At 40.4% G+C, this 63,563-nt stretch overlaps 3 protein-coding genes across 11 annotated transcripts in view; 2 read left to right on the forward strand and 1 right to left on the reverse strand.

Annotated features, from left to right (window-relative positions):
• TMEM263 (transmembrane protein 263) overlaps positions 1-9,125 on the forward strand; it is a 16,559-nt gene extending 7,434 nt beyond the window's left edge. For all 6 annotated transcript variants that reach the window (XM_075075656.1, XM_075075640.1, XM_075075665.1 and 3 more), the window contains 2 exons: positions 1,571-1,640; positions 6,411-9,125. In XM_075075656.1, coding sequence (XP_074931757.1) covers positions 1,577-1,640; positions 6,411-6,697 — 351 coding nt within the window. In that variant the 5' untranslated portion in view covers positions 1,571-1,576 and the 3' untranslated portion in view covers positions 6,698-9,125. The remainder of the gene's footprint in view (positions 1-1,570; positions 1,641-6,410) is intronic.
• A 1,810-nt stretch (positions 9,126-10,935) lies between these two features.
• Positions 10,936-17,418, reverse strand: MTERF2 (mitochondrial transcription termination factor 2). Of its 4 annotated transcripts, none has more exons than XM_075075631.1 (2): positions 17,394-17,418; positions 10,936-13,045 (listed from the first exon to the last, which is right to left on the reverse strand). In XM_075075631.1, exon 2 carries the CDS (start codon positions 13,029-13,031, stop codon positions 11,838-11,840), a length of 1,194 nt encoding a protein of 397 aa, XP_074931732.1. In that variant the 5' UTR covers positions 13,032-13,045; positions 17,394-17,418; the 3' UTR covers positions 10,936-11,837. The 4 variants fall into 4 exon arrangements, with proteins under 4 accessions (XP_074931732.1, XP_074931710.1, XP_074931714.1 ...); XM_075075609.1 differs by having other exon boundaries at positions 17,322-17,398; XM_075075613.1 differs by lacking the exon at positions 17,394-17,418 and adding an exon at positions 16,824-17,108.
• A 3,632-nt stretch (positions 17,419-21,050) lies between these two features.
• On the forward strand, positions 21,051-59,257 carry CRY1 (cryptochrome circadian regulator 1). The gene is made up of 14 exons (XM_075075599.1): positions 21,051-21,503; positions 42,331-42,439; positions 46,061-46,203; positions 47,304-47,488; positions 48,842-48,930; positions 49,535-49,675; positions 49,773-50,084; positions 52,577-52,728; positions 52,823-53,025; positions 53,819-53,920; positions 55,042-55,134; positions 56,292-56,363; positions 56,458-56,565; positions 58,598-59,257. The coding sequence occupies exons 1-13, from the start codon at positions 21,346-21,348 to the stop codon at positions 56,559-56,561; spliced, it is 1,863 nt and encodes a 620-aa protein (XP_074931700.1). The 5' UTR covers positions 21,051-21,345; the 3' UTR covers positions 56,562-56,565; positions 58,598-59,257.
• Positions 59,258-63,563: the final 4,306 nt, after the last annotated feature.

Consider the following 63,563-nt stretch of genomic DNA (forward strand, 5'->3'; position numbering starts at 1 on the left):
TGTAATTATACTGTGAGGGTTTTAGCTGTTGTTTTCTAGGTGAGTCTTCCCACCCTCAAGTTCTGCTTCTGCCTCCTCATTCCTTCTTCAGATCCCAGCCACTGTTTTCTCACTCTGAGGAGGTATGGAGACATCTGGGCATGGCAAGAGAGGCTGGAATTATTTTTATGGTGATTGGTGACTCCCAGAAGAAATTAAATTACTTAAAGGCTTCTGTATATGTGCAGGGAGATGGGAACTAAGAGGCCACTGGCAAGTAGAAGGATGCTTGGTGGTATAATGCGACTTGTTTTCCTTTCACCTCGGTGCCTGCTGAGGAGGGAAGGCAGGATTGGCAGGAGGGCTCAGGGGAGGAGGCAGGACTTAACACCACGGCGCGCTTTGGTGGGGAGGGAAAGCAGGAGAGAAGCCTGGACTTACATATTGCTTTTGCCTCCAAAGGCAAAATGTAGTAAGCAGAGCTGCTGACTTGAGCTTTCTGCTCTGCTTCCCCTCAATTTCAGGGACTGCTGTTCTAGAAGTGCTCTAGGAAACAGCTTTTTCAGAAATTCAGAAAGAATTGGCTGAGAGACTTGGGTTTGTTCAGCCTGGAGAAGAGAAGGCTGAGGGGGGGATCTTATCAATACCTATAAATATCTAAAGGGCGGGTATCAGAATGATGGGACTGGACTCTTCAGTGGTGCCCAATGACAGAACAAGGGGCAACGGGCACAAATTGGAACACAGGAAGTTCCAGCTAAACATGAGAAAGAACTTCTTCCCTGTGAGGGTGACAGAGCAGGGGCACAGGCTGCCCAGGGAGGTTGTGGAGTCTCCTTCCCTGGAGACATTCAAAACCTGCCTAGATGCGTTCCTGTGCCCCCTGCTCTGGGTGTCCCTGCTCAAGCAGGGGGGATGAATGAGATTATCTCGAGAGGTCCCTTCCAACCCCTACCATTCTGTTACAAAAAAAGAAAAATTTCTGAAGTGTTTTCATTGGAAAGTTTGTGTAGAGTTAAAAGCCTAGTTCTGCTGCTATCACCACCCTGTGTATGCCAGACTGCTACAAGATAAATGGATTGTTTTCATTACAATTCTTCCATCTTGTTTTCATGGCATTTATTCAAATGCTGCTGAAAGGACTTTCAACTACTGCTTTCCAGGTACTAACAGAGCTTACAGGCATGCTGCTGTTTTTTCTAGTGCCCACCACCTCTGTGATCACTAGGCTTTTCTCTTTTAGTCCATAAACATAAGCTGTTGTACAGCAGTGGCTTGTATTATTTTCATATTGGTTTTCTTCATGCTTGCTTTTTAGGTGTGAGATGCACTTGGGGTGGAGCAGCAGCTCTCACCAAGCCTGCTGACCTGGTGGAGGGCTCCTTTTTCATGTATTGGGTCTGGGTGAAGAACACAAAAGCACAGACCAATAATAAAAAGAGCTGTAGTTTGGCAGGAGCTGCTGGCTTATGTAGTAATGAAGAAGCTCCTTTTCTGTGGAACTTAAATGATGTTAATTTTGGATTCATGGATTATGTTTATGCTTTGCCAGAAAAGATGTATAGCATATGTGAATTTCTTTTTTTTTTAGGCAATAATGAACCAAACAGACAAAAATCAACAGGAAGTCCCATCATACCTTCATGATGAACCACCAGAAGGTATGTATTGGTTTTCATAATATGAGGTAAATTCATAAAAATTCATCAGAAGTTCAGTTCTCTCAAGAAAAAAAACAAAACAGGGATGTGCAAATTGAACATTTCCATTTGCATAACTCAGTAAACAACTGTACTGATAAATAATAGAGAAGATGGGCAGATACTGCAGGACATAATTTGGAGATTAGTTTCCAGAGATGTGAATTGGTCCAGTGGGTATTTAATTCTGCTGTTCATTATGTGAGATGGAGGGAGCCCAGCTTCACTTCTGGACACCTTGCTGAGTTCACGGTGCTTGTGACTTTTAAACAAGATGTGCTTAAAAATATACAGAATTTTATTACTACTTTTGGAGACCCTTTTCAGTGATACAATTAACTGTGGCTCTAACTGTTGACTTAATCTCATGGTTTCATAAAAACAAACATACACTTCATTAATGCAGTGGCATCTTGGTCTCCCTGAACCAAATGAATCTTAAACTGGTTATTAGATCTGCAGAGGAAATGCAGTTGCAAATGAGCAGAGTTACCTTCCGGGCTGTGGAACAGCAGAACTGTACGGAGTCCCGTTTGCATAATGTGACTGGAAGCATGCTAGGTCAAAAGGCATTCTTGGCACATAGATTGTCTGTGTTCTGTCTTCTCTTGCTTTAAGACCAATGTGTTGGATGTAGAGGCCTGAGAGTCCCAATTCTGCTCATTTCATTGCTCCTCTATTTGTAACAGCCCTTTAAAGCTCGGTTTGTTGGTTTGGGTTTGGTTTTGGGTTTGGTTTTTTTTTTCTTGGCTTTTGTGTGGTATGTAACTGAACAATTTACTTCACTTGAGCAACAGTATTATCCACTGACTGTAGCAGAAGGGGTTGAAGTGGAATAGCTCACTCTATTCTTAACTGTTAGGCAGGAAACACAAGTATAAGATGATGAGAGGAAAAGGAGAAATAGATTTTCCTGGCACAGTGGTTCTCTACTACACTTGAATTTGTTACAGTATCATAGTGTGAGGACAAAAATTTTTCTCTTTAAGCTCTTATGGGGTTGTCAAGATCCCAGAAGCATTTCTGAAAGAAAATGCCAGGTTGGAAACTATGCCCTAATGTGTGTTATCTTCAAGTCTAATTTTCAAGGTGCCTCTTTTTTTCCCCTTAAAGGTTGAATTGTGTTTTAGACTTGTTAAACCTCACATATAGAAAGTGAACGGTGGCCTGACTGGTAAGCTCAAACAATTCTTTCTTGAGGAACAGTGAAACAAGTGGGTGTTTTTTGTCTTCCTGGAATATTCAGTAAGTCACCCAGATTCAAAGCATAACAGCAGAGTCTGATCATCACTAGGTGTTGAAAGGGTTTATTTAAAATTTTTGAGCAGTTGAGACTTATTTTCTGCTGCACAGTATCTTTCAGTATGACAGTAACCAGTTTGAATATGAAGCCTAAATAGATGGAGGAAGCTGGTGTAGTTAGAGGGAGGTGAATGAAACACAGCTTGTCATCATGGACACTCCATCCTTGAAGAGGCTTTTTCCTTTTGACTCTGTTTCACGTGCAGTCTTCAAGCCGTATGAGTTTAGTTAAAATGTTGGAATACCCTTGAAGAACATCCCTGGTTTAATGTCATGCAAGACCTTCATGTGTGATACGCTTTACTGTCATAAAAAGATGGCCAAATGTGGATGGAAGGCTACCAGTTCAATGTTGGCAAGAAGATCATGTCTCTGAACAGGCTGCCAAAAAAAAATCCTTAGAGGAAGGGCTCAATTCCAAAACCAATTTGCAGTTTTTCTTAAAGCTATAAATAGTTCCAGTTTGTCCAAATCACACTTGACAAGCTTGGTGCCCAAAGGCTTTAAAGAAATACATATGTAGAAGAAGTTTTTGTGCTCGTGCTGTCTGTGAGTAGTGCTATTCTAATGCTTTATTTTCTGCTTTGCAAGTGGCGCCAACCTTTGCAACCTACATTCATTCAAACTGTTGTTTACTGTTGAATTCCTTTCAGCAGGAAGCTGGCTGCAAGGTAGCATGGTAGAGCCAAGCCCTGAACAGGGAACTTGTGTCATTTTCTCCCTAGATTTAGGAATGATCTGGTTTGCCTTTTTTCCCCCGTACTGGTTAGAAAGAGGCAGACCAGGAATGCGTGTCCTAGAATAGAAATCAACCGGCAATAAAAACTCTTTGCAGCTGTGGGCATTTACTAGATCTAACGGACAATGCAAACAGGAATGTAATGGGAATGGGTCGTGTCAACCATTGCCAGAAGTTATTAATACCCCAAGTCACAGTCAGTATTTACACTTGCGAAACAGAGTAGATGTTGTCAAAGGACTGACTGCGTGAAGTAATGTGAAGAAAAGTGTGTCATGATTACTTTTGTTAGCTTCTCTTGGGTTTTCTTTGTTTGCTGTGTTGAGTCCTTCCTTGCTAATATCAGGTCTGATTTACTGAAATCAGCTCTTAAAATTCAATGTGATAGACTTTAGTCCCATCCACCCTGATGATGGTGATCTACTTAGGTGGAAGTGAAGCTCTTTCTGACCAAATTTTTTACCAGGTGTGTAAGTCTGGTCACAAGAACCCTCTAATGAATAATACCTAGACAGTGGATTTTATACCAGGCTCTGAATACTCCTGAATGTGATTTCTTTAAAGGCTTTCTGTATATAAGTGGAAATTGTGATCTCTGTGTGCTTGTGATGGCGGTGCATTTTTTGCTGGAGGTGCCCAGGTTGAAAGCTACTGGCCTAGAATGAACCAGCAAGGGTATTACTTCACTTTAAGTGAAAGGCTTTTATTTATGTTTCTGGTTTCCATGACCCTTCCTGTTATCTATATCAATCTCTTTAGTAAGAGAGACTAGTGGAAGCTGGAAGCATTTTTAGTATTTCTTGCTCCCATGAGCTGTCCTGTTCTTCTGAATGGGAGTTGTCAGCAGTCGGAGCACTGGAAGCAGAGCCCTGTTCTGCTGGTTCTCCTAAGGCACGTCACAGTGCAGAGTGAATGTGTTGACAGGGGCTGGATATTGGTCTCTGCTGGATCTAGATCAGATTTTTCTTTCCCCCTGCTTCTCTAGACTAACTGGCCTCCTCCAAGCATGTTCTTCCTGCTGCTGGCTCCCTCACATATTTATTTCATGTTTGTTTTTTCCCTAGCACTGTCCAGTGTGGTTCCACTTGGTCTTTTCTTAGTTCCCCCTGTTCTTTTTCCCAAATGAAGGGAAACAAGTATGTTAAATGCATTCTATTATCTACGGGTAGCTAGAAAATACAAACAACTGTGGAACTCTTACCCTGCTTCTGTTGACTGGCTGTCTCTTGCCATGGTGCTCTCTGAAACTTTTCTAAGAAGTGTTTGGGTTTGGAGAGGAATTGACAAGACAGGAGTTGAAAAAATGCTCAGCTGCACAACATGGTTATGAAGACCAGAGATTTCTCACCAAAGGTTCACATTGAAAATACCTTGCAGACAAACACGTGTCAGGACTGCCGGTTTATAGGTGCAGTGGGTGGTATTTTCTTGTTTCCTTAAATACAACATTAATATACTGTTTCACCTTCCTGTTTTTTCTTTTAAGATTAGATGATGCTTATACAGTAGTGGGGTGTGGAGTTGTCTTAATTCCCCTTGGAGGCAAGGTGCGTGTATCTCTTTAGGATTTTGAAACCTACATTTAGACTTCCAACAGTTTAGTATTACTTTGTATTTCTAAGTGGCTAATTCTGTGAGCCTTTCTGTTAATCTTTGAAGCTATGTAATTGTACCATAAATATGGACTAGGAATTGACTTATACAGCACGTAGCAAGAAACTGAACAAAGTGTAGATTAAACATAACATTAAAATGAAAAAAACCCACCATATTTACGTGGTTGATAACCTGCAGAAAACCTATGGTTTTGGGTTTGTGCGTCATATCGGGACTTTTGCAGGGAGCCTGTAAGTCTTGCTATTGTTAATGCCTTTGGGCACTACTTTTGGTACTTAATGAGCTTATTTGGCCATTGGACTTCTTTTATCCCCCTTCCCTTCTTTTTGGAAGAAAACTAAATTTGAGTACATGATGAAGAAAGGAAGTGATCCAATGAGTGTTGGCATCAGTTTTGTCCTTCTCACTCTTCTGATTACTCTCTTGTTTGTAACCCTCTTTCCCGACCCCTGCACACAACCCATGTAAACACATCTTCAAAACAGTAATTACTAAGGAAAGAAACAACTTCATCTTGAGGTGAGCTCTTTTCAAAGAACAGCTGTTTTTTTTGTTTTTAAATAAATCTTTGGCTCTGTTTCTCCAGGAAACTTTTTTCAGCCCTTCCTTAGAGGTTTGAACAGCAAGGTAGTGCTTCTGCTTTTGGGGCCCCCCCTCTCTGAGAGTTAACTCTTAATATTAGGATGGGGGAACAGGAGGGTGTGTCATCGTCCTCTCCCCCCTACATTAATAAAGGCCTTGAGACCTTCCAGAGTCTGGGAAGGTGGTGGTGCACACAGACTGAAGACAAAAGTTTATCCTGTAAGACTGTCTGGGGGCTTTATAGCTGGTACTTGTAGGCATAGTATTGACCTGTGTTTTAGAAAACGGCACTGAGGTGTGTCTCAGCGCGGCAAAGTATCTTCTTGTTTGGAGCTATGATGGTGTGTGAGCATCCGAGAAGAGTAACCTGCAAGGTAAGTAGGTGCAATGGCTGTTGGGCTACAAAAGGAAATAGTTCCAAATAAATTCTCTTTTGAAAAATGCTTTGGTCATAGCGGTGTGATTGATCTGCTCGTTGTTTCCTCCCTTAGGTTCATTAAAAGACCACCCGCAGCAGCAGCCTGGCATGCTTTCCCGTGTGACCGGTGGCCTCTTCAGCGTCACAAAGGGAGCTGTTGGCGCCACAATTGGGGGCGTTGCTTGGATTGGAGGAAAGAGCTTGGAAATTACCAAAACAGCGGTCACATCTGTGCCTTCAATGGGAGTGGGGCTAGTCAAAGGAGGTGTTTCTGCTGTGGCCGGAGGTGTTACAGCTGTAGGATCTGCTGTTGCAAGTAAAGTGCCTTTAACAGGAAAGAAAAAGGACAAGTCTGACTAAAACCAAAACTGAGACATGCTTGATTCTCCAGAATATTTCATCTGTGGCATTAAAATCTGCTAAGATTTGGACCATGAGAAGCCATGTGTCTTAGACACTTTATCTTCTAAAGAGCTGTGCAAGTAACTCGATTTCATCTGAAAAGGACGGAAGAAGCTTGGCTAGCACAGAGTATGAAGATTTATTAGAGCCTAGATTGAAGCTTTGTATCTGGTGAAATGTTACACTTGATAACCATAGAAGTGAGTAAGTGTATTTGAAGGGATAATACATATTTGAATATTCACTTACTGTAAGTCTTTTGCAGTTTTGGACTAAAATGTGAACACAAACTTGGTAATCTCTGCCGTACCATCAACGTGACGAGATGCCATTTACTGTTCTCAGTGGTTTCCATGTCCTTCTCCGAAGGATCCTTCAGCTGTGTAATGGTGTCGTTGGACATACCCACATGGTTTCGGTTATGAAACTGTGCTTGCAGGCAGCCTGTAAACTATCGGTGACTGTGTTGTGCCAGTGCGGACTGGAGCAGACAGAACTGGAGGTGTGCAGAAATTGGAAATGCGAGTGGGAGATAGAAGCCAGGAAGTTTGACAATGTGGTAGAAGGGATCGTAAAGAGTAAACTAACTTAATGCCTTATTAGAGAAAAAAAAATGCCTTTTACTAGGTGAAGCTGTGTGAAGAACTGTCCTGTCGTGTCAGTGCAGTTCACAGAATGAGCTTTAGACTCTCTTTACGAATCCTGATATCTGAAATCTTGTCAATTTTTACTGAAAACAAGATTGCTCCATCTCAGGGGTATTTAACAATACGCATCTATCTCCTGCTGGTGAAAACCTGCCTCTAATAAACTTCTTGTAGACACTAGAAAGAATGAGGGCTTAACGGGAACTGGGCTGATGTTTGTGGTCATCTAGCACAACTGCCTGACTTGAGATTCCTTTGCGTAGTTGGAAACCACTGAAGAACTAGCAAAGCTGTTGGCTCAACATTATGATGTGCCAGGTTAGCTTCTTGCTCTGTTCAAGCAAATGCAAGGAATTTTTCACTACGTCTTTATCTCGTACTTGGCATTTTGATTTTTGAGTAAAATGCAGTACTTTTTATTTAAAATAAACCAAAAAAGGTAGATGAGGCCTTAAAAAGAAAAAAAATACCATCAGAGTAAATTGTATACTGACAGATTTCAAATGTTACCACACCACAAATGGGAACAGCTCTAGGTCCTCTGCAGCGTGAGGCAAAATGCACTTGTAACAACACAGCGCGAGGTTGCCTTAAACTAGAGGCTGTTAGAGTTTTGGTTGTGGGTGGGGGTGTGTGTGTACTGACTCTCCAAATAAGTAACCTCTTTGGAAGCCCGCGGAAGGTGGCTGTGAATGTCGTGTATGCAGTATTTTCTAAAACTCGTGTTCCTACAGAGAACTTCTAAGCATGGAAGTTACTTTTTCAGTGGCAATGGTTGTACAAGAAGGATAGATAGGGAGACTTTTTAGAAATTAAAAAAAAAAAAATCAAAACATATCACTTGTCTAAAACTGAAGTCCTGTATTCATGGGTGTTGAAAGTATACTACATGTAAATTATGGTACAGTAGTCACCCAGTCTCTCTGAGCCATTGGTACTTCAACTGCACTCTGGACAAACTTTATCTGATATCAATAATTGTATATGTTGGTAGTATGGTATTTTTAAGTAGGGATTTGGGGTGGTGGGGAGAGCAAAAACCCAACAAATAGCATCACCTGCTCTTTTTGTTAGATGCACCAGCTGCTTAGTTGCAATCTGCTGTAAGGGTGTGATGAGGTAAGTTTATGCAATAAATGGAAGACTTATAACTGTTTTTTTTTTATAGTCAAAAGCTAATCGCATAGAATATAGTGTAGTTTAAGGATACCAGTTAGCTCTAGAAATGAGCTGGCTTAGGTATCGGAGGCAATCTAGCTGCAGCAAATAACTCAGTGTGGTCTGCTCCCCTGCAGTTCCCAAAGTAGGCATATCCCCAGAGCGCTACCGCTGAACCTGTCACCTCTTCAGAGCATAGTGGTATTTGTGACACTGAACCAAACCCTTCCTAATCGTTTTCTGAAAACACAAATGCTGAACTGGCCATACACGGTTTTTTATGACATTCTCTAATTTTTACTATGAAACTTGCTGCAAAACAAATGTGGTCTGAGATAAGCAATGTTAGAACTGTAAGAGCTGCCAACACTTCATTATGTTTTGTTCTTTACATACCCTGTAGTTACTACTTCTGAATCTTGTAACTGAAACACTTTAACATGGCGTATGGTTTTAGTTTTCGAAGAGCTTTGTCCTATATCCTGCATATTTTCCATTCACTTACAAAACTTGCTTCGTCTTAAACGTGTTCTGATTCTGTCCTGACACTTGTGAAACATTAAATGATGCTGTTTCTGACATTTGAAAGCTTCCTTAGTTAATTTGTGGAGAAGGGCATATGTAGGTGCAGTGTCATGCCCCAGACTGTCTGCATCTTAGTGCCAAACCAGCTCTTAACAAAGACCATAACTTCCCTGTGTAGGCTGCGCGTAGTCACAACACAAAATTCCTTATACTGGACATTCCCCACCCCCAGGAACTGAGGCTTGGGGGATACCTGTGAGCCAAAATGAATATGGAACTGAAAATTTCAGGGGGAGTCAGGTTGTTCATGTGTTTTGGGGTTGTATTTGTGGTGGTTTCTATTTTACTCTTCTTTTCCCAGTCCCCGTTTTAAAAAAGGAAACGCTTATGAAGACCACTTGTATGCCTGACTGCTCACTCTGTAATGCAAGGCTGGTCTGCAGGCTTTTATGTGCCAGGCTAGAACGGCACAAACTGGTTCACTTTCACAGTGAGTAACAGCAAAAGACGAGGAAGCAGATTTCAGCAATGCAACGTTTCAGTAGTTGAGAGCTTCCCGGAGGTTTTATTAAAAATTAGTTCTGTGAAGAAGAGAGAAGCGGGTCCCAGGTGTAGAGCTATGAATGAAGGATTGAATGAATTTCGGTCTGCTGGTAGAGGAAAAAAGGAGTCTTTTTGCTTATGCTTCTGTTTTGGAAGGGGAGGAGGAGAAATTGAAACATTCAGAATGGAAAATGAGCTTTTGATAACTCAGGCTGTGACTCAATTCAGGAAATGTCACTTTCCCATTTTGTCCATTGCCACTGGAAATACTGTAAGTGGTGGGAATAAGCTGCTCTCAGGAGCTTTAAAAACAGATACCTGTAGAAACGCAGGAACTAAGCTTTCAGGGAAAACACTGTGCTGTGTCTTGGTTTCCTTTTCATCCTAAACCACCAATTGGCTCTGGTTTGGCATTACAGCTTGTGTTATGAATAGCTTCAGAGAGCTGAAATGCCCCCTTGTGTCTGAGGGGAAGGATGCTTTTGAATTCAGAATAATACTGCGGTCTGCTTAATAGCTGAGCACTGAAGGACAGTCAGAAAGTGACGCAGGCAAGTTCCTCTGAATTTTTAATATGGCTATCTTCCCAGTTTCCTCTTAAAAAAACAGTAATGTGCTTTGAAGAGTCAGCAAAGACATGGCTTAGTAGCACAGCCTGGCTTTTATCATGCTGGTGACATGTGCCCCTTCTTGAATTCTCGCCACTGTCACGCGTGCACCTAAAGAGCAATGTTTACCCCCCACAACTTGCTGTCACGACCATGCTCGCCTGCATGGTGGCGAGTTTAAGACCTTCAGCTGTTGAGATCCTGGCACTGCTCTAACCAGATGTTTCTAGCTCTTTCCAAGCTTGCAGTGGATAACGTGACAGGCTGTATAAAATCATCATCTTGCAGCCTGCCTTCTAAACAGGAATTCTGTACCAGCTTCCTCGGCAATTTAAAACTTCTCTTTAAGAAAAAGAACCCTGGACTTGCTGTCAAAATGTCTGTTAAAAATTACCTTGAAGGATGGCCTGGAGTGAGGGGGGTGTGTAACTGGTTTTTCTCCTGCTGTCAAGAGGGAATGTGTATGGAATAGTTGCTTAGGAAAGTCTGAGAAATAAAATCAGTGATGATCCTAATTCTATTAAGATGATCGTCAGTGACGCTACTATTTTATATTATCATTCACAGTGCCCATCCATGAGAATAAATAAAATCCCCTGAGAACTTAAACACTGTCAGATAGTTACTATTTTGAAAGCCAGCACTTGTCAACAATTACCATACGGTGATATCTGAGAAGCAATGTCACCCATATATTTAGAAACTGTGGCAGCTGTTTGCAAATCTGGTAGTCATTTTTAATCACCAGTGGTTTACAGACTAGGGTTTTGTTACACCTAATATAAAAGCATGACTTTTTCCTTTCTCCTACAACTGTTTGAGACTCACTTGAGTCTTTCCGTAACCTTTTTCTCTCCCAGAGCCATGCTAGAAAAGAAGAAATGGAGAACTAGACGATAGTAATAACTGTATTTCCTCCTGCCCCAAGCCTTTTGCAGAAGGAGCAAATTTTGAAGTCTCAGAAATGTAAAGGAGGTTTTCTTGTAGTTTCCTTGCGTTATGGTTTGTACACAAACATACCAGGGCCTCACTGTAGCAGCCACTAAATAAAAATCGCTGTGTCCTGCCCCTGTTCTCAGGCTGCACTCTGGCTAGGCTCCCCTATCCAAGAAGTCAAGCCTGCAGGTCAGGATCCGGGGGTTAGAGCAGCTACTTACTGCAGCAATAAGGAACGGAGCACCAAAAGTCAGGGAACCGGTGGGCTGATGAACACTGCTGGAAAAAATAGCCCTCCTTTCATCTTTCTCAGATAAAGATTGTGCTAATCACTACCACAGGCTCGACTGTGCAGTGACGGAGCTGGAAATCCAAAGCGGTTAATGCCCTGTTAGATAAGGAAATGTAACAGAACCAAAAGAACATGCGTGGTTCTCCCTGGGGAAAAAAGGCAACCTTTATCATAACCAGGTTCTGAGGTGTTACTTGAAAGCATTAGAAAGCCTCAATTATATAACAAAGTTGTGGCTAAGACCCACTCCAGGACAAAGTACAGTAAGACTGCAGTCTACATTGTAAGACTACAATCTGGTTAAGATTACTTGTTTCGGCTCTTCTCAAAGAACCAATAATTTCTCCTTGATAAGTTTCTTTTACGTAATTTAAAGGACAGCATTCAAATCAATCTTCAATGTTTATAGGAGCAACAGGATTAAAAATTGGTCTCTCCTTCTTTGATTGTATCTTACCATAATTGACTTCAAAATCTTTCTTAGTACCACTCAAGGTTTCTAGAGTTCCACTCTTGATATCATATCCCAAAGCAGAGAGTTTTTTAATTCGGTACTGAACAATTTGCGTTGTCAACTCCAGCACCATCGGTGTCTCTCTAATCTGCGCCACAGAAATTCCTTCCTTCAGTAGTCCTTCAAGTCTTTCTTCCAAAACAGGAACAGAATAGTAGAGAAGGGCTGGGCATTTCAGCACGAGCTGTTTTAGTTCTTGATCGCTGCACTTAAAGACACTTTTGGAAAAAAGCATGCTCTTCTGCATAGTCATAGAAGTAAGTTGAAAAATGAAACCTTTAAGTTTGGACAGCAGCTGTAGAACTTCATGGTCAGTGAACTCATTCTTCTGCAGAAATTCCAAGTTCTCCTGGATTGTGGTGGAGGTGTTTAATAAAATAAATGGATTTTGGCTCAATAGCTTCAGTATCCAGATCTTCATATTTGCATCAGAACCTCCTAAACTTAAATAATTTCTTTGTAATGTTTCTATCACGTTTCTGTTTTTCTCAACAGGATTATAGAAAATAGTGGGTGCGCTTGTCAAGAACCTGGTGATTATATTATTCTTCAGTCCTAACTCTTGAAAAAATAGTATATTTGCCTTCTGGTTCTCATGATATTCAGTAGTAAAAAAAGACTCTGGAAATTGCTGTATTAATTTAATTAACAGTTTTTCATTCTGGCAAACTAATTGCCATAGAGCTCTTTGAGAGTTTATCTCTGCAGGGGGATGCAGAATTGCCTCTGGGCAGCGTTCTAAAATGTTGGCTACAGCGGTCGCATCTGCTCCCATTTCCTGTAAGATGCCTGCAATTTCTTTAACATAGGCCACATCCTGGAGAAGGACCCATTCCTTCAGTCTGCGTATTTTCTTAACGTCAACTGACAGTTTGTAGAGATTCTCAACGGTTTTTTTATTTTCCTCTCTTGATGTTGTATCAGTTGTGTAAGTGGAATGTTTTGGGAAGCTTCCGTTTGCTACTTCAGTCCATACTGATGAAAAATTCAATCCCGGGTTACAGGACTGAGATCTTGCCAACAGAAAAGTAAATACATCTTTTGCACTGTGAGCAACTCCCCTCAACATCGTGAAATTCAGCCCTATGGAAAGAGAACATATTTAGGGCTCAAGTTAATGTTCGGAGACAATGATATTTAGGCCCAGCTGGCATAAGAAATTACTCTCAACAGTGGTTTCTGTTATTCAGATAACATAAATTCAGCTTTCATGTGGAAGCAGGGGGAAAAAAATAACTTTTGAAAGGGTAATGTTCTGACGGATGCCTCACTGAAACATGCAATGCAACAGCCCTGACATGGGGGCAGCGCTCTGTCCATAGAAATGTTTGCGGTCATACAAGAGCCAAACTGTCAGCCATTTCCTGCAGCTAACATTGTTATTACAGTACAGCTCACTCACACTATACTAGAAAAATGTTTCATGCAATTTAATTTGACAGTAATTCTACCAAATTAATTTAAAAAAAAAAGAGGCAGCTTAAATGCCATCTTAACCCATCTGAATGTATTTGCTTCTCAAGCATTGTTTGGAGGGTGACTTGTTCCTTCATCTGTCAGAGACCCACCCTGGTACTCCTTCAGCAGCAGTTCGTGAGCTAACTGCATTCTGAAATCATTGTTATAATTACAGATAAAATAATTTAAACCTTTACGTATGTGTTTTTCACTAGCTGAGTCTGTTAGTTGGGTTCTGAATAAGCACGCTGGTATTTTGGGGGAGGATGCAAGTAACCCGTAGCATCTTCAGGCCTTCACTGCCTCTTCCAGTACCTACTTTGCTAGAGCCGCCCTTTGCGCTGATGCCTTATTTCTGTCTCTAGGCTGCTTCTGTCATCACCAGTCACCCCCAGCACGCGGAGTCCTCCCGCACCCCATGGAACCAGTGCACGGCGGCACTGGGATCCACACAGCAAGCGCAGGGTGGTTGTGGGTAACCCCATAACCCACCTTTGCTCGACCTGACTGCCAGGTATCCCCAACAGCACATGCTCTGCCACCTGCTCTGCAACGGCCAGAGGAGCTGCAGCAGTCAAACAAAGATATCATTGAGTGTATCTTTAACTTCCTAGGTAGTGTTTTCGTAACGACTGTTTGGAAGCATAGAGCGTGAAAGGGAGAATCACTGGACTGTGAAATACTGGCACAAATTGCTGCTGCTGCTGGTAATGTGCATAAAGCTGCTCAAATTGAGAATGAGGAAAAAAATACAATTTGTGCATTTGACAATTCTATTCATACAGTCACTCTCACCTCTCCCAAAGTATAGAATGCTTCAAAAAGTACCTGTGCGAGCATTAAGTTAAATTATTTTTAGTTTGTTGGTGGTTTTTTTTTAGGAGAGAAAAGACTGTTATGATCATGCAGTCTAACCTCCTACATAACAGACCGAGAAGCCTGTTGCAGGAACAGCTATACGAGACCCCTGGAATCTTCTTTATAGTCCATCTTCTAAGAAAATGCATGGTTTGTTTAGGTAAGTGGTAGAGCCTCTATCTAGTTGCCAGGTAAGGTTAAATATTTTCCCGTGGTAAAATACTTTATCTCAGGAAAGTGTATCTTTAAGTTGATGTTTTCCAGCTTCTAAAAGCTGAACTCTTTTTATGTCACTACATCATATACTGACAGAATAAGACCTAATTTCCTATATGCATGCTTATGTTATTAACAGATGCTGTAATAACACTACCTTGTTTTTTAGGATTATTTCAAATCTCTGAGGCAAAATCTGATTGCCTAATGAAGCTGCTTGTGTCATAACCCCAAGGCTAATGATTTTATCTTCATAAACTCTGTGACTTGAGAAATGCTGTCCGGCAAGCCTCAGTACAGAACAAGCGATTTTTCCCAACAGCCCTGTAAGTGTAGGTACATCTCAGACTTGTCGTGCGCTGGCCTTTCCATGGCCTGAAAAAGCGATCATTTCACGGGGACTGCATGCTAAAGCCTCTCCTCCACAGAGTGTGACACAACCGCCTGTGTCTGAGTACTCTTGAGTAGCTCTACTGAATTTAGGGGGTCCAGTCAGAGTAAGTAAATTTCTGAAAGATCAGGGCTTTCTTCATTAATGCTTCAGCTCAGCTGGAAACTGCCAGCAAAACGAACTATAGTTAAAATTGTTTGGGATGTCAGATGATACTTCCAAAGAACGAACTGGAAAAATAACTAACCATGACTTTTAGTTCAATATGTAATCCTGCTGTTAAACAACACTGCCTTGTGAGTAACGCAGTCATTTAAAATACAGTTATATAATCTACTATAGAGCTTTTAAAAAAATTGATTTAGTAAATTGTGCTCTTCCAAGATCTGACATGGAACTGATCGTTATGTTCCCTTAAGAGAAGCTCTATGTTGTCTGAAAGTGTTTGACATCATAGTAAATTTTTTTCCTGTAGTTAGCGAGGATCATGCATGCAGAAATACAGAATTCTCTAAAAGGAAGGAAAACTTTATTTGCTAAACCACGTTTGACTGGAGTACTTGGGAGCCCTTGTGAAGCACTAAGCAAAATATAACATGCAAAATAAGATTAATGCATTTTAACGTCATGGTGTTCTACAGAAATGGAGAAGATGATTAGGAGTTATTATCTGCTGTATTTCAGAGTCCACAGCTGAGAGTATTGCATTTGCAGGGCATGTAGCCTATTCTAAGAGTTCAGAGTTCTCTTAAGCTCATGCTGGGCTACAGCTCTAATACGCAGGACCCTGCTGTAACTTTTCATGTACTCATATTGCTGTGGGGATTGTAAATCAATTGAGAGATTAAGAATTAGATGAGATGTTTGCTCTCACTGCCAGCAGCACCCTCTTATCACCAGGTGTCATAACACCCGTAAGGACATTAGTTCACTAACTAATGTCTACCTGCAAGTTACCAGTGGTCCTGCTTGCTAGCACACTCGCAGTGACCTATGTCTACAGAGAAAAGGGGTATTAAAAATTTTGTTATTTAATGAGACGCCTATGTCTATCTTCTATAGGAAATAGGATCAACTGGCTGGTTCATCCCCCATTTCATGCAGAAATTCTGAATTTCTAAATGTGTATTTTAAGACTCAGATCTCACTTTTTGAAAATGAGTAAAACCAACCTCATGCTTGCTCATGTTGTATTTTTCACAAAATCTTTCACTAAAGAGAGCAACAGTCAGACTCCCACTGTATGCTGGTCACTACCATTCTCATTACAGCGAACTGTAGCCAGGTCTTAGCAGGCTGTAGAGAATTAAATGCAACTGCTAAATGCCTAGATTGAACTTTGAATTAACCAGGAAGAGTAGGTATCTACCCAGAAGAAAGCAGTGTAGATAGGATCTGAATAGCTTGTGAAGAAATCGAGCGGTAATAGGTGGCGTTTTGTAGACTAATGCATAGCAGAGTAAGCATTCACGCTTCTGCACTTGGAAAATGAATCTCTGGTTCTGCACTGCTAGTGGAAACAAAGTAAAGAAGGGTTACAAAATTACACTAGACCAACATAAAGCTTTCTAGAAAAAAATACAGAGTATCCTAGGCCAATCCAGGTTGGAAGGGACGTCGAGAGGTCAAAGTGGGGTCAGCTATGGGAAAAGACCAGCCTGCTTTATCTCGTCAGGTCCTTCACACCTCCATGGATGGCGCCAGCCCAGAGGGGCTGGGCTGCCAGCTCTGCTGCTTGACCATCCTCATGGGGAAAGGGCCTTTCCTTATGTCTAGGAAAGGAAACACATTTTTAAAAAAAAAAAAAAAGCTTAAGGGAGCCTAGCACTATTTAAGCCAAAGGCCATCAAGTCGTGCTTTTCATACAGAGAAAACGGAAAGCTAGCAAGCTATCACCACCCGGTTGCATAAGCCTGGACCTATTAGGCGGGAACCTACCCGCACCCCGTTCTCTCTCCCTTTGGGCTCGGCTTCGGCGTGGGGGGCAGGACGGCAGCCGAGGGCGGGAGGCCCGGCAGGGCTCTCACCGGCCAGCGCCGCCGCCGCCGGTTTCTGCCCCTATTGCCGACGTCACGCGGCAGGGACGTCACGTCACCCGCGGCCTACAGCGAGGACTCGCGCCCAAGGGTTTCCTTCCCAGCCACGCATCATTTAAAAACCCCACGCAGCTTCTCCCTCCGCTTATCTTCAGGCCGTCGTCATTGTTACGACGCGGCCGCATCTGTCGTCAAAGCAGGGGAGGCCAACCGTAACGTCAGCCGGCCGGCTAATGGCGACGTCCCCGGCCGAGGACCGCGCCGAGGCTTCCCTCGCCGGCCGGGTCGCCGCTGAGGCGCCCGCCATTTCCTGGGCCCGGGCCCCGGGCCCGGCCCCGCGACCGGCATGAGGCGGCCGCACCCGGCGGGAACCGGCCCGCCCCCCCCCGGCCCGCCTGACCTGCCTCGCCGCCGCGCCGGGCCCTACCACCGCTGCCGCCCGGGGGGTAGGAGGAGGAGGACGAGGATGTACCATGAGGCGGCCACGGCGGGGAGGGGAGGGCGGCAGCGAAGTGCGGGTATGACGTCAGAGTTTGCCGTTCGCGAGGGCTTTACCATCATCCTACCTTGCTAAAATAGGCTTTGTTACCATTAGAAATAGTTAAAGGTCGTTGGATTTAAACAGCTTTCAAGAGACAATTAGTGTAGTGAATAAAAAACCAACACTTTGAGAATCAATAATTTCAAAGTATTACAATAGCAAAGAAATTAGCATTTTAAAATTAAGCTACCTGAGTGCTTGTGTTCTGATGGGAAGCAGGTGATGCCATGCATTCGGTAAGGGAAATGGTCTGTTCCAGATGTTTACCCAGAATTGAAGTTGAAGTAACCGTGCTAGTGAGGCCTCATGTCCCGTACGGCACAGTGGTCACCATACGGACCACCCAGGAGTCAAAGCCCCGGGGCGCCCAACACCAAACATGTTAATCTCTGCAAAGATGCTCCTACTCTTTTTGAAAGCAGCACCCTAAAAAAATCTCTTTAGGGTCACATCTGGATGAGAGGCAACATGGATGTGATGCTGCGGGGCTTGGCTTACATCAAGATAGTTTCTTCTGTGTGATCGCTTACTCTTCTTATTCTTCCATGTGAGCAGTTATTACAGAATAAAAGAATAAAATTCACATACATAGTCACTGGATTTACAGTGATTTGCTGGTGGTGGTTCATAAGTTAAATGAGCTGTGACAGTGAGAATCATCTTCCTCTTTTTTTTCAGCTGTACCTACTTTATTTCTCTTCTAAACTTAGAGGAACAAATGAGCAGAGACACATAAATGAATTCTAGACCAGAAAGGTTTTTCTAGGCGTGTTAAGACTTTTTTAAACTAACTCTGGGTCTGCAAAATCATGTCCTTCAGAGAGCGAAAAATCAGTCCTGTACTCTCAGGGAACACGTCTATTGTCAGCCACGTTTTCAATAGTCTGTGTTAGATCTGTGAAAAAAGATCTAACAAAGAAGAGAACAGCTATAGCTGGAAACCATGCTCTGCGAACCCAGTTCAGGCTTGGTCTCCTACATAACTGCTGTTTCAAGAACAGTTAACAATGTTTGTGAGTGTGAATGCCATGCACTGATATTTAAAACGTGTATCTAAAAACGCTTCTAATTTGTAATACACAATGTATTGTACACTCACTTCTTTATGCTTTTGACATTTCATGCCTTGGTGGTGTTTTTTTTTTCCTTCTAACTCCTCCCCGCTCTCTTGATTTTTGCGATATTGGTTTGGGCTATATTAGCTAAATTAGCAATAATGTTCTTTAAAAAAGTTACCCACAAGAGAGCATGGTAGTGAGGTTTACTTGTATGAGTTCCTTGATTAACCATGATTCTATTTTCTGTTTCTGCTAACTTGGAGAGACTCTTCCCTTGAGGTTTGACATCTTAATTAATATATTCTTCACCTTCCTTCCACTTCTAAATCAAGAACAAACCGTCTGGCATGGAATGGTGTTTTGAGATAATGATATGCTAATGATATACTACAGTTGTTACTTAGTCTGTAGCGATCAACAGCTTATAGACTGATGGTTTTCATGGTTGCATTTTGGTTACGAAGCCATAAGGTCTAGTGAGGGAGGGTTGCTTCCAGCTCAGTATCCCCAAGAAGGCAGATCAGTTGGTGCCGGACTTTATTCAGGGCCATCTTCAGTGTCACAGCCATGTAAGGCACCAGTGGGTAACATAAGGAGCATGAAAAAGCAGTTTAAAAGTTTGAAATAAAAACTATATTGTGAGGTGACTTTCCTTGAAAATAAGTAATCTACTTTCCTCAGTGTGCTCAAAAATTACAGAATTAAAAGGAGCTTGATAGAAAATGGTCATTAACTACCCAGATTTCTTTTTCTATTTATTTATTTATTTGCAAATTATTCACCAAATTTTTGGCATTTCTTAAGAATAAAAACAAACAAGCAAGGAAGAGTGTACCTTATATTAATTGAGAAAACAATGCTCAGGTTTGAGTTGCAGCAAGGAATAGATATAATTATATATTTGTATATATTTATATTATATAATAATTATATATTTATATATGTATATATTTATATATTTATATGTATATATGACAGGATCCCGTATGTTCTTCGTGGACCAGAATGATGAGCTGTGGAATACTATGTTCCACATATGACAAAGTAATAACTGAAAAACTCATAATAATTTATGCTGTTGTTAAAAGTCAGTACTTAGGAACTGTTTGGCCTCTACACTTTTTAGAAAGAAATCTTGCATGAAACCAAAGAGAAAGGGATTCTAATCATGGCTGGGGCCTTTGCCGCTAGCATGCCTTCATCATGAATGACATTTTATTATGTCATTCAAAGTGAGGAAGCACGAAGCATGTAGCTTTTTGATGCTAAATGATGCACGTAGCTTTTTGTTGACTTTTTTACTTTCTGTGTATCTTAGCAGAAAAGAATATTGTAGAAAGAGCACCTACAATTCTTAAAGTACTGTCTTGCTCTGGAGTTCTGGAAGTCAGGAGAGGTCAGTACTGCTGATATGAGTCCTCTGCCTTTTACTTGAGAGACGTTATTTCTAATGAAACCTCTCTTGCTGTTGCTACCCGCTTGTCTGTGAACACTCTGGAAGTCGTAGATTTGAGTTGCAATCCACAGGTGGAGGTTTATTTTCAGATCTGTATCTGTTACGACTCGAAATCGCTCTACTGAGCCCTATCAGCGTGACGCCCCATTCCATAGTTAGCCGTGCCTAGTGGCTCATAGAGGAGAATGTATGGGGAAACCTGCTGGGTCGGCAGCAGGCAGGCATTGGTTTGAGCTCTGTAATTAAAAGAGAAGGCGTTAGATAGACACCATCTACTATATAATGACTTTACTATCAGTGCTAGACAGACTACCTCAACTCATTCTGCTGCTCAGGACTCGCTTGAGGACGCGTTTCCTCACAGCAGCTCCCGCAACAGAAGGCTGCGCTGCCGTGCCAGCTCTGCCTCATGTTCCCGCTCTTTTTACGCCACCTCAGGCCTGTGGCGGGCAGCGATGAACACACCACCCGTTTCGTGAGCGGCAGCGCGCACCTTAAACCCGCACCGGAGGGGAGCCGGCCCGGGAGAACCCCGCGGCGGCGGAATGGGGGGGAGCGGTGGAAGGAGGAGGGGGGTGCGGGGTGTGAGGCGAGCCCCGTCGCCACGCATGCGCAGCCCTCACCTCGGGCGCGCGCGGCGGGCGATACATAACAGGCCCGGGGGCGCGCGCCGGCGCCGCCTGACAGGGCTCGGCGCGTTCCGGAGCCGCCCCGCAGCCCCGTGCTCATCCGGGTCCCGCCACCCCCGGCCGCCGGGAAGGGGAGGGGGGGAGGCGGAGCGTGGTCTCCGCCCCCGGCGCCCCTCCCCGCCGCGGCCCGCCGGCCCCATGCCGCCTCGGCGGGTGGGATTCCCACCTAGATCGCCGGCTCCCCCACCCGCCCCGCCGTGGGAGCGGGACCGGTGGGGCCCCTCGCCTCCCCCTCCCCGCGCTGCCTCCCCCCAACCCTCCGCCGGTAGTAAACACACTTCAGAAACGTGAGGGCCGGCGGTCACGTGGGGGAGCCCCCGGCCAATCGGCGGCGGGGGGCGGGGCGGGGCAGCCGGCGGAGCCCCGGCGCCCGGCGCAGAGTCACAGGGCGAGCGGCGAGGAGGCGGCGGCCGCCGGCGGGCCTCGGGTGAGCGCGGCCGGCACCGACCGACGCTTCCCGCGGGCAGGGGGGACCCCGCCGCCCCGGAGGGACAGCCCTATCCCGCCCGCACTCTTTCCTTCTCCGCTCTCCCCGGCGCCCCCGGGGGCTCCGCGGGGTGATGCATTCCCGCCGGGCGGCCGCCCCCGTCGTCTCCGCCGGGTCCTAGAGCGGCCCCGCGGGCGGCGGCGGCGGCGGCGGTTCCCGCCGAGCGCCCGCCTCCCCGTCCCGTCCCGGCGGCATGGGGGTGAACGCGGTGCACTGGTTCCGCAAGGGGCTGCGGCTCCACGACAACCCGGCGCTGCGGGAGTGCATCCAGGGCGCCGACACGGTCCGGTGCGTGTACATCTTGGACCCCTGGTTCGCCGGTTCCTCCAACGTGGGCATCAACAGGTGGCGGTAAGTGCGGGGCGGCGCGGGCGGCCGCGTTACATATGCAGCCGCCGCGGGGGAGGGGGAGGAGGGGGGGAGGAAGAAGCGGGGAAGCGTGTGGCGGAGCGCGGGCCCGGCCCGGGCGGGGGCCGCGGGGGTTTCCCGGGTAAAAGGGGGGTCCGGTGCCTCCGGGAGCCGGGCTGCCAGCCCCGGGAGGAGTAGCCGCCGGAGGACTTCCTTTACCTCAGTACCTCCGGGCAGCCAGAAACCCCGCGCCGCCTGCACACGGTGACTATGTGTTGGAGAAAAAAAAAAACCCTGTTAAGCTGCTTGATCGGTTCAAAAGTAATGTCTCAGGGTACCTTTCCTGCAGGGAAGGGTGGGTGGTGTCCCTTTCCAGAGCATGCGGATCTATTCCTGCACCTTCAAGCCAGGTGTGGCCCTACCGAATGCAAAAATGAACTTTATCGTGGAGTTGCGACTGACGCTTCCACGCTAAATGTGCGCCATACTAAGCAGAGGTTTATGGGGCCTTTTTGCATACTTATCTTGCGCGATTACTTAAACCATCCCTAGGGATCTGAAAGTTGTTACCCTTTTAAAAGGGTTGATAACGCAATGGAGTTCTTGTATCATCTGTCCGTCCAGTGTCAGGAACTCGAAATGCTTGTGAGTTTAGCCTGCCCAGACTACGGTGCTGGCAAGAGTTGCCTAATTGTGGGTCAAGCACAATGAAACTTGGCTTAACACCACATCATGGAAGAATGACAAAGTTGAGGTACTTTGGGCTTCAGTTCAGTTTACATTTCTTCAAGGATTATTTCCTTCAGATTTAATAATTTCTATCCCAGGTCACTAAATACTCTACCAGCAAGGTAACTGACATTTGGAGGTTTTTGTTGTTTGTTGGGGTTTGTTTTCAAATTTTGAAAAGCTTTCCTTATTTCTGGTTTTCAGAAGATAGAAATACTTAAAAATGCTTTCTGCAAACTTAAACTTGATGGTTCTTCCATTTTCACTGACAAAAATAATGTTCATACCACTTAAGAAGAGTAATTGTTAGATATTTCCCTTACCTGAGGTCCCGTTAATTTCTTTTAGGAGGCTTTTTAAATTTTTTTTTTGTTTTGAAGGGATAAATAGAATTTGAATAACAAATCCTGACTTTATAAGAAAAGCTCAGAGGTTTTAGTTTTATGGTTGAAGCATGAACAACTAGTTAAGTTTTAAAAGAATGCAAGCAATTGGCACAAGCCTAAGTGTTAAGGAAATCATGTCTTAAGAATACTTCATAGGTTTCTAGTGCATTTTGCAATTGAAATCCATTTTTGGTTATATCCTCTGAGCTAGTGAATGATAGACAATTTGATTCTAGCAAAATGAGGTTCATGTCTTTAGTGCTACTGCCCTGGTTCTTCAGCAGCTCTTTAATGTGATCGTTAGATAATACAGTCTTTGAGTACCTTTGTGGGTGATATATTTGCTAGTTGGTTTACTTTAACAGTGTTCTCAGGGATCTAAAAGACAACCAGTCCCTGTGCTGTATTTCACATTTGAAGAAAACCATCTTTCTTTAGTTGCTGATTAGAGGGACTGAGGTTTTGGTGGTGTGGGCTCATTTATTTATTTATTTTAGGAAGAGGAGCATTTTTCTTTTAGTCCTTTGTTTTTGTGTGGCACACACCCCACCCCCCCACCTCCTCCCCAGGTAAATTACAGCTCCCCTATCCAAAGCACTTCAAACAATCCCCTGGGACTCAAATACTCTCAAGGCACAGGCTGCACATGGCTTTGAGTAGGAAATCTCACTGCCTTCATAGCCTGGTTTTGTGAGATCTTCAGATTTTTTTCAAGTTTAAAAGTACAGTAGCTTTATAGAATAACTGGCTGCTGGAGCTGTAGTTTTATTAAGATGATCTCAATAAATTCTTATTTAAGTGGACGGTTACTAGTTTGGCATGAATCCGTTTTAGGTTCCAGCAGTTTTAATGAGTTATTTTTAACCAGTGGTAATACACACATTCACAGTATGCATACACAAGACTTATGATGCAGTTTTTTGGTTTGCTGGTCTCATTCAGCACTTGCAATTAAAAATCAGGCATTTTATCGCCTTGGTCACTTGGCGACTGTAAGCCAGATCCTTGCTTATGTGCTTGTGGAGTAGGGTGTTGAATTAGAAAAAAATATTTTATTTGAAATTAGGAGCAGAAGCCTTTCAGCATTTGGAACATGAGTCAAATTTAATCTTCGGGTGTGAATTTACAGTGGTCTTTTCTTGGCTTGAATTGATTGACCCCAAGATTTATGTTGTGGTTAGTTTGTGGTCCTAATGCCCTGGGCAAAACCCTTGTCTATCAGAGTTCAAAGTATGACTAACTCAATAGATAGGAGGAACAATGGTGCAAGAATATGAGGAACCAGAAAGTTTAGTTTCTTCTTAGAAGTAATATGGTCCCTCTGCAGAGCCATCAGTTACAGTTCATTTTAAACAATGTGTTTTAAATCTGGCAAATAGCAGCCTTTAATACAGAGGTGCTTTCTGCGTAACTTTTCTCCTTAAACAGTCATGTAACACTCATGAACTAATATTTTTGTGTAATTGCACTATTGAGCAAGTCTAATTACTAAGCAGTCACATGGTCTTACTGACCTCCTTTCTCCTGGCAGTGAGCCTACTTGTTACGTTGCAGCATTCATGATTTTTAGAACAAATGCCAGGGCCTTCCTCAACTTGCTTCGTTTTTTCTGGTTCTGTTCTGTTTCTTGGTGTTGTTCCTTCTTTCAAGCCGTCGGATAAATCAAGGTGTGCTTCCCTTGAGACATGCTTTTCCTATATATCTGAGTTTTTCCGTGTTGTTCACAGATCAAGGCTTGTGAGACAGAGGTTATTCGGAACAGTAAAAGGTGATGGAGAAATGGTGGAGGGAGATGCTAAATGGAAGATCACTCTAACACTCTCTTAAAGTTGTTAAAGTTCAATTGCTCTGAAACTTTTGGCACCAGAATTAGCATGTACCTAATTGTGTCAACAGAGTAGACAAAGAATGTAACTTGCATACTCTGACAAGTAACCATTACCTACTTATGAAAAAATGTGTTCCTATGTGCTCACAGACTTTTCCATATTAAGGAGCATGGGATCTCATGTTTAGCAGTGTCACTTAGGGGAAGGTTTCATTAAGCCCTGGTTTTAGTACAGTGGCAGTTGATCATGATACCTAAAAAGAAATGCAAGCACTTTGTTAGTTGCTGCATAAAAATTTACTTTGGCTAATAATTTACTTTTGTAGTTTGTCTTTTTAGGTGTATATGTATGTTCGATATGCTAGTTAAAAGACTTGCTTGCAGCAATTGGTTTAGAAAGACAGATAGTCTAATCTTGCCGATCCTTGTATTTCTTTTTTTCAATCATGCCTGAAGAAAACAACTTTCATTTCTAAAATAAGAGTAATAAAACTTGTGTTGTATATCTAGTAGATTTTTGAGAGTATTGATGTGTGCAACGTCCCGCAAAGTTAGCTGCTGTTGTTACAGCCGACAGTCCTGTTGATTTAGGAGAAAGAAAAGATGTGATTTTTTTTTTTTGAACACTCATACCTGAAAGCATATTAAAAATTAAAAACCTGAGGAAAAAAAAGAAAGTTTAATGTCCAGGACAATCACTGCAATTCATAGAAATGGGAGCTTGTTTTAAAAAGTTAATACTTGGACATCCTTCTGTAGCGTCTATTAAATCTTGTTATTCTGTGCATCTGGTTTTGAAAATATGCTTACAATTTCAGGTTATGTAGGGAATGATTTGTCCTATCGGGACCTGTCTGTTGGATGTGGGATTGGTGAATTATTCTATGAGTGATTTCAGTATTAAATAATATCATATCATTTAATGAGATTCATAATCGTATAATTCGGGCAGGCAGAATTTCTGTATTACACTGTGGTAATTTTGGTGACATGCTTGGTATGTAAAAAGAAGTGTGTCGAATAATCATGATTTCCCTGCTAAAAACACCCCTTTAAGTTTGTTTTCATGATGTAGCGCTTTAGGATGAAAATCTGTTTGATGTATGAAATCTTTAACATCAAGCCAATCAGCTAAAGTATAAACAGAGACAAGGCTCTTGGTTTGTCATATACAAAGCTAGACATCATCAGGTTTGGCAGTAACATTAGTTTTGTATGTATTCTCTAGATACTCTGGGGTTTCTTTTACAGGGTAGGTAGCCTGTGCTGAACTCTGCTGCTATAGCCAGGGTATAACGGGTCCGCAAGGGAATTTTAGTATTCCTGTGCTGTGTTATGGATGTACCCGTCATCCCTTTAACGAGAGGATTCAACTCTAGCTTAGTGTGCAACTTAGAGCACTTTCATCCAACCAGCCCACTGAATTGAGGGTGATTAATCTGTAAATTTCAAAATCTCTTATCAAAGAGTGGTAACTTGTTTTCAGAAGCCACATGTTCAGCTGGGAGGTCTGTAGTACCTGCAGTTAGATTGGGGAAACCCTCCAGTGCCACACACCTAGGTTGCATACCTGTCCTCTTTCATAGAAAGCTGCCTACCCCAAAAGTGCCCATAGTTCAGCGATTCCCTCTGTAGTTCATGGTGTTACGTGATCCAGTCCTATGATTTGCAAAGTACGTCACTGAACCATGCTGACGTATGTCCTCATAGTTTTAATGTGCAGTGTTGCTGAAATAGGTGGTTCCACCCTTTCGTGATAGCACGCAGCCCCGGTCAGCTCATCAGTCTGTCCAAAAGAGATTACTTACCAGTTTTGGTGGGATTAGCTCTGTGGTAGATTGTGTCAGCAAAAAGGTCACAGTAGTAATTGTAGTAGTGAAGAGACGAGAGTGGGAAGGGCAGGTACCATTTCTTTCAGTGGCAGTATGGATTTGTTCCAGGTTAAAAGGCTGTGTAACTGTGGCCTGTATTGTTCATGTGTATAGTAACCACCAGCTGTTTTTCGGAAGGCGATTACTAGCTTCTTCTGTTGCTTGCCATTTGCTGACACCCTTTGAAGTTACATTATTGAAAATAGGTATCGGCCTTTTTACTGTGTATAGGGAAATGCCTGATTTATTTTTTGTCAAACTGTCAGAATATGAGAAATAAGACCGCCAGGTGAGAAATTACACTATGCTTGTTTGCTTATTTTAGTGAATGATCTTGTATCGCCGGATTCTGTAATGTAACTATTATTAAATTGGACAAGAAGTCTGTACTGTTTGGTCTGGAGAGGGCAGGCGGTGGTGTAAATCCAATTTTATACAGAGTGTTCAATAAGTTGTTTTTCCCAAGTAGCAGTTATTATAGGGCAGGAAAATTCCAATGATCATTTACACAATTTTCTTGTTGACTGCAAAATTGATCTTGAAGGAATCTAATTCCTCAGGTTAAGAGATTTTGAGGTTTGAGAGATCTGGTTTTACATCACTGATCTCCAGGTTTGAGGATATCAAGAGAAGACCTGGGTAAAGTGTTCTTCATATGTAAGAGTAGTGTGGGCTTTGAGATTGAGTATCAAGGGACAAATGTGATCTTGAAACAACACCATAGGATTATTTCAGTCTTCCTTCTCTTGGGACTGGAAATCTATTTTTGTTTCATTTTACCTAAGCATCAATAGATCATGTTCTTTATTTGAGCAAGGAAAGGTATTCTGTCTGCAACTTATGGTGTTACTTCCTCTGGTCATAAAAGGAGAGGGTGATAGCCCCCAACAAGCACCATCTGTGGTGAATGCGAAAGCAGCTTTTTTTAGGCAATCAAGAATACAGATTTTTAGTTTTGTTAACTGATCAGTATGTGGCAGTGTCAATGAGTTCTGCATCAGATTTCCAAAGCAAATTATTTGATGTATTGTCATCCTCTTTTGGCTATTTCTGTGTAATAAAGTATTTTTTCTCCAGTTTATGAAAATACCTTTTTTTCCTACAAATGGCAGATACTCTTGAAACACATTTCATTATGGAGATATTGCAGAAAAAAAAGCTGTTCATCGTTGTACAACCTCAACTTTTTTGTTTTTGACAGTTTATCTACAGCATGGAAGCCTTTATTTTCAAGGAAAATTATTCCTTTCCATACCCTCTCAATGCTTGCCAGGTTTTCAGGTTAGTTATATAACCCATGATAGGAGGAAGGTCAAGCTGCCCTCAAAGTCGGCCATTTTTTCAGCGTAAAAGTTACACTAAAGTCTGTGATGTATTAATTTCAATATTAAAAGAAACTCTGTTTTAGGGGATTTTGTGACTTTCCCATAGTGACCTGAAAAGGCAAAAGTCAGCCTGAGCATGAATTGGTTGTGTAAGTAGTGTGGGAGTATGTAGCTTTGTGTTTTACAGGCTTAGCAATTTGCATATCACATTTTGGCAGGCTTAATAGCTGTGCCTTTGCTTACCTCTAGGAAAGGATTGGATTTGATTACCGGGATAAGAACTTCATGGTATTTTGGTGTAATACATTTTACTTAAATTGTCAGAACTCCAGTTTAAATGTGGAGCAAGGTTAGTTTGTGTGCTTCTATATACTGCTGGCTTTCAAGTTCTTTGCAATCTAGGTCAACAGGTGAACTGTAATTGCAGTGTTCTTCTAACCCCGAAGCCTCCATATATTTTTCAGGTCACCGTGAGGCATTTGCTTTCACTGCTTTGGATTTTTGTATGTGCAGAAGTTTCTTTATGCAGGAGTAAAGGTTTAGTGGAGGTGAAAGATAGACGGGAAAGGACTGGGGAAGAGAGGTCAATATTGCAACATTCTGTTTCAAGTGTGTAAATGGAGGGAGCTGTGGCAAAAGTCCACGTGTATATCTATACTTTTGTAACCACTCCAAATCTGAAAGCATACTAATTATTAATGGAGAGATAATAAAAATTAACATGTGAGCTTTGTTAGCATTAGTTTAGACACTAGATGAGCTGCAGCGAAAATAGCTTCCTAAAGTACGCATTTTTTCGTAAATTCTGTTCTTTGATTTTTTTCTTTTAAGTTGCATTAGTATTTGAAAGGTCTGAAAGTCTATATTGGTTAACTTGGGTGGGAAGTAAGAGTTTGATAATACTCAGGGTTTCAGAAGTAAACTCAACTGTCAAACCATTGCTCATAATCTCTTTGAAAAGTGCTAGTGCAACAAGTTCCTGGCAATAGGATGGAACATGTCCAGATTATCAGAGGTGGAAGGAATTTCTTCCACCTGAACGCTGGTCAGGATGTGTCCTGCCAGTCTAATTTCTGTCGTGACAGGCGTATGATGTCACGTACACCTGAGCTTTTGTGTTGGTTCCTCCTGCAACTAAGCTAGAGAAGTTTTCTGGGCCTGCATTTGAAATTTACTTTATCTCAGTGTTTCTTGATTGGCAGGAAAGCTTTTCCTTTCCTGTTCAGTCACATGCATTTCTTTTTTAACATCTGTTAGTACGTTTGTGACTTGCACAGCTGCAAAAAGTAAAAGCTGCAAAACTCTTGCACTGAAAGTTTGATTGCTTTCAGAACACAAACTTGTATCCTTTCAAAATGAAAACCAGAAACATTGGAAAAAAACATTTAAGCTCAAATGAGAAAGTTGTTGAAGTATGAATACATGTCATTGCTGATTCTTCAGTGATGGAGATGAAATAGCTACAGCATGGGCTACTTAGGAACAACTCCTGTGAGGAAAACTTGGATTTTTCTGTTATCTGTCCAAAGGAAATGCTTTACTTTTTATAGTAAACAACCTGTGGAGTTCAGCACTTTCAGATTTTTTTTCATTAATGCAAATATTCTACTTACCTTGTAGGTAAAGGGTAAACTCTGCTGCAATTTAGAGAGGGGCAAAATAATCAAAAGAATAGAAATAGGAGGGCAACTTTCATCAGAAAGATGAGTAAATAAATGGGTGACTAACTCCTTCATGTGGCTTTCTTGTTACTTTATACCTTGTAGAGTTCATTAAATGTGATTCTGGTCTGTGTGGTTACAATTTTGCTATGCGCTAAAGATACAGAACACCATGGCAAACTTTATCTCAGTTTCACAATCGGTGCAGTTCTGAAGTACTAGAGAATTGTGCAGAGAATTGCGAGACTCCATTTTATAGAGCAACTGGCATTAAAAAGAACTAACTAATTTGATTTCACTGGATTAATTGAAGAACAGAGTAAAATTTTTCTTTCCTGTGTTCCCTTGTGAGTTTCCTCTGAGTTGAGATTTTTCTGCCTGCAAATTCTATGGCATTAAGTGTGGGTTTTTTAACTTTATTTTACTCCTGTTCTTCATATTTCTCATTCTTGAGAATAAACAAACTCATTTTTCCTGTGAGTCTTAAAGCAGAAAAGAGAACGATACAGCTTTTAGCAGAGGTTGCCTACTATTGTTTTCCTTATTCCTCTCTCATGGGAGAGGCATGACTCTACATCTGTAAAACTGAGATATGCATTTAAAATAAAATATTCTACAGAGTAATGTCTGCCATCTGGGTTTTGGAAGGGCCTTTGGGGAGGAGGTTGTACTTTAATTTTTTTTGTTTTCATAAGTCTTGCTGGTAGTGAGCTCATGAAGTTGAAACTGTCTGAGTCATAATGAGGGTGATCAAGCAGACGATGTCATCTGAATTATTTTATTTGGGTTGCCTAGGGATAATTCCTGTGACTTTCCATCATTATTTTTCAGTAGATGGCAGGCTTAGTAAAATCTAGTTTACTGTACTTTATGTGTGTTTCTTTTTAGACAACATAGCTGCCTGCTGTTTACTGCTATTATGTAGCATGTCCCAAATCCTGTAAGTGCTTCTTTAAACTGCACTTTTTCATTTTTTCTCCAGCATACTCTTTAACAGGAGTGACCTGGAAACAGCTGCTAATGTGTAATTTTGTCAGTTTAAACTTTGTCGGTCAGGAAAAGGTTTTAAGTTGCTCTGATACTGATAGTTCAGTTTTCTTTGTGGTATATTTTCCCCTTTTATTTCAAGGCTTTCATAATCTGAGGAGGCCTGTATAAAGTTTAATACTGATTACGTAGCCCTGGTGTTTTTCAATGAGCCGAGTTTTTTCATTTGATTGAAACTTCCTTTCTGTAAGCTAGTTGCTAATAAATTTACTGGTGAGAAGTACTTTATTTCAGAGCTAGTGTGTGTTAATTCCAAACCAGGAAGAAAATCATGTATGTGTTTGTGGGAATAATATGGATCTTCCTCCTTTTACACTGTAGAACTTGGCTTTCTTTCAAATATAACTCCACCAACCTCTCTCTTTCAGTGCCAACTCTGAAACATTGCGTTAGTTTGCCAAAGAAAAGTTCTTCAGTGCTGTGCTTACTGAAAGTTTTGCTCCAGTTCTTTACTACTTCCACATGAGACAGCAGAACAGAGCTTGCGTTTTTGGCACTGGACGTCAAGCTTTCAAACTGAGGAGTGTTACTAGTGATCAGATGTTGCTTTTGCAGCAGCAGCTTTTCCAATTTTTTTAATAATTCTTCAATTTTTTTTCTTCTACTAATCCATCTTTCTTCCAGAATCCTACCTTTGCAGCTGCTGCTGTACAGCTTGTCAAGTGCAATGGTAAAGTAAAAATAATTTTTAGGTGGCTTTTTTTTCCTGTCTGTTTGAAGAGTGTGAGATTTGCAGAAATAATTATCTCATCATATATTATTTGCTTCCAAGTAAAAGTGTGGGGGAAATTTCAAAAACTTTTGCACTGGCAGTATCATATTGTCATCAATTCCAGTGTTTTTCCTGCTGAACTTACAAGTTTTAAGAAGACTTAAGGTAAAGTAAGATTTGGAGAGCTTTGCTGTGTGTGCTTTGTTTTTCTGCTTTGGTAGTATAAGCTTTATCTGTCAGAATCTTTCTGTTAACCTAAATTTGAATTAGGATGTACTATATGGTAATGAATAGCTTGCCTTTTGGTGGAATGAGTTACCTTTCGCTTGGAAGTGTTAGACTGTTGTGCTTGCCTCTTAAATTTTGCCTTGAATGAAAGCTTTTGAACCTGGGGTTTGCATAAATTGATCAAAAAAAACCTATGCACAAGTCAGTGTGACTGATGTTTGAAGCCTTGTAGGCTTATTTCTACAGAGATATTTTTCTTTGTGTGGCTACCATATAGTTCAATGAGAAGCTGCACCAGTAATCTTTTTTCCTTTGCCAGAAGGTTAATGGTCACTAACAGCAACAGTAAACAGGAAATTAAGTAATTGTCAGTGTTACTTCCTGGGTTTGTGTGGTACCTTCCTATGTCCCTGCTCCACTGTCCATGCAGGGTTAAATAGGGTTTAAAAACGTGTTAGCTTTACCTGTCATTTACGAGGGTTTTTCTTTTATGCAGATTTAATGTTATTTGGATCCGTAATAAAGGATTACGCCCATTAGGTTGAGCTTGGATGTAGTGCTGAAGCAGCCTGTTCGTGCTGACGCTCGCTGCCAGCTGTTGACTCTGGTAGGGGACACGTTGTTCACGAGCTGCTGTTCACTTTGACACCTTCCCCTTCTGTTTTTTTTTTTTTAATCAGCTCCTCCGGTTTTGAACATTGGCTTGGTACTTTTTGAACTCCGAGCACATATATTAAGTTTCATTTCACCTTCAGCAGCCAATGCTTCAAGATAGGTCGCAGAGGAGCAGAACCGACCCACTGCTTGTACCTGCTCAAAGCTTTTCTCTGTCCTGGTTAGGAATAAAGTTCAGCCATGGCTCGGGAATCCTCTCGAAGAGGCTCTGAAGGGAAGGAGGAATTGGGTTCCTACTACAGCGGTTACATATTAACTGGGAAAGTAGGTCATTGTGGCGGGGAGTAGTCCAAACAGCGCCTGGTTGCTGCAGCAACGACCTACTTTAGGGAACTGTTTTTGTTGATTCATATTGAAATGTTCTTCTTACAAATGGAATAAGGAAATGATCAGGTTATGAGACATGCAGTAATGAAAGCTGCAGGCTTCCTAGACTCCCCCTGCACCTCCCCCCCTGCACCCCCCCCCCCAATTTTGGCCTTGCCCCTTGATGTTGGAGGTGAGGGGATTAAAGCAAGTAAGGTTTGTTTTTCTTCAGTTTCACCTCTAGTGGGGAACATCTCTTGTTGCTTGAAGGTTCTGCATAGCAATTATATTTTTCAATGGTGATTAAGTTTCCAGAATTCAGAGCCTACCAATTCTCACCCTATCATTTTTGGCTATAGAAATAACTTTGGAGTTCAAAAAAAAAAAAAAACCACGCTTCTTTCTTAGGAGTATCTCTCTTCAGGAATGCTTTCAGTTTATCTTGATATTCAGCTGCTCTTATTTTAACCACTTTGCCTCCAACAAAGTTTATCCACCTTCAGGGAGGTGGGCTTGGTGCCCTCCCACCTTTCCCCCCCCCCCTTAAATTGGCAGTATTCCTGGCTGCATCTTCTGTGTTCCTATTACTTCTGATCCTGGCACAGGCAAACTGGAAAAAATAAAGTGAGCCTGTATGGGATGATATTTCCACTTGTCTGTCTTTTATTCTTTCAACAGTCGAAGTAATAAAAAAATCTGTGACTGATGTTCAGGAGGTGAATTTTGGTGATTCGTTCCTGACTTCTGAAGGATTGGGTAGACAGGGAAAACGAGGAAAATGCAAAAATACAGTCGTTCTAATACAGGTTTCATTATTAATAAAATAATTCATCTAAACTATTATCACTACTGCAGCGATGATTGAATATCACTTTTTGTTATCAGAATGTTCCACTTAATAGTACTACATAACTTTTCAAGATTAATTCAGTAACTTCAAGTGAGGTACTTTCTGTTGATCCTCACCTTCAGTGTTGCAGTGAATGGCTGCAGTTGTGACAGGTGAAGATAGTATGTTTATCTAGAATTTATTTGAACTTTTTCATCTATTATGTCTTGAGCTATATTTCAGTTTTGTTTACCAGGGCCTACGTTACTGAGCTTCATGCATCTTTTTTGTCAGCTCCAGACTTTGAGATGGAAGGCCTCTGCAGCATGAAGTGAACCACTTCCTCCATTAGTCTGCTTGCACGCTAAAAGTTTGGGACAAAGTGGAATTTTTCTGGACTTACGCAGATGAATAAACAAAGCTGTGTTTCAGTTATTTGTGTTTTCTTTTTTTAAATGTGGATTCTTTCAGCATAATCATTACTTAAAAACCTTAACACATTTTGTTCATGTTTACCTTATATTCAGATATAAATTACTACTTTCAGTTTTGAAAGACCAGTTTAGAAAATTTGGCCTCATAAGAGTAGTAATGGGAATTTAGGGTAATGCTGAATATCTGTGCACCATAAGGCAAGCACCATGGAGATGAAATCCAGTCAGTTTTAATTAAGATTTCCAGGAATAGCTTCAGGGTTTTTTTTTTTTCTTTCCTGTTTTCCAAACTTTCTACCAATTTCTGTGCTTGCTAGTAGATTTCAGCTGTATCCTTAATTCTGTTCTATTAGTTTAATAGATTTTTTTTCTATATGGGAAACCAGAGATGATGGAATTCTACCTTTAAGGACTTGCAATTTATACAGTGTTGTTGGGAAATATATTCATTTTACACAGTGTTTCATTTCTGGGAAACTTAAAACTGTGCAAAATCTTATTAGCAGTAATTATAACCGTGACAATGTCACTTTAATGTAAGGAAAGTAAAAGGGTTTATTAAAGTAAATGAGGGGCAGTGTAAAATTACAGAGCTCTTATCGCACTTGCTCTTTTGAAGTGAGCCATAGCTGTTAGTTTCTCATTGACAGCTTAGATTGCCGAAAATAACGTGGCTGAACTATTTTATTGAGCAGCAGGAAGAATAAGCAGGCCAGCTCTGGTTTAATTACATCGAGCCTTATGAGCAGCTCATTTAAATAAGAGAACTTGGGTGCATGCGAATATGGGGGTTTACATTTATTTAAATATGAGCATGTCTGTACTTTCAAGTAACTTAGTTTTGTAATTTGCATCTAGGTCCTATTTCCCCAGCTGTCCCCACTGCAAATACATTTGTTTGCTCTTGGGTTTTCCTTTATAGATCCAAATAGTTTCTCTCTGGAAAGAGTAGGCATAAGGAATTAAAGTCAAATAATAAGGACTTTGATTTATCAGACTGGAATTAGAGGATTAGAGAAAAATAAACAGAATATATACATTAAAGAATGGAAGACACTGGGAGAGAGATTTAAGAAGCTGTGAGCCTGTTAGTCTCATATCACCAGAAGTCTGACCTTTGTATCAAGCAAGTAATTTGAGATGTTTGCTGCCAGTTACATGGGAGTAGTTCAGATGAATAATAGGTGCCCTTTCAATGTGAAGTTAAGATCCAGATCTTCACAGAAGCTAAATACAGTGGTTGCTGTGACGTATGGTTAACAAAATAGGAGCCAAATATGGATTGCTATTTGGGAGATTATGAATGTCTTTTGAATAGGACAAAAATTTTGCATTTCCTTCCTTTGGGGAACACCAACTTTGAAAAGGTAGTTCAGTTGGAAAGAAATTAATGAGGAAATATATGTAAGGAAATGCTAGCTTTGTGTCCAATGTAAGCTAGGTTAGATTGAAATGATTTTGGTGTTCTTAATAGTGCTTGCTGTAGTTGGTATTCTAGCCCCGCTCTGTATGTGAGATGGTCTTTACTATTTAGCTTCAAAGAAGATGCACCCAAAAGAACTCAGCTTGGAGAGACTAAATTTTAAACACTGCTTTCTCTCAATTGTTGTTCAAAGCCCTTTCTTTCATGCTTTTTCTAAGACTTGAATTTGGTTTTTAAGAACCTCTTTTACAGCCATTACAGATTTTTCAGCTGTACATGGGCTTGGGTGCATCTTGCCGCCTTCTTCCATCACAGCTCTGCTTTGGCTTGAAGATTATAACAGTAGTAAATATTAGAGGAAAAAAAAAAACAAGTGACGCACTTCATGGTCTGTGTTTGGTTTTGGTTTTGCATGTGGATCAGCTCTTACTAAGTTATGAAAGATGCTGAAGTCCTGAATTGCACTCTAAAGAAGCTGTTTTTTTCTCCACTGACTCTAGAGCAACCCTGCAGGAGATCAGTTAGCTCCCACAGCCGCCTCTCTGAAGTATCTAGAGTTGAATACTGTGAACTTTTCCCTGCTCTTGTGTATAAGCTTAAAGGATAACACCTTTATGAAATTTATTATTGTATACCTTTTTAGGATGTGGAAGTTGTATATGGTATTTACTGAAACAGTGTAATATAATAAGGCATGCCTCTGTGACCTTGATTTGGTAATAGGAAAATATTACTGTGGCTTGCTGCCAAAGGATGCTGTGGAGTATACATAACACTTAAATCCTGTCTGAGCTTAATCTTCTTATAGTTTCATAAGAATATACTGCTTGCACTAAGACACATTGGTTGGCAATCAAACAGGAAAATATACTGATAAAATATTAAATATTTGTATATAGCTATATCAAATTTGAGATACTTCTCAGTGTCTCTTATCTGCCTTGTCATTTCTGGAAAAGCTAGTATGAGGAATATATTTACCTAAATGATACCAGCCTATCGTAATGACATAACTGAACATATGGCAAAAAAAAACAGATACGTATGAAAGAAAGGTGCACTCTCTCCCCCTTCCCATTAAGAGAAATAAAGGTTGCATAATTTATTAATATAATCAGGGTCTAATGCTGTAAACTACACTCAAAAAAATATGGTTGATGTTATATGGTATGAATATTCTTTCTTTTTATTAAATCCAGCTCTACTTAACTCTGAAAGATAAGAGGGATATCTGAAAGCAACGTTGAAAGAAAAATTGAATAGGAAAGTGAAACCAGCAGACATTAGGCTGCTTAAGATAATTCTGATAGACAAAGTCTGGGTGGTGATCACATTTCCATAACAACTCAGTCTCTTGTTTGGTGCTTTTCTTTCACTGGAGAGATTGTAACTGATGGCTTGGCATGAGGACTAGTGGGTAGATAGAAGGTATTTTAAGAGATTTGTTAAACAGCAGTTTGGATGGTTTGCTGGAAGCTGACTAGTCATAGGTAAAAATGCTAATTAAACTTAAGAATGAAACAAGTTTTAGCACTGTTCTCTTTCACTCAACTTTTTAAACTTCTTCCTCAGAATGAGGAAGCCTGACTAGATTCCTTGTTTTTGTGTGGTACTGGCTGTGCAGTCTAGCACTCCTGTCTTGCCTAACAGCTAAATTCAGAATCTGGATCAGTTCAGAAGAAAACCTGAAGCTGAAGTTTCTTGACTGTTAATGGCTTAGTACAACCATTTTCAGATGTGAATGGCACCTGAAAGAGAAGTCATTGCATTTTGAGTACTCTCAATTCCCAGCAACTGTCCTCATTTCATACTGGCAAGGATGGTTCTATGTGATTATGGTTTCTGGGTGTTTATTACTCCTAAAAATAACCCCAAACAAGACTTAACAGTAGCCTTAAACAGTATGTCTGTAAGTATCCTTCTTGCAAGTCTCCTCCTAAATAAAAACGCTACCATTTTTAACAGACTGCTCCTGACTTCTTCCCTGGAGAAAGTCTTCATTCATGTTAATAGCGCAGAGCCAGGAAGGCTGCATGATTTAGTGCTTAGTTTTGTTCATTTTATTAATGGTTAACTCTATTAACAATAAGTTATTTAACTTTTTGAATTTCTGCCTTGATGGTACTGGTTTACTTCAGTTGCATCATAGCTAAAAATTATGATCTGTATTACGCAAACCAGTTTTTGGCATTCACTCTTCAGATGGGGGCGGGCAGAATGTCTAGTTTAGATTTCAGACCCCAAGCAGACTTTGCATGATTGGCATCAGGGAAGATTGTGGAGTTTCTTGGGAGTAAACAGCTAAGATTTTATGTGCGTGTGTCTCACAGAATGTGGTTTTCAGAAGCTTTAATGAAAATTCTGAATATCATAGATGACCCTGAGCAAAATGTGTGTAATGCCCTCTGTGTGAGCCAACACAGGCAGGATGCGGGAACAACCACAAAACCATGGATGAAATGCAGAGTCTAAATTTATTTTCGTTACCCCCTAAACCAGGGGATCCCTGAAGCAGCACCCGGGCAGGGGCACACAAGCAGGAATGCAGGTGCTGTGGGGCTTGGTCCTTGCTAGAGGATTGCCGAACCTGCTGTTTTCACCTGTATATCAGGGATCCGTGCAGGTGTAGTTTGCCACTGTGCTCTGATCTTTCCCACAGCAGGGCAGGAATCTCAAGCATGTTCAATAGGTTGCCTGAGTCTATCACAGGCCTATGTTGTCTAAACACAGATGTTCTAGTTGTCAAGCACACAGGACTAAACAATGATTAGTATGATATATGTGTTTCCCTACACGCCAGCTGCAAATCATTTGAGTGTGTTTACAGTCCTCCCCAGTCTTCCCTTATTTTCCCACACCCTCCAAGTATGTTGCTTGAAGACAGGTATGCTTTGCATCGGCATCTTCCCTGTGTTACAGTAAAGAAGTATTTTCTGCTTCCCTCCATCACCTCAGTCATGCATTTATCTCACACAGTTTGCTACTGTGAAATTAAGGGTCGACTTTTCCTTCCTCTGGTTTCTCCAAGGGAAGTTGAAGACCAGATGCAGAAACCTGGGCTGATGCTCTAATCTGATAAGTATCTGTGCGTCCTTTTTGTGTATTTTTAATGAAGTCATGTAATTTTTTATATTTATTCAAAGTGCAAAAGAAAGTGCTTTCCCATTGACTGTTAGTTTGAGAGGAAAAAGTTGGTTTAGATTGTAAACTCAAAAACATGACCAGTTACTATAGGGAGAGATTTAAATAGCTCCTAATTGCCACTCTTTGGTGTAGAGTATGATCAGCGTTCAAGCCTAGTAGCTCTTACTTCATAGCTGTTATGAAGAAACTTTGCCTCAAGAGCTCATATACTGAAAAGAGATTACTTTTTATGAGTTAGAGGTCTCATATTTGGTTTCAGTTCACATGCTAATTTACCTTCTACTTGTGTTATACTGTGAAAAGGTGTTTGCAAGCATTTTGGTGTCTTTTCAGAGAGATAGCTCAAATAATTTTGCCTTGTCTGTCCTAGAACACTGCTCTTTTGTTTAAACATCTGTACTGAGCAAAACACCTGCATGTTCCTGTGCTGCAGCAAGTGCCTTTGCATGGTGTTAGAGTAATTCAGAACTATTTTCACTTGCAAACAAGTGTGACCAGTCAAAATGGTATCTTGGGAAACTAAAATCTCTCCTCTTTCAGATCCTGTAAGAATTCATGTGACTGTGTTGAATGCTAAGAATGATTATTTTACTATTTTTCTATCAGGATGCTTAATATGTGTGTGGGTGTGCATGTTGTGAACACCATTACTCCTCCCTGACCTGCATGTGTATGTTATAGATGAAACAGTAATTTTCTAGGACAGGAGATAAATGCAGTGCATTACAATGCCATGCCAAAATTGGAGAAAGTGCCAGAATTAGAAGTTATACCATCTCCCTGGGACAATTAAAACATTTCCTTTCACATAGGCCTATTCACACGAGCATCTGTTAAGACATCAGATGAATGCAGAAGTTCTGAACTGTAAATTTTCCTTCCATAAATTCAGAGCAATTTGTATCTGGATATACCTAAAACTAGATATTAATTAGCCTGCATTTAACACAGCAAAAATGTTGCACTGCTTCTGCAAGTTTTAAAGGTACCCATGAGAAAAAGAGGAGGTGAAAACTGGTTATGACAACTAGCTGATCCAAGTACTAAGCTTCTTGGTAGGGTTTGTATCTAAAATCAGTGATTTAAGAAGGTTCATTTTTAATTGAGCAAGGCTTGTTGCAGGGGAGGTTGGACTGGATGACCTTTAAAGGTCCCTTCCAACCCGAACTATTCTATGGTTCTATGAATCTGTGTAAAGGCTTTTATGTTTGACAAATTTTATTAATTTAATGAGAAAATGCCTTTATATGAGGTATAGAATAAATATAGTTGGTGAGAATAAAATAGGCAATTAATTATTTGCAGCAAATCTTGTTAAAACACATTTGGTCCAACTGTAAGATTCAAATATGCTTAATAAGCTGCACGCTGAGTAACCACTTGTAAACTGAATCTGTGTTCTGAAAGTCAAAAGCAGTATTCTCTTGTGTTGGTGCTACTACAGATATCATAGGGTTGCTAGGGTTTAATTTGGTCTATTGTTTTTGAACAGTGTGCTTTCAGTAAGTCTTGCAACTCAAGCTGTGGTTTGGCTGTTTTTCATTTGCTCTGTTTCTGTTCAGGTAGGGGGAGTGTGTGTCCGTCCCCGGCCACTCTGCTCCCTTCCTACCTACATTGAACAATTGGAGTCTGCACCATTATTGTTGTTAAATACATGAAAGCATTTTATGGAGACTGAAATCCTGAAGTGTGGTGAGAGATAGTTAAGAACCAACAAAATAGAGATTAAACAGTATTAAGGGCAAGTTTAGGGATCTTGGATGTGAATTGGAGACTGGGTCAGTGCATGTAATCTTCTTGAATAGGATTTTGTGCCAAGTCCAGACTAGAAGCCGTATGTTATGGTCAGTCAGGTAGAAAGAAAAGAGACTGAGAAATTAGCGGGAACTGAGATGCAGATAGGAAAAACCCCTCACAACTTCCTGAAAGAGGTTTTTACTTGTAATAGTTAAGAGCATTTTATGTCACCGTTTTTTTCTCCATACCCTTTCCCTATATTCTGTGATACAAAGTTTAAAAAAACCAACCAAACCCAAACCACCAAAAAACCACATCAAAACAACCACAGCAACAAAACCCCACTAAACAACTAAACAAAAACACCCCAACCTTTCCTGGACTGTTCCAAAGGCATCTGCGATGCTATCGCAGTTTGTCTTCATAGCAATTTGTGAAGTGTAAGAGAAGGCACGTGCTCTTTGAAAGCAAGATTTAGGTGGATAAGATTAGTGATAAGGTCCGTCATTCCAGGTTTCAGGAAAAAAAAAAAACCCAAGATAAAATGAAGCTGTACTTTTGAGAGTCCACCTGGAAATGACTTTGGCCTGGGAACGTGGGGCCCAAGTTCCCTCTGATAGAAGCATATGTGATTCCTATCTGATTCTTAAAATTACTCCTGTGTGGTTTCTAACTGAGTATACACAAGTTTCTTTTTAGATACAGAATATCCTTCATGATCTCACTACTTCAGAGGTTTAGAGGTGGCTGTTTGTTTGTTGTTGGTTTTTTAAAAATATAATTTAGAGGAAGAGAATTAGATATTTTTGGCTAGTTCCAATCATTAAGTGTTTAAGCATAATTGCCAGCCAAGGAGTCGTATTCTTGTATGTTGGCTTCGTTTCAGAGTTGTTTGCTTCCTGTTACCCTTTCAGGTCAAGTGATCCACGCATTTTTGGCGTTAAGAGCAGCTAGGGGATTTTCCAGCCAGCCTTCTACATATTAATTTTTATAATTTTTTTCTATAAAAAGTTGGAGGCATAGTATGTTAGGTAGACATCACTTACATTTTCCAGAGATTTAGCAATATGTAAAAAATGTTGGTAGGTTTACAGGGTCATGTATGCTGTATCCCTCCTAGAAGGTGTAGCATTTTCATTGTAATTGATTATTTTTTTAGGATTCATTTTAAAAAACCTAGGTGTTTTATGAACATCTGACTTTAGTAAACCTGGTTGCTTGGTGCCTTTGTCTTTGTAATGCTCTGGGCACTTGCCGTTGTGCAGCACCCTTCCACGCAGGCTGCAGGCGCAGCGTCTCCGGGCCTCTGTGGCACAGCTTTCCCTGCGTTGGTCTCGGGCCGTTGCTCCAGTGGTGTTACCCCCGTGGCCTTGCGCCTGCACGCGGCGTCGTTACAGCAGGCTCTCTCAGGAATCATGGCCTGCAGTGTGGGAATCTCCTCTTCCCACCCCCTGCCTTTGGGTGTAGCTTTTGGCTTATGGCAGGAGATCCAATAATGTGCATGCACAGAGGTTAATGACCGGCAGGCTCTGACTCAGCAGCTGCCCTGATCAGCACGCGCTTTGAGTGCCAACAGCATTGTAAGTACGAACAGCTGACAGGGTTTGAGCAGGTCCTGGTGAAAACTATATCATTACTACAAGGAAGAATATTGTGGGGAACAACTTGTTACACTGGAGAGGAGTCCAGGGGAAGGGTACTCATCTGGGGATCCCCAGCATCTTGCTGGCTGGCTGGAAGGGAGAGTTTTTATTTTCCTCTCCTTTCTTTTGTTTTTAATTCTTCCCCCAAACAACTTTCACCATTGGAGTTCTTTTTAGTTACTGTACCCAGTAATAGATCTTTGCACCTGTGAACCTGTCTCACCTTTTGTGCAACTACCTGTTTCTCTTGAAGACCTGCAGATTTGCAGCACCGTATTCCCCCCTGCACTTTTTTCCCTTATTTCCTGATTTGCTCACTAAATAATTCAGGTGAGGTTACAGCCAAGATGCATAAAACCATTTGTTATAGAGGGTTATTTTTATAAATGAAGGCCTAAGGGATACTTATGACCACGTAGTCCTCTAGTATGCTGGTTTTAGTAACAGTTCAGGCTGCTGTGCTGCAAGAAGGACTTGGATTAAGTTTAGTAGGAGTATGCCAACAGCTGATTGTCTGTTTTTTTCTGTGGTATGCTTTTTTTCTTTAGAGTGACAAGATATTTCTAGTTTTAGTTAAGGATTGAGTATGTTTTAGTCCATTCCAGAGATGAATAGTGTTGAGGTGAAAACTTAAATGAGTTTCATTTTCTGAATTATGTGTTAGTGAATATATTATATGGTATTGAACTACTGCAAGCTAAGTGTAATTAGGAAGTGAACATGCACGCATCGCCAAAATATGCACCAAATACTGAAGGTCTGATAATCTTTGTTGGATTGTTCCTCTTAGTTCCCTTTTTCTATTGTCTGGTTTACCTCAGAAAATAAATGTTTCTCTACAATTCCTTGCAGATTCCTTCTTCAATGTCTTGAGGATCTGGATGCCAATCTACGGAAACTGAATTCACGTTTGTTTGTTATTCGTGGACAGCCAGCAGATGTTTTCCCCAGACTTTTTAAGGTAATATGCCACCTTACAGTTGTTGCTTCTATCCATAACTATGACTGACAAACTAATTTGAACTAGGAATATTTTTTGTACTATGTACTTCAGGGCAAGTTGTTAACCATGCAAATACTTAACTATCCTTGCAGTTTCTCATTAAGGTTGTTTGTATTAGATTTGGGTGTTTTCCCCTCGAATGCGCATATCACTAAATGAACTGAGTTGCTCTTAGACTTTACAGTTTTTGGTTTCTCTTTCCAGAAATGGAACTGACTTCTAATAATTTGCTAAGTGTAGGTACTGTATATTACTGAATTTTCCTTTCCAGGTTCCCTTTGAAACACTGAAATATAATTCTGTGCACATGAATCCAGGTTCAAAGACCTGTAACAGCAATGTTTTATTTAGGCCAAATATCTGCTGTGGTTGCTTTTTGGCCATTGAAAGTGATTTAATAAGCTTTTTGCCTATAGAAGGCTTGGTAAAAGCATACTGCAGGTTAAAAGCAATTTCTAGTGAAAGAAGTTTAAGGCTTTTGTGGGAAAGCATCTTATTGTTGAGCAAATTAAAGATATGAGGGATTGTTACTGGTATTAATTTGTCTTCTGTGGATAAGAGTGTATCTAAGGTAATGATACTATAATAGGAGAACAAAAATGAACACTTCGCAGGTTGATTTTAAAAGTTTTTACAGAGTGACTAGATTGAGGTGACTGAGATGGAAAAACTGGGGAGGGGGGAAATAAATATCTGTTTTTCCAAAGAGATCATCTGTTCAAGATTTTTAAGGTGAAAATCCACCCAAAACTAATACTTTCATCTTCGTTCTTGTGCTTTAATTGTGAAATGCTAACTGGATGATATTCTGACTGGTCTTCTCTTGATTTTCCCCTCAGTGAAGAATTTCCTGCAGGAGTACTGTGGCATTAGTTGCTCTTTTCAACCCCACAAGATAACAAGAAAACTTGTTATATCTGCCTGCCAAATTTGGTTTGATTGCATTTAAATAGGGGCAAAGATGGTGTTGCCTTCTGGATTTGAGTGACCTGTGACAAGTTTTCTTAAATACTTTAATGGCTACTTTGACAATTCCTGTTTCGGATCTTGCTGCTAGGCTGATCATTCTCTGCCGAACAGCACAGGAGTGCCACGTTTTCAGAATAATGTTAGTGCTGAGTAGGTAATGAAAACAACTTGTCAAATAGACAGTGTACAGCAATCAAAAAAAGAACATTCACATCTGTCTGTTTCCTCAAATTACCAAAAGTTCACTGAGGGGCTTTTCAGGACATCCTCTATCCTCAAACAATAAGAGGCTGAAGACTACTGGAACATGCATCTATCTCATACTATTAATCTCATAGCCTCTTTTGTCAGACCAGTAGCTGTACATCAGGCACTTGCAGTGCGGTGAAGGGCATATAACACTGAACCAAGCTTTTCAGATCATCCTCATTAAATGTCTCAAAGGTGACCGATGATCCTAACCCTGAAGAACACATGTAGATGTTTTTGGCTGGAGAAGATAACTTTGAGTAAATAATGGTGGAAGATAGCACAACTTCTGCAGAGCTTTGTGTCAGGAGCCCTATCACAGATGCCAGCATCTGTGATTACCTGGAGATGAATGTTTCACAGCTATTTCTTGGTAGGGCTCTCCTTTTCACAAGCTGAATGACAATTCCTTCAAAAAGCAGAGCACTGATCTACTTTTATCCTTGCAAAAGGCCTCAGGGACCTTTAGGCTCCTTCATTTGTGTGTGTATATACATAAAAACATATATATGACTGTTTCCTTTCTTCTTTCCAGTCCTTCAGAGCAGCTTTGCTTCCCTTAAGACACTGAATTCAGTGTCACGTTTTCAGCAGTACTAGCTAACCCTGCTGCCCATAGCAGCAGTCATCCTCTGGAGTAGTTCATAGAGACAGAATATTTTCACCAGTGGACTTTGCAGGTCTTTGCAAAATTTTGCAAAGTTCTTTGTTTGGGTTTTTTTTTTGTTTGGTTGGCAGTTTTTTTTAAGTAACTTGAGGATGGTGGTTCCATCTGACTGCAGAGATGCAGCTTCCAGTAATAGCAGGCACTGACTTGGTGCCTGTTGGTTAACTAGAATCAGTCACGTTTTGGTTGGTTCTTGCTTCAATTCTCTTCAGTTTGTCCTGGTCTGCTCTGTATCTCTAGCTCTTTGGGACTGGCTTGATAAAGAAAATAGAGTTGGAACAATTTCTAATTCTTTAAATGCATCAGTGCTGCTAAAAGCATCCAGCAGTATGTGAAAAGTGATGTGTGTCCATGCTTCTTCTAAGTGCCTAGCTCGTGCTGATGTGATCTGGGTGTATTCACATCACGTACCACTTGTCTTGGAGTTCCTTGGCTCCCCTGGGGATGTGGCTCTGGATCTTGGACATGTTTTTTGTGGTTTTCTTTTCAATATGCCAGAGGAAATAAAGATTTAGAAAAATATCAGCTGCAACTTGTAAAGCCACTGGCTGACATTATGAAATGGGAAATGAATGTTCTATGAGGGTGTAGGAGATTGCTTGAGGATTCAGAGCCTGCTGGGTCAGTCTTGGCATGCTTAATGATGGACGGAGCCAAGCCTTCTTTCAAAGAGCAAGCACTCCTTGCCATTGCCTATCCTCAGGGTTGTACCTGGGCTTTATCTAGGAGAGAGCTAGCGTTCAGAAGTGAAACAGCACCCTAGGTGAACAGCGTAGAGTGCCCCTTTTCTGTTTGGTGTAAATCCAGTTCTCTGAAAGAGTCTGGCTGCTGTATTTAAATCAACTGATTAAGATGCTGGGGGATTAGAAGGGTATTTCTGAGTTTGACTGGCAGGGTGGCTTTCTAGGATCATTCTGTGCATACTTCACCTTTTGAATTTCCTGCTGTTGCAGAAGTCTTAGCCATTAGTTGATCCCTTTCTTCACTTCTTTTCCCCCATTTGTTACTGTTGGCCTTGGTAACAGCATCTGCGGCATAAAGGATACTAGACTTTAGACTTGAAGGCGTCCTCTGTTTTAGGAGACAGATCTCTTTTTTTTTTTTTTTTTTTTAATATTTTGTTTTAATTGAGAGTTTGAAGATTGTCTGTTTTGGTGGGTGAGGAGTAGGGATTTAGAAAAGGGAAGGAAAGGGTGTGGTGTTTGGTTTGGAAGGGGTATTTTGTGCCCTCCCTGCCATGCTGCTGCCCCCCCACCCCTACCCAGTTCAGTTCTGCTGTTAAAGTTGACAGGCATATGTGAAAAATCCTTTCTGCAGAGCAAGATACTGCTGCTGATCAATGTCCAGAAGACAGCCTCTGCCATCTTTCCCTCCTTTTGTGCCTCTTAACGTATATGGATACTAAAGTCAGAGCTGATTTTTCAAAATTTGCGCAGAAGTTGTCCCACTACTGTGTGCACCCACAGTAATGGGACAGAGGCTATATTTATGCCTGATCTGATGACAAATGTTGGACTTAATTTTTGTGAGTCTGGGTGTCTAAATGTATTTTGGGCCTTTGTGTTTCTCTTGACAACTATCTGCAGGTAATAGCTGGTGTTCCATCTTGTCCCTGTCCTTCCCGTTCTCCTTTCCCCGACCCTGCATCAAGCAGCTGTGTTGCTGAAGGACTACATTATTATTTTGTTTTGCAGGAATGGAATATTGCAAAACTTTCTATTGAATATGATTCTGAACCATTTGGGAAGGAAAGAGATGCAGCGATTAAGAAGCTGGCTAGTGAAGCTGGAGTGGAGGTCATTGTTCGAATTTCCCATACATTATATGACCTAGACAAGTGAGTTACCATTACCTATGATTTAAAAAAAAAATTAAATTATGAATCTTATGTAGTATGTGATTAGATACTGTGTGCTACTTTAAAGTGCTCTGCATAGATAGTTAGGAAGACTACACATTTGTTTTATGTTTCCAATAAGTAATTGGGGATTGTTTGATATCCCTGTGTTGCCTTAATGTCTTTGTTTATATTTTTCTACAGGTCTATTTAAGTGGATTAGTATTAGCTCCCTATTATAGAAACATAATCTGCAAACTAGTCAAAAGTATGGTAGGCTTCTCTTATAATTGAGTAATTTATTGTGGTAGATGCCTGTTTTGTTCAGTTACAAGCCAATGTATGGGAGGCAGCTAGACGTATGGGAGGAAAGGAAAAGTTAATTATTTACTATTTTGAAACCAATACCTGTTTTTTTAACTCTGAATTGAAAATACATTTTTTTTCTGTCCCTGCCCAAGCACTTCCCCCTCCCTCAAATGAAAGATGAATAGTTGGTTCCATCTACCACTTTGTAAATTATTTATTTGAAGTTTTCCTATTTCCAAGATATTTAGTATTTTAAGGTGACAATGCAAAATACGGAAACACTGTGTTTTTACAACAGTCATTATGTATAAGCTACACCTTAATTTTTCGCTATATTAAGACAGTTGTAATATTGTAATATTGACAGTTTTAATATTGACTACTGTTCTCAATACCAGAACAGAAAAATGAGGGGGGTTTATGCAAATAGCATAGTCTAGTAGGTGGATGTATCTTCATGTAGCTATGGTCTCTCGTCTGCTTTGCAGGTCTATTTTTCTTTGCCTTGAGCTGTCCATATTCATTACTTGTTCTTGAGGGACTTTCCTCAACCCAGGAACGTTATAAACAGTTAACTTACATGTCTCCCTAGTGGGGGAAAAAGGGTGGTAGAATTACAGTTCAAACTATCTGGATTACCATGTGTATCTGTGATTTTTATATAACATGCTAGAGGCAGGTAAGAAGATACACACACAGAAGTATAGGTGTGTGTGTTCTATTAAAAAATAATTGTTATACTATTTTCTGACATACTTTTCTTTTTTCCTTTTTTTTTTTTTTAAATCCAGAATAATAGAATTAAATGGAGGACAGCCGCCTCTTACTTACAAGCGATTCCAGACCCTGATTAGTAGAATGGAACCATTGGAGATGCCAGTGGAGACTATAACCCCAGAAGTAATGGAAAAATGTACTACTCCAGTTTCTGATGACCATGATGAGAAATACGGTGTCCCATCACTTGAAGAGCTAGGTATGTTCTGAGATTGCTTTCAGTTTGGGAAACAAGTAAGATCTACCACTAAAAGCATACTTAAAATAACCGTGACAGGTTCTACTTATGGTTAATTGTTAAACTGATGTCAATTATGACATACAGACAGAACAAAATTATGTCAACTCTGTAAATTTTAGTTGTGTTCTTTTAAATGGGAGGTCAGATAGATCAACCTACACTAGGAACTGTTTGGCTTCTTATAATACAGCATAACCATTTTCCCATGGTACCAAATAATCACTAAGCTACTAATAGTCTCTGATACGTCATTTTATATTAAATGCCTTTGGTATCTTTGTGCTTCAGGTCATTAATCTGTCATTTTAGAAGTTAATTAACAAAACCCTCTTGTCTTGCATTGCAAGACAAAGATAATAAGGCAAAGAATTATTTTAGGAGTTTCTTAAAGTCTTATGTTTCTGTAAACTTAATTTTAACAAACTATCAAGCTATTTTCCTGTCAATCCACACTCCCCCAATCTGTTTCCTGTCATTACCCCCCCCCCCCCCCAAAATACAAGCAAATGTGGTATGACCTCCGAATTGCTAACAAAAGGGTCTAGACAGATGTTGGCTAAGCTCTGGCAGCTCTGTCTCATCCATTTGAACTCTCATACAACAGACCTTGCTTTTAAAGCCTTTTTAAGATGAGAAAATCTCACTATACAGTGGCTAAATGATAGGCAGACATGTTATCTCATGCACCTGGTGAACGATCTTGGGGGAGTGGGGGGCTGTGGAAGAAATCTTACTTTCTTCTCATCTTTCTTCTTCAGCTAAAGTATGTGTTTATTGTCAAATTGACAACAATCCCTATCTGTTGTTTAAGTCAAGGTCAATGAAACCTAGGAATGTTCTGAAGATAGCTCTCATGCTTTTATCTCGATGGAATAAGTTTTTAGACATTCTGTAAATTACAATAGCAATTAATGCTTCTCAGTAGTAATAAAAAAAAAAAATAATGTGGTTTTGGGGTAACCCACATATTACAGAACTGAGAACTTGAAAATAATTTGAAAAATGATAGAAAGGTCACTTTGTGCAAAAAACAGAAGTGGAATTGAAGTAAGACCATTCAGCATGTAAAACTTGTAATGTAAATTAATGTAAATGTAAAAGTAAACTGGAATTTGCTGCAAGTTAAAGGTATTGAATGTGCTTTGGTAAGACTTGGTTGCATACTGTTTTAAAACTTGTACTTTGCCATGTGTCCGATTTATAGTTATTATCAAGATATAATAAAATGTAGTCAAGTGTCAATACGGTAGAATTTTGTTGCCCTACAGTAGAAGCAATCAAGGAATTTCCTTGTTTCAATTTGGTTTTCAGGTTTTGACACAGACGGTTTGCCTTCTGCAGTATGGCCAGGGGGAGAAACAGAAGCTCTCACACGATTGGAAAGACATTTGGAAAGAAAGGTATATTTCAAATCATTGCAAGCGTGACATATCTGGGAAAGGCAGTTGCTCTTTGCAATGGAATGTAAAAGGAATTGGCAAGTCATTTTAAAAATAATCAAAACCACAAACTTGAACTCAAGGCCTCAATATAACAATATAAACCAAGTTGCTGTTTCTTAGTTTTAAAAGGTGATAGCAGGTTGTCCTCTAATCTGAATTCTAGAGAAAGTCTGTTATACTATTTTCTACTGAAAAAATTGAATAATTTTTTATTTGGAGATAATTTTACTTGAAATGCTGTTTTTATAACTTTGAAGGGGAATTCCTCTAAAAGCAAATGTATTGCTAGTTCTCCAGGTTTCCTCTGTATTTAAAAGAAAGGGATAGGTAGTTCTGGAAGATACTTTATGCCTTCTGCATTGAGATGAATTACCTTCTAGAGTTTCCGTCGATTCAAGAGGAACCCCTAGATATTGTAGGTAATATGATCATTTGTCCAGTGCCTGGATTCAGTTATAGACAGTGCGTGATTGCTTCCTTTATGTTTACAAGTTGCTACCTAGTCTGTAGTCTGATATTGCTGTGTGGCGTGATGTGTGTTTTGTTTTTGGGTTTTTTTCAGGCTTGGGTAGCAAACTTTGAAAGACCACGAATGAATGCAAATTCCCTTCTGGCAAGCCCTACAGGGCTTAGTCCCTACCTCCGCTTTGGCTGTTTGTCCTGTCGTCTCTTTTATTTCAAGTTAACGGATCTGTACAAAAAGGTATGATTTCTATGTAGTCAGCTACATATTCTTAGATGCCATGATTTTTTTTCCCTACTTTTGCTAATAAAATTTTTCCTTTAATGATGATCTTCAGGTAAAAAAGAACAGCTCCCCTCCCCTCTCCCTCTATGGCCAGCTGTTATGGCGTGAGTTTTTCTACACAGCAGCGACTAACAATCCACGGTTTGATAAAATGGAGGGGAATCCTATCTGTGTTCAAATTCCATGGGATAAAAATCCTGAGGCTTTGGCCAAGTGGGCAGAAGGCAGGACAGGTTTTCCTTGGATTGATGCGATTATGACACAGCTTCGTCAAGAAGGTTGGATTCACCATTTAGCCCGGCATGCTGTAGCATGCTTTTTGACTCGAGGTGACCTCTGGATTAGCTGGGAAGAAGGAATGAAGGTATTGTTTCTTAATCTTGAATTTCTTAAAGTCTCTGTTAAAGTTTCAGGTAGTAGTTCTAGAAGTAGTTCTACAATTGTTGTTACTGCATGGTGTAAGTTGAATTCTAAACTTTAAACTGTGGCCAAAATTAAATCGGTTCTGATAAACCAGTGGTGCTGAAGATTTGCCCGTTGAATGCTCCCTTTTACTGGAATATTCGTGTTTCTTGCAGTCAGAACAGGTCTACAATTCTTTTAAATTTGAGTTTTCTTCCTAAATCTGGGCAAACAAACATGGATTACTATTGTATTTGAAATTTTTTTTCCAGTCCTACTGTGTGAACAGTTTCTGTTCATATCTTGCATCTGCTTCTCTGCAAAGGGAAAGCACCATGGGAATTAAAGGGAGAAAACTAAAAGCTGAGAATGTCCTTTCAGCAATCTCTGTCCCTTTGCCCAATGTTAGGAGTATGGGTAACATGATTTGACTGAAGTTTCAGTGCAATAAATTTCTATGCAAGTATCCAAGAGATGCTGAAGTTCAAATTAGAAATGTCAGTTTTTCAAAGAAAAGAACAGAATAATTTAATCTCAGCCTTTGAATCAGTTTTACATTTTTAGAAGGGTAGCACATCTTTTACTGAGCAATGATAATTTATTAAAAATACTTTATTTTTGACATATAAAAAAAGGGTTTACTTTCAATCAGGATTACGACCTCGTATTTACATATGTATATAATCTTATGGAATTTCGCCTTTCTTAACAAATCAGTTGTAAGCAAACTCCTTCAATTTAAAAAAAAAAAAAACACAAAACAAAACAAAAAAACGACTGCCTTGGTTACACAACAACATAAGCTGCTTTAGGAATTTTCCTTTTGCATTTCATAAAGACACTGAAGATGCACATACTTAGGTAACTCAGCCAAATGACAAAGCTGTGTATTAGATAAGCATCAACTTGTCCTTCTGAAATAATGCAAATACATGGAGGGCTCAGACTTGTGCAGTGGAAGGATGTTGAATTCACATGTCCGTAGCTAGCATAGGTAACGTGGTGTTCCATAGCGATGTTATTTCCGAAGTCTTATTACATGGCAGCATCTAGTGGAAGAGTTGTGTGCTGACACTTAATATTCTTCTAAAGATCGTGTTACACTATTAGTAACTTTCTATTTAAAATGGTTTTTTTAAAATGCTTTAAGATAAGTCTTACTTTTTCAAAACAAACTTTTTTTTCCAAATAGTTGCAGATATTTAGACAAAGATACTTCTGTAACACTTATTCAGTGTATACTGTGGAATGAATATCTTATTGAATATATGTAGAGAGAAAGAGAACCTTGTTTAATGGTATTACCTTATTAAACTTTATAGTGGAATAACATTAGTTGAAGTTGGGTGGCAGGAGTAAGATGCTAAGTTTTAGTGTCTAAGTGTGAAGAAAGATGATGGTTTATCTGGAACATTCGGAGACAATACAAGTCTGAAAGGAAAATCAGAACTTGCAAAAATCCCTATTTAATAAGTATCTTGTTTTAAAAACTACTTCTCAGTGCACTCATTATAAAAGGTACTTGAATGTTCTCCTTCAAAGAATAAGGCTTCTCTTTATTTCTTGTTAGCCTGTATTGCTAGTGATCTGACTGAGCAGAGAAACTTCTTTTTATACAAGTTGGTATTGTCTGTGTTAATAATTAAAAAAACAATGCTGGAAGCATGAATGTTTCACAGCTATTGAGCTCCAGATTTAAAGTAAAACCCTCATACATCTTCAACTTCCTCATGAGTTATGTTTAATATAATAGGGGTAGCAATTACCAGAGAAGACTTTTTTTGTCTTCAGACCAAAGTTAGTTACCTGTCCCACCATTCTTCATCATGCTTGGTGGTTCATATACCTCCAGGAGTTTCAGTGTGCATCCTCAAAACAGTGACTTACTAGATTAACTATTGGCCTTCAAGAATACAACTTCTGAATGTTTGTGCTACCCTGAAACTCTTGAATTCTACTCCTGGGACTCCTTGCATAGTGAAAGGTGCTGCACAAGTTGAGGTATTCAGACTGACAGTTTGAGTTTGAAATGTGCTTTGTATGTTCCCTGTCTTCTGGAAGTTTGAGAAGCTTACTCAGTTGTAATATGATGAAGCAGCTTTTCTGAAATCAACAAATGCCACTTGCAAGAAGTCAGGCTCCAGCCATCCTTTGAGGATGTATTTTTTTAAGGATGTGTTTATGCAAGTATGTTACTTTTTGGTTGTAGCTTTGAGATGTCTGCAAGGCTTTTTTACAGGGTAAAAGCCAAACAGGCTATCACACTTGTTCCTGAGTTTGTCATTTAGGTAAGTATTTGCAATTGTGTGCTAAGCATCCTGTGGATGTTGCCAGATAAGAGCGTTGCTGCGCTGAAGAGATGTGTTTCCTCTGCTGAAATCAGAAACAGAACAATCCTGGAAAACCAGGTGTCTCAAAGGTGTGCCGTGTAACTTGTTGCTCTGATTCCTTAAGGTCTTTGAGGAGCTCTTACTTGATGCAGACTGGAGTGTGAATGCTGGAAGCTGGATGTGGCTGTCGTGTAGTTCCTTCTTTCAGCAGTTTTTTCACTGCTACTGTCCAGTGGGTTTTGGCAGAAGAACCGACCCAAATGGGGATTATATCAGGTAACTCACAGTCCAGAAATTGCAGCGATTCATGGATTTTGCTTAAACTGCCAAGTGGCTTTATACTTCAAATGACCTTTCTCTTTTTTTTAAGACGTTATTTGCCAGTACTTAGAGGTTTCCCTGCAAAATACATCTATGATCCTTGGAATGCCCCAGAGAGTGTCCAAAAGGCTGCAAAATGTATTATAGGAGTTAATTATCCCAAACCAATGGTAAATCATGCAGAGGCAAGCCGTCTGAATATCGAGAGGATGAAACAAATCTACCAGCAGCTTTCACGATACAGAGGACTGGGTATGGTTACAGGCTATTGGCTTTATTTCTTTGAAAACTTCCCTCACCTTGTAGCAGTTAATAATTTTGTCCCATAGCAATGGTAATCAGGTGTGAGCTCAGTGTGGTGACCAGGGTTGTATATCCAAATAAATGAAAATATTAGATGTAATCAAGAAAGGGGAAAAAAGAGCTTGAGTGGAGTGCCTCTTTCCAGATCTTACCTGGAAATATTTTTCTGTGGGTTTCTGGAAGTTTTTTGGTTAAACTGGGTCTTCTGTGCATTCTGATATTCTGGTACAGGTAGATTTTAATACCAGTCATTAGAAAATTAATGTGGTTCATAACTTCAGCCATACTGTATTTCCATTTGTAAATGCTGTTGCTCAAATAGAGACCAGTGCAATCTCTGGTAGCATTCTTCCTAGTTAGGAAAGACTGTCCTCTTTCGTCCAAGAGGTAAACCACATGAACCTGTATTGCTCAAGAAGGTGTAAGCACTCAGTATGTTCAGATATTGGATATTGAATCAGGATGTGTTGCACTTCAACACAACAGAGCGAAAATGTGTAACTAATGAATATGGGAAAAGTTATGCAGAATATTATGTAGAAAATGGCTGTTAAGTAATTGAACTAAAATTACTTGGCAAGATCCCAGAAATAAGCAAGATAGAGAGATGTTCTCCTGTTATAAAAGTAAACCAGTCAGGGTGAGGGTGGAGACTTGGTTATCATAAGGAAAAAAGGATGCTATGCTTAATATCTTTTTTAATGTCTGTCTTTATGGCTATATATTTTATTTCATTGCTTAGGTCTTCTTGCAACAGTGCCTTCTAATCCAAATGGAAATGGAAATGGTGGCCTAATGGGCTATTCACCAGGAGAAAGCATTTCTGGTTGTGGTAGTACAGGAGGTCAGTCAAATTCTTTCAGTACATAGAATTATTGGAACTGAACAGCACAAACTTCTTGGCATTACGTATTATAAGAAAGCTGTTTTCACAAGACAGTGTTAGGTGCAAATCACAAACGTTTTCAAATGTATTCACTAAGTTTGGTAGCATTTGTAAGAATTTTATCTGTTATTTTCTTCCTGAAAATTACTTACTAGCATGTATCAAATGGTTTGATTTTTTTTTTTTTTTAAAAGCATGTGAATGTGATTTTCTTCTAGAAGTCTGCAAACATCCTGATATTTGTAATAAGGAGCGATTTGTGAATTTTCAAGTCAGAACTGTTAATTTGTGAAGTTTTCTAATGCTAGCTCTAGATTGCTTACTGGAATTTAATTCTACCATTACATCAACAACAATATAGTGCACAGTGTCTGAAAGAACTTAATATAGAATTTATCATACAATTTTGAAAATTACTTCAAACTGTTAACATTTGTAACATACAAAGACCATTGTTAACTAGTTACTATAAAAAAAAAAACACCACAAAGCAGTAATAACATTGGATAAATCCATGGTGCATCAACATCTTGAATACTATGTACACCTTGGATTTCTCATTGTAAAAGGATACAGCAGATCTGGAAATTTACTGGCTTTGTGTTCTCCTTAGGCTTTAATCAAGGTTAGAAGCAGATTGCGGAGGAAGATGGACCTTATTGCTTGCAGCCAGTACAAAGAATTAAAGTCTAGACTCCTTAAAGCTGGATGCTTGAGCTTTTATTTTTCAATCCAGAGATATAGAAGACAAGAAGGGTTTAGTTTAAAAAAATTGTGCTCTCTTTTCTCCTTAAAGTGTATACATATCTACTGAAATGTATATATGTACTTACACTTTTTGCATCAGAAACCTACCCATTTTGTATGAGGTTACTGTGTATTTATCTGAATTTGCAAGCGTGAATTTGGAAAGGCGAGAGCAGTAGAGCTTTGGACCTCTTGTGAGGTGGTTTAAAAAAAAAAAAACAAACCCACAATCAAAGTCTACCTCTTGAAGAGGGGAAAAACCCCAACATTGAAAATTCCAGAACTGGAATTGTATCTTCTGTTACGTTTAAGCCTCTTTCCTGCCTCTCCAGGAGCTCAGTTGGGAACTGGTGATGGTCATACAGTTGTTCAGCCATGTGCCCTGGGGGACTCTCATACAGGAGCAAGTGGAATTCAGCAGCAAGGTATTATGGCAGCGCCTGTCTGTAGAAGATCTCCAAATCCTTGCAACTATGGAAAAACAGACAAAACATCAAAAAAATGCTGATAGCTTTTTGGTGACAGCAGCTGTCGATGACTTGAATTTGCCTTGTTTCTGTTCTTGAAACATAAAAATTATTTCTTAGAGAGAACTTGCTTGTCTTGTCACTTTTATCTCTAAAATGCTTATCTGGAACAGTATTTGTATGTTTGGAGTGTGAGGGACCACAGGTGTGACTGAACAAAAATTAATAAGCATTACCTTGGGTTACTTCAAATGAAGGATACTGAAAGAAGCTCACTTTGTGTATCTGATAGCAAAATTTGCATTTTATCTTTTACCTGATTTCACTACCACTCTTTCCGTATGTAATAAATTTCCAGAGTTTTGTCTGGATATTCTCATATTGTGGAGGCAAATTTTTGTTACTTACTTTATACAGAAACTTAAGCTGTGGTTTGTGATCAACGTTGCAATCAAATTTAGCACAACTGTTTCTCTCTTTGCAGTCTTAACAGAGGTTGTGTGTTTACTGATGATGAAAGACGGTAATCTGTGTTTTCTTTAAGCATTCAGAATATAACCAGAACAGCAGAACTGCTCAGAATAAGAAACCTTGCAACTGCTTTTGCTAATTTGCACTATTTATGCAGAGCGCTCAGTGTCAAGGTTGCCAGTGGACAGTTTATGTGAACCAGAAAATAGTCTGCATCTTGAAGTTACTTGCATATGTGGGTGTGTTTGTTTATTTTTCACAGCTTAGTTATGCTAAGGATTTGCTAGTATTACTATAACAATAACAAAAAGGATGAGGAGACTTGGCAGAATAAATGCTAAAATTTATAACAACTTAGAATTAAAGCGTTTGGATATATAAATATTCTGCTTGTTGCAAATATAATGCGTAAATATGTATGCACTTAATATTGTTCACGGTGCATATGTATTTAACTGCTGTAGACTGCCACAAGGCTTTCTTTTGCATAAGAATTCTTCTGCATTCAGGATGTTTTCTGGCAGGATTTTTCTTGATGGAGAATAAATCGATGGGCTCCTTTTTGTTGTAAAGAATGTAATTGCACACTTGCTTGCAGTTCTAAATTCTATTCATTATAATAAATATCTACTGTATCTGAACAGGTTACTGTCAAGCAAGTAGTATCTTACACTATGCTCATGGAGACAATCAGCAATCACAGTTATTGCAATCAGGTAATTTAAAGAACGACAAAAAACCAAAATGCTTTTCCTGAATATATGAAGGTGCAATAGCGTCTTAATGTAAATACTGGTTTTAAATTATCAGGAAGAACGGCCCTTGACACTGGCATTAGTGCAGGGAAGCGCCCAAATCCAGAAGAAGAAACTCAGAGCGTTGGACCAAAAGTCCAGCGACAGAGCACAAATTAAACTGGTAAGATCTGAGACACCTTAAAGTTATCCTGTTGATAAGTAAATTCCTGTACAGGTTTTGCATCTATGATAACACTTACATCACTGCTATGCAAAGGATCCAAAATTATTCCTGTAAATATTTCAGCTCCAGGTACTGTGCAAACAATACAAAATCCTGGCTCTAGAGAGTTTATGAAACATGAGATACGAAGTAGTTATAAAAATAGAACCTGACCAAAGATTATCAGACACAGACCGAGGTGATAATGAAAGAGAGACAGATAAACCGTGGTTTCATATACATTAGTAGAGCTGCTTATGTAGCTTCAGCTACTCTCTGCTCCTGCATCTCACCTTAAGTTGTCGGCAGCATTTTCTGTGAATGTGTGGTGACCTGAATCAGAAGACTAACACACCTTAATTGGAAAGACTCAGGGTCTGGATTAGAGCCTTAGACATGCAAGTGGAGTAAGCAGAACACATTTTAGAGAGAGACTGCAGAAAACCTGCAAAATGCTGATGTAGTTATTGCATGCAAAGATGTAGGGACAAGAAAGATTTGAAGACTTGAGCATTTGTCATTGGCCTGTAACCTAGACAGGATGCTTAGATTGCCAAAGTTTGCAAGAAAAGATGTGGTGAAAAGTACTTGAATTTGGAGGAGGAGGCGGCATTGGTACATAGATATACGTGAACAACAGATGTGAAAATGTGTGGAGAGAAGCAGTGAATTGGAGAAAGAGTTTGATTGGTGTGAAATCAACACAGAAGATAACTGGATTTTGTGTTTTGGATAAAGTTACATTAGGAACAGGATAGAGCAAAAAGAAGGCAAAAAATGTTACACCCCTTCCCCCAATGAGATTGATTTGAGAGGAATAAGGAAGATGACCTGAAAGACAAGTTAAAGAATAATTACTTAGGCGGAAGGCCAAAGAATGGAGGGCTGTCTGAAACAAGAGGGGACAAGACTTCAAGACTAGGAGTGTGGCTGCATAGATTAAAGGTGATTGAGAGGTCATGCCATCCTTATTTCACAAAAAAAAAGTTACGAGTTGATCATTATAGAGTTGGAAGAACAAGTAAGAATAGCACACAGGCAAAATAATAGCACGTGGAAAGCCTTTGGAATTGGAAGATAGGGATTCCATACAGCAAGTATAGAAGATGCATTCAGCATCTCTAGAGATAAAAAGAGAAATTCAATCCACTTCATCTGGATTTGACAGCAAGATATACTTTTGCTTGTTATGTGGTGTCAGCGCTTTGACACAGTTATTGTGGTGCTTTTTGAACAATTGTGTTGTACTTATTTGATTCAGTGAAGAACCACGGCATTGCTTCCAGAATGCCTGTCACTTGAGGAAGGGAGCCGAGACCTTAGTGACTGATCCATCTGCTATTTTCTCATATACTGGAAGCCCTGTAAGCTGTGCTTCTGTGTTCTCAGGCTGATTTCTGGTACTCGGATGGGCCTGAGTGGAACAGAATTCCAGGAAGTCCATGTTTCAGTAGCCATCTACTTCTTAGTATGTGTAGATTCATTCAGCATCCATGTTTTGTATTACAGAATTCCTTAGGTGCTCGTTCGTGTCTGTGTAGAAGCGCCTGCAGAGTGAACGTCTGGTTCCTGTCTAAGCTCTTTTTCAATTGAGAGACAGGTTGGAGGGGTTTCTAGTTTGGCGGAGAAGACTGATTTTATTAGGGGTGTTCAAAGCATGCTGCAAAAGCATTGTAGTCAAATAGAAAAATCAGCCAAGATCATACTCAAAAACGCTGCTAGCAAAAGGATGTGCACCTTCTGAATAGCACTAAAGTACAGAGGATGTTGGGTTTCTCTATTTTCTTTTTTCCTTTTTTTTTTTTCTTCCCCTTTTGGCCTCTAAGGAGTGTAAGAAATAAGAATTCTGAGTAATTGGGCCAGTACAAGTGGGGACAGGGCTTCCTGCACTGAGATGGGGAGAAAGAATATTGGTCCCTTGAATTATTTCTCCCTTCTTTGAAGACTCACAACAAACTGCTTAAGGATAATTTTTTCTGTTTTCTTGCAGCGTTATTGGAAGAGAAGATAACTACTCAACACAAAGGACAAAATTCCTGCTACTCTTTATTGGAACTAAAGTGTTGTGAGAGTACCTGTACTAAAATGACATACTTTTTCATAAATTATTTTCAGTTGTTCTCAGTTGTTGTAAACAAGTCCAATTTTTGGAATGCATTATTTCTAACTGGCATTTCTATGGTTTTTAACTTTTTAATGACTCTTTCACAAAGCGCAAATTGAGTTTTGTATATAAAGTATTTGGTGAAGAATTTACTAACTTAATGTAAATATAAACATTCATGATTAGCGATAGACCCATCAATATATTTTTGATAATCTTTTATGTATATGGTAGTAGGAAAAGCTGTAGTGATGTTACGTAAAATGGATGACATAGGTTTTGAAGTTTTTAAATCGTCATTATTTTTAGATGCCAGAACTTGACCTCTATATGATCAACTTCATATTTTCATAATGTAAGTGCATAGGACTGTGTTTAATCAAATACAGTAGAGTTGTAACCTTTATTAATCGCCTCTGTATATAAGTCATATGCCAATTTTTTGTCAAGTTGTAAAATTTTCATGTATATGTCCAGTCCTTGTATTTGCCAGTTGCCTTGTTCAGTACTGACATACCTTGTTAATAAAAGAAAATTGTATATATAGATACGTGTCTGTCTTTTGTGTACGCTGTTGTACCAGTGCATATTTCCAAACAAAATTGTTTCAGCAAAATAAGAAAGGAAACATAATATTTAGACTTAATCTGGAGGCCATAAATAGTGAACTTACATTACCTTTCACTTCAAGTTTCATGATACTGAAGCAAAACACTATCCAAATTATTCAGGCCTTTTTGTTGAAATTGCATGCATGTATGTATTCTTACCATTTAATGTTTTTCACCAATGTATTTATTAAGTGATTCTTCAAAATCTAGGGTTGGTTTTTTTTGCTATAACTGCAGTTTGCTTGACAGCCTTTCCTGCATTGCAGCTAAGTTGCTGCTCTTCGAGGATTTGATTTCTAAAAACACATCGGGTTTGCTGACTACTCGGTCAGTATAACTTCTCTAAACATTTGAGACTGAATCTAAGTGTTTTCTCAGACCATTAAGGTCTCTGAAGAAGCACTCTGAATTACTGTATTTTACATTTAAGTAGGTCAGTTACCTACTTGAGTGGGAACACAAATTAATTCTCATGTGGGAGGAGTTCATTATCTTGTTCTTAGTGCATCACACAAGTGGCTTGTAGTCATGGGGCACTTCTGCATGTCTGTTTAAAATTCAGACCAGATTTATGGGTTGACAGCATACGCATCAGGGCACTTGCTGCAGAATAAGCTGCTATGGTTCTGCCTGTTCCTAGATTTTAGATTATAATAGTTAATGTAAATATCTCTGCATACTGATTTGGATACAATAGCAAAATCAGAAGAATTGCTAAGAAAATACAGGCATGCTTACTGTCTTGAGGCAGTGAAATCTTTGATCTTGAAGAAAAAAATCAACAGTGGTAATGAAGAGCAGATGCTAAGTATTTTCTAAGTATGGAGAGGTTTCCTAGAGACATACGTAATCAGTAGAATAAACAATTGTTCTGTTCATTTAAGTAGTCGGGGGGGAGACTAGGCCTACGCTGTCTTAGGATGTGTTTTATCCTGTCAAGACAAGATCATATTGCATTTTTTTTCTGCTGACTTGTATTTTTAAAAAATTGTACCATCTAAATGAAATATTCCACCTAGGTTTTCTGAATGAATAGGCTATGAAACTCCTCCTGAGAAACTTAATCAGGTAAGAACATATGCTTAAACATCACCTTTCCCCAAACCAGCCTGGAAGTTCAATAGGTGAAAGAAGAAATTTGCCAAAGAGTTAACTTCCATGGTGAGTTAATTCCCCCCCTCCTTAAATGCTAAAAGGAGGACTCATCCTCTTGGTGTAGGCAAACCCTTAGATTAGCAAAGGAAAACCTGTGATGAAGATGTTGTTTCACTCGTGTGCTGGCTTAAATGAGCTCTGGTGTCAGGACTGCAGTGGAAGGAACAGTCTGTAAGTAGGTTATTGTGAGAGAGGGGAGAAGTTGCCTACCGAGTAGCAGTAGCTTCATAAAAGCCCTTTGCTTCATATTCTTCCCTCCCACTAGTACTTGCTGTGACCACAAAAATAAATAAAAAAGGCTGAGGCTTTGGCACCACAGAAAAATTGACCAAAGCTATTGTAACATGGGGAGGTTTTCTTCCCCCACCCCCACTACCCCTTGTGATTTTCAAGGAGTTGGACATGTGTTATAAACCCAGTATGGGTAAGGGCCAGGAAATTGTTTCTTATTAGACCTCTCCTCCAGAAATGGAGCTTAAGAAAGCTGTTCTCGAGGGATTGAGCTGGCCTTTCCCTGAGCTGGTAGGGATGGGGAGAGGAGTGTTGCAGATTGACCATTTTTGGAAACCAAACCCAAGGAAAAAGTACTCTGGAAGTACGCAGGGACAACTGTAGCTGGTATCTGTGATGCAAAATGTAACTTTCAAGTGTCTTTAAGCCCTCAGTGTTTCCAAATGAACTTACACAGCCTGTCTTGTACTGGTGCTGCCTGCTTATGGAGGGTTCTGAAAGGAGGGGCGTGGAAGTAGTTAAATCAAGAGCAAACCTGCAAAGGACGTGCAGAGGGGATCCTGTGCTAACCTGGAATGAGAAGTACCTGTCAGTTAGAGATCAGAAATGAGTTTTATGCTGGGCTTAGCAACATCGTTGACTGATTTCTGCTGAATAAAAGTGATGTTTACATGAAGCTTCTTGTACCTTAGAAGTCCGGTCTGTACCGGGTAGGAGCACCAAGCAACAGTGAGCTGTCATACACACATTTATCGCTTCCCCACCTTGTCACAAAAAGGCATGTTTGTCGACGAAGCCGGGTGCCCGCACTGCTCCCTGCGTGGTGGTTTGAAGCCTGCCTTCCGTCATGCCGGGTTTGCTGCAGCTGTCTGCGAACACCTGGAGACCTGTCTCCCTGTATTACAGGTAGCTTTGAGCTACTGGAAGTGAAGCACAGAGGTAAAAAAAAAAAACAAGCCAAAACCAAAATCCCCAAACAAAAAAAACCTTCGAGTTTTTGATGTATTTTTAATAGGTAACAACAATAGTTTTACTTTATTAAGCTCTGTGACCTTTATTATTTTAAAAATATAGTTTAAAATTTTGTGGTCAACTAAACTAACATGTTCTGGGCTGTGCATATACTTGGTTTTTCCTGTTTGCTGTAACTTTAAAGTCAGAGCCACTCTGTTTATCTTTGGTTTTTGTTTTGGGTTTTTGTTTGTTTGTTTGTTTGTTTTCTAAAGTATGAGGCAGGAGGACAAAAATCATCATTTAGGTGCGTTACAGGCTCTATCAGTACAGGTGCCTGGAGGGGCACGGTTGCTCCCCGTGAGCAGCTGTTCCTTCGCACCGTGGCATGACCTGTGTGTGGCCGCAGCTGCCCCTCATCCCTTGCGGACGTGAGCGCACGGCGTCACAGGCCTGTGACACGTAAAAATTGCCTAGGCCGCAGCCTTTGAGGCCTCGTCTCAGCCTGGCCTCTCCTCCCCGTCCCCTCAGAACCAAACTGCAGCTTGGAGGAGGGCATTTTCCCCACTCGCGTTTCCAACTCGCCTCCTTCGCTCGCTGCCTGTTTTGCTTTCGGCCTGTAGATGGTGCTGTGGGCGCTGGGCGGGCGCGGAGCCCCGCGGGGGTTTGGCGTGGGGGGGGTACGGGGTGAGCCTCCCCGCCCCGCCCGGCCCTCCCACCTCCGCGCCGGCGGCGATAGCAACCGCTGGGCACGGCCTGCAGAGGAAGAACGTGCGAGGTCATCCCCTCATGGAAAGTTAAGTCTGCCTTTGAGTGAGACCTTTGGTTTTGAGAAGGGAAAAACCCGGTTTTAGTCAGCCAAAATATTCTGCTAGCAGCTGGGGAAGGGGAAATACGTAGAAAGGATAAAATTGCTGTACAGCTGCAGTGATAGCCACCGTGTTTTTCCGAATCGGAAACCAAATCTCTTCTATTACTCTAGAAGTTGCTTTTTCAGGAATGCTGCCCTGTGGGCTTGACTACATAAATATATATTCTGGTTTTAAATATACTTTGCCTAGAGATTACTTAAAAACTGGCTTTTGAAAACATAGTCAAGCTTTTGTCAAGTGAAGATTTTTCAACCATTGGAATAATCTCCCCAGGGAAGTGGTTGACTCGGCCACGTTGGACACCTTTAAGTGTTGTCTGGACAGGGTGCTGGGCCATCTTGTCTAGACTGCTTTTCCCAGAAAGGTTGGACTAGATGATCCCTGAGGTCCCTCCCAACCTGGGATTCTGTGATTTTACCTACCTGAAACATTTACTAGGCTGTCTCTGTCCCCTGGGGACCCTTGTGACTGAAGCATGGAGCCAGGGCGCTGAGATTTTGGTTCTTGTCTCTGCTCTCTCACAGACATGTTAAGCAGCCTCAGGTGAGCCTCTGCTCACTCTCCAGGCCTTTCTGCAAAAGCTCTTGCCGGTAGCCCTTTTCTGCTTTGTTTTAAATTAGATTAGATTAGATGAAGCAGGAGAGAAAGAGAACCTCCTCTCTCTTGTTTGTGCTCCTTATTTCCAATAGAAAAGTATTGTTTGGGTGAGAATTCCTGCCCTTAAAGGACCAAGCAAACAAAATGCTCACACTTTAGCCATTACCTCAGCTTTCAACTCAATTGTTTATTGCAAATTTTTTTCCAAAACTTCAAAATTTCAAAGGTGATGAAAATTTCTGGGTAGAGGGGGAGGTTTTCATTGATCCAAAAAGCACAGGGAACTCTCAAGCAGACAGAGATAATTTTAATGTTGGTTTCAAGGGATCTAAGCTCCTGGTTTTGAATTGTGCGCACCACAAATGTAAAATTAATTCAATATTAAATTAAAAAATGTAAATAAAGTTGATTTCAATATTTTTACAAAATCTCCTG

The sequence above is a fragment of the Phalacrocorax aristotelis genome, chromosome 1 (assembly GCF_949628215.1).
Source record: "Phalacrocorax aristotelis chromosome 1, bGulAri2.1, whole genome shotgun sequence".
In the NCBI taxonomy this organism is placed as follows: Eukaryota; Metazoa; Chordata; class Aves; order Suliformes; family Phalacrocoracidae; genus Phalacrocorax; species Phalacrocorax aristotelis.

Bases quoted from the DNA above. Each gene is read 5' to 3' on its own strand.
- MTERF2 (XM_075075631.1), bottom strand. From the start codon at position 13,031: ATGTTGAGGGGAGTTGCTCACAGTGCAAAAGATGTATTTACTTTTCTG.
- CRY1 (XM_075075599.1), top strand. From the start codon at position 21,346: ATGGGGGTGAACGCGGTGCACTGGTTCCGCAAGGGGCTGCGGCTCCAC. The intron at 42,440-46,060 runs GTAATATGCCAC...TTTGTTTTGCAG, and splicing joins TTTTCCCCAGACTTTTTAAG to GAATGGAATATTGCAAAACT. The intron at 53,921-55,041 runs GTCAGTCAAATT...CTGCCTCTCCAG, and splicing joins TGGTTGTGGTAGTACAGGAG to GAGCTCAGTTGGGAACTGGT.